Source organism: Morus notabilis, unplaced genomic scaffold (genome assembly GCF_000414095.1).
Source record: "Morus notabilis unplaced genomic scaffold, ASM41409v2 Scaffold645, whole genome shotgun sequence".
NCBI lineage: Eukaryota > Viridiplantae > Streptophyta > Magnoliopsida > Rosales > Moraceae > Morus > Morus notabilis.
The window spans coordinates 196,897-266,360 of NW_010363463.1; the positions used below are offsets into that span (position 1 = coordinate 196,897).

General features: G+C 33.5%; 7 protein-coding genes, 1 non-coding gene and 1 pseudogene across 9 annotated transcripts in view; 8 read left to right on the forward strand and 1 right to left on the reverse strand.

Annotated features, from left to right (window-relative positions):
• The window catches only part of LOC21398605 (GTP-binding protein BRASSINAZOLE INSENSITIVE PALE GREEN 2, chloroplastic), a 4,774-nt gene extending 974 nt beyond the window's left edge, over nt 1-3,800 (forward strand). The window contains exons 2-4 of the mRNA XM_010104412.2: nt 1-605; nt 2,507-2,674; nt 3,240-3,800. The exon at nt 1-605 is cut by the window's left edge and continues 747 nt beyond it. Coding sequence (XP_010102714.1) covers nt 1-605; nt 2,507-2,674; nt 3,240-3,575 — 1,109 coding nt within the window. The 3' untranslated portion in view covers nt 3,576-3,800. The remainder of the gene's footprint in view (nt 606-2,506; nt 2,675-3,239) is intronic.
• Nucleotides 3,801-12,745: 8,945 nt separating this feature from the next.
• On the reverse strand, nt 12,746-15,642 carry LOC21398606 (protein EARLY RESPONSIVE TO DEHYDRATION 15). Its single transcript, XM_010104413.2, has 4 exons — nt 15,549-15,642; nt 13,609-13,990; nt 13,307-13,513; nt 12,746-13,088 (listed from the first exon to the last, which is right to left on the reverse strand). The coding sequence occupies exons 2-3, from the start codon at nt 13,955-13,957 to the stop codon at nt 13,356-13,358; spliced, it is 507 nt and encodes a 168-aa protein (XP_010102715.1). The 5' UTR covers nt 13,958-13,990; nt 15,549-15,642; the 3' UTR covers nt 12,746-13,088; nt 13,307-13,355.
• A 9,524-nt stretch (nt 15,643-25,166) lies between these two features.
• On the forward strand, nt 25,167-30,461 carry LOC21398608. Of its 2 annotated transcripts, none has more exons than XM_024169671.1 (9): nt 25,167-25,524; nt 26,139-26,537; nt 26,660-26,800; nt 26,881-26,966; nt 27,076-27,297; nt 27,774-28,268; nt 28,900-29,315; nt 29,981-30,074; nt 30,151-30,461. In XM_024169671.1, the coding sequence occupies exons 1-9, from the start codon at nt 25,339-25,341 to the stop codon at nt 30,281-30,283; spliced, it is 2,172 nt and encodes a 723-aa protein (XP_024025439.1). In that variant the 5' UTR covers nt 25,167-25,338; the 3' UTR covers nt 30,284-30,461. The 2 variants fall into 2 exon arrangements, with proteins under 2 accessions (XP_024025439.1, XP_024025440.1); XM_024169672.1 differs by having other exon boundaries at nt 30,169-30,461.
• A 3,910-nt stretch (nt 30,462-34,371) lies between these two features.
• LOC21398609 (DEAD-box ATP-dependent RNA helicase 38) lies at nt 34,372-37,424 on the forward strand. The gene is made up of 8 exons (XM_010104416.2): nt 34,372-34,632; nt 34,728-35,021; nt 35,484-35,711; nt 35,805-35,870; nt 36,064-36,465; nt 36,607-36,715; nt 36,863-36,948; nt 37,029-37,424. Exons 1-8 carry the CDS (start codon nt 34,408-34,410, stop codon nt 37,083-37,085), a joined length of 1,467 nt encoding a protein of 488 aa, XP_010102718.1. The 5' UTR covers nt 34,372-34,407; the 3' UTR covers nt 37,086-37,424.
• Nucleotides 37,425-39,994: 2,570 nt separating this feature from the next.
• LOC21398611 (non-classical arabinogalactan protein 30) lies at nt 39,995-40,858 on the forward strand. The gene is made up of 2 exons (XM_010104418.1): nt 39,995-40,172; nt 40,491-40,858. Exons 1-2 carry the CDS (start codon nt 39,995-39,997, stop codon nt 40,856-40,858), a joined length of 546 nt encoding a protein of 181 aa, XP_010102720.1.
• Nucleotides 40,859-48,213: 7,355 nt separating this feature from the next.
• LOC21398613 (pentatricopeptide repeat-containing protein At4g32450, mitochondrial) lies at nt 48,214-52,775 on the forward strand. Its single transcript, XM_010104420.2, has 3 exons — nt 48,214-48,433; nt 49,622-51,867; nt 52,274-52,775. The coding sequence occupies exon 2, from the start codon at nt 49,690-49,692 to the stop codon at nt 51,847-51,849; it is 2,160 nt and encodes a 719-aa protein (XP_010102722.1). The 5' UTR covers nt 48,214-48,433; nt 49,622-49,689; the 3' UTR covers nt 51,850-51,867; nt 52,274-52,775.
• A 2,737-nt stretch (nt 52,776-55,512) lies between these two features.
• On the forward strand, nt 55,513-55,726 carry LOC112092759. The gene has a single exon (XR_002902737.1). It is a non-coding gene; the product is annotated as a small nucleolar RNA U3 (small nucleolar RNA).
• Nucleotides 55,727-57,939: 2,213 nt separating this feature from the next.
• Nucleotides 57,940-60,354, forward strand: LOC112092755 (protein GAST1-like). The gene is made up of 4 exons (XM_024169677.1): nt 57,940-58,110; nt 58,722-58,793; nt 59,004-59,037; nt 59,899-60,354. The coding sequence occupies exons 1-4, from the start codon at nt 58,036-58,038 to the stop codon at nt 60,078-60,080; spliced, it is 363 nt and encodes a 120-aa protein (XP_024025445.1). The 5' UTR covers nt 57,940-58,035; the 3' UTR covers nt 60,081-60,354.
• A 1,446-nt stretch (nt 60,355-61,800) lies between these two features.
• On the forward strand, nt 61,801-63,196 carry LOC21398614 (annotated as a pseudogene).
• Nucleotides 63,197-69,464: the final 6,268 nt, after the last annotated feature.

The window sequence follows — 69,464 nt, forward strand, 5'->3', positions numbered from 1 at the left end:
GTACTGTTGTAGTTATGGTGGTTGATTGTGTCGATTTTGATGGTTCATTCCCGAAGCGAGCGGCAAAGTCATTGTTCAAGGCGTTTGAAGGAAACAAAGATGATCCTAAGCTTAGCAAGAGGCTGCCAAAGCTTGTTCTTGTTGCTACAAAGGTTGATCTATTGCCATCACAGATTTCTCCCACTCGATTAGACAGATGGGTAAGGCACCGTGCTCGGGCTGCAGGGGCGCCTAAACTAAGTGGAGTATACTTGGTTAGTTCTCGGAAGGATTTGGGTGTGAAGAATTTGCTTTCCTTCATCAAGGAGTTGACTGGGCCTCGAGGGAATGTGTGGGTTATTGGGGCTCAAAATGCAGGCAAGTCTACACTAATAAATGCAATTGCAAAGAAAGAAGGTGCAAAAGTTACAAAGCTCACAGAAGCTCCTGTTCCTGGGACAACGCTAGGAATTTTGAGAGTAGGAGGGATTTTGTCTGCCAAGGCAAAGTTGTTTGATACTCCGGGACTTCTACATCCATATTTAGTGTCTATGAGGTTGAACAGGGAGGAGCAAAAAATGGTCGAAATACGGAAGGAGCTACGGCCTCGGACTTATAGGATGAAGGTAAGTATTTCATTGCCATCTTTAGTCTATATTTGTGGTAAAACTCTGGAAAATAATTTAGACTTTGGATAATGTTTTAGCTCAACCGTACTTTTTGAAGCTTGAAGTTTTGTAGTAGCCATGGAGTATTTCATTGCTGTGCAGAAAGTGATAACATCTGTGACATTGGATCTATTAAGTACAATAAAGGCTATGGATTAGTTGTAAAAGCACCCCCAAAATCCAAAGTTTTTGTATCCCAGATGCTGAAAAAGTAAACTTAACTTCATTTTTGTCTGATACCAATTGCAGATGTTGACCCCACTTTCCCCCGGTTAGATATTGATCATACATTGTGCTGATAAGTAAATGTGGTTGTTTTACAATAAGCTAAGCTGGACTGGACGGTTATGTTTTAATCTATGAGAGAAGAGGTTTCTTGATTTCTAGATCAAATTTCATACAGGAATTCAGTGCATTGTTATTAAAAACTTGATGCAAGGGTGTTCCCGGGTCCATGGAGGAACATAGCATATTGTCATTATTGTAACTATTAATGATTATAGGATATGTAGCTATATGTGCATGAATATGGCAAGAGAATTTGTAAAGAAAAATAACAATCATAGTAATGATGTTGACAATAATAGTAATAATAACAGTAATGATTAATAATAATGATGATGATGGTAAATGATAAAACTGATAGTATAATAAGTAGTCGCTAAATTTGATAGTGCAATAAATACTTGTGTTGAATGTGATTAATTAACATTCCTTACTTTACCTCACGTGCATATGATCTTGATTATGACTCGGTGATGAGGAGAAAAAAAGAAATCAGTCAAAATCCAATTCAGGAACGATGTCAGAGGATTGTATGGGGAGAATACAATTCCCACAGAGAGTGATTAAACCTATGACCGGATATGGATTGGCTAATGCGTATATAGACATATATGCTTTAATTTTATTAAACTTCCCAAAAGATCACATGCTTGCCATATCTTACGCTCATGTTTCAATGTAATCTTTCTTTGTATGAGATGCATGAGAGATTATAATTCCTCTATATTCTTAATCCTTTTTCTCAAGTATGAGAAGGGAAATAGATTCTATATGTGCCTAAATTGCTGTTGATGTTGTTGGTTTCGAATTCGATTTTCTTCTCTCCTTTTTTTATTATCTTTCGGTCGAGTAGCCACATCTTTGGAACCACTGTAACTAGTTGTTTTTATATTGCTTAATATAGTCGACATGGCCATGTTGCCTCTTTTTTTTTTTTTTTTTTTTTTCCCTCTTTTAAACTGCAGCATGCTGTTTCTAAGCATATGCCCAAAGGAGCCATGTCTCCAACATTTCCTTGTTCTCTTTTTTTTTTCTCCCCCCTTTGAGAAAAGTACATGATTTATCATGGTTTTGTGCATATGGCATTCTAAATAATCAGATGCCATTGTGGTCTTTTGTTTTCTCTTTATTAATTGAATGACAATTGTTTATTTTTAAGTAGAGTGGTATAAATATTATTTTTTACCATTTTAAGTGGTATTTTTGGTTTTTTCCCTTTGTATTTGTAGACATTCTACCTTGCACTGCCCATGTGGCTTAATGAGCTACCTGGAGCCCCCTTTTTCTTCTTTTATGCTTTCAGTCCTTTATTTTTATCACTCGTCCTCTTTAATGCATTGCGTTTCTATTAATTAGTGTATCAAATCATACGCAAATTTTACTATCGTGGGTCACTTGAGCAATGTTGTATTCAATCCTTCCAAGCGTTATCTCATGACATCGTTCCCTGCTGAATATATATATATATATATATTTTAATCCATCTCCTTTTATTCTTTCTTCAGAAACAAAAAGTTAACAAAGTTTACTTTAAAGTCTAAATCTAATGATCTCGTCTTGTTTGATATCTGCAGGCAGGACAGGCCATACATGTTGGTGGTTTGATGAGACTGGACCTCCTTGAAGCCTCTGTTGAAACAATTTATGTCACTGTTTGGGTATCGCCAAATATTTCTCTACACATGGGGAAGATTGAAAATGCTGAAGAAACTTGGACAAAACACGTCGGGATTAGGTTGCAGGTATTATTTAATTTCCCCATTGCTGTGTCTTTACTGTTGGTAATCTATTCATCAATTCGGTTCCCGCCCACACAATTATGTTCAAGTCACATGCCAATTCTAGTTTAGTAGCTATTATTGAGGTTTTCAGAAAGCTTAGGAAAAATGCAGTTGTTCTTTGAGTTCTTAGTTTTTTTGGCAGGTCTGATTAGTGAATTAGTCACAAATTTAGCGTTTTTCTTGTCTTTCTTTCCATAGGCATTTGGAATATATTTTTGACGTGGGACTATCGGGAAAGCTGAGTGGACATTTGGTTCATGTATTCAAAATCATGATTCAAAATCATTTTCGTTTTACGTGTGTTCTTTGTGAGAGAAAAATACTGTAGAGAACCATGAATCATGATTCAGAATTATAGACGAATACAGGAAACAAACATCCTGTTAATAGATGTATTGTGCTATTCGATTGTATATTGTCATAGTGTTTTGATGTGGTGTTTTTCTGATAGCTTTAGTACTGTTCTTCATCTGCTTACTAATTTTACACGAGTTTCTTAATTTATGTTACTTGTTATTAATTGCAGCCTCCCATCGGCGTTGAGCGTGCTTCTGAAATAGGCCAATGGGAAGGCAGAGAAGTCAAAGTGTCGGGAACAAGTTGGGAAATAAACAGCGTTGACATTGCAGCCGCTGGCTTAGGTTGGTTTTCTTTAGGTCTCAAAGGAGAATCAACCTTGAGATTGTGGACGTTCGACGGCATTGAAATAACTCAGCGAGAACCTTTGGTCCTTGACCGAGCTCGTTCCCTCGAGAGACCTGGTTTCTGGCTGCCCAAGGCTATTTCTGATGCCATTGGCAATCAATCCAAGCTCGAAGCTCAAATGAAAAGGCTTCAAGTGGAAGATGCAGAATCGCTCTAAGAAGTAAGAAGTATCCATTTGAATACAAGAGGCAATTTTGATACAAATAAATTAAATTCTGAGGGGCTCATAGTATACTCGTAAATTCTAGTTATAGTAAATTCCAAGGGCAGTAGATGGTTAAATATACAATGTGTATTTGTAACTTGGAAAATCATTTATCAAGTATATCCTATCAGTTCAATTTCTTAAAGGGGTGATTCTACTAAAATAGGGGCAATCCGACGACAGGGATCCATAAGGACATTAATCGCCTTAAGAGAATTCAAATTAGATTATGCATATTGTATTGGGTTAGATATGAGGTGCGCATTTTTAGGCGCATAGCTGCACTCGCGTTATAAGCGCCGTCTTATTTAAACTGTACAACCATAAGCGCCGTCTTATTTAAACTGTAGAACTATAAGCGCCGTCTTATTTAAATTGTACAATTATAAGCGCCGTCTTATTTAAACTGTAGAACTATAAGCGCCGTCTTATTTAAATTCTACAATTATAAGCGCCGTCTTATTTAAATCGTACAATTGAGATGAATAGCCCCCAACAACTTGATGCCCTGGCAGCAGTAGAATTCCCAAGAAATTTGGTATTCGAACTAAATAAACATATTTTTATGTTATGTATTCTCAAAAGCCAGCTAAAAAGAAAAAAAAAATTACATTAATATCCAAAGCTAAAAGAAAGAACACCAAAACAGAGTTTGGTTAAATTGATTAATTGGAAACTCTTAACATAATAAACATAAAACAATCGTAAAAATGCCCATAATAACTGCAAAAACTACTTCCCCTCTCGTTTGTTTAATTGCGTGTTTTCTTCTTCCTCTTCAATATAAGACATGTCTTTTTCTTATTATTTATTTATTTATAATTTACACAAGCAAACAAAAGAAAAGGAAAATGTGAGATTTGATTTTATAGAGAAATAAAAAGATGAAAAGTAGAACATAGGTCTTTAAGCGATTAATTAACAAAATACCAACAAGGGGAATAAATCCCTATTCTTTTTTTAAGGGTAAATAAATTCCTATTCTATTGCTTACTTATCTAAAAAATTGGGTTTATCTAGTCTCACCGGTTTGGACTATCCCACCATTATAATGTATTGAAGAGAAAATGTAACATGATATCTATTGAACATGACACTGATATTAAAAATGTGAGACATTAAAATAACATATTATCTCTAAATATTAATATACCTTTATAATATCCCTGTTATGTTAAATAATTAAATTAAAGTTAAATAATAGTCAGAGAAAATTAAATTTCTTAGTATTACGTTTTTCTAATATTCATATTACATTAAATAAATATCATGTTATATTAAATAATGTATGCGTTACGTTAAATAAATATTATGGTTATACTTTTACTTTTATGGTCCAGTAAACAAGGCTTATATATATCTTAAAAATTTTTGCCCGGTTCCAAGCAATGGAGTGGAGACTGGAGATCTATAGCCACTGAGGTTTCCCTTTTTAGTTAATCAGTTATAATTTATTTTACGACTCTTTGATACATCTTTTTAATCTGATCCATTCAATAACAATCTAGTGGCTGGAAATTGCTACCCTACCGGTAGGGTGAAAGAACATTACCCTATCATAGACATCCCCTTTAAATCTAAAGTGCAGGATGTACTTAAATTTGTTCTTATTTATTTTAATTTCATTCCCTAACTTGCTTCTCACTTCCTAATTCCCTTCCTTTCAACATTCACTTTCTTTCTCCTCATCTTTTTCATGGCTTTCAATTTTCTAGAGATGTCAATTGGGCCAAGTGGCCCATCAAGCATGATAGCACGGCACAAAATTTTTTAGACCGGGCACGACATGACACGAGATTATAATGGATTGAGTTAAGCACGACATGAGATGATAGACCGTGCAAGGCTCATAGTTTTTGGCACGTGAGTTAGCACGACACAACACGACAATAAGGACGAGCACGGTACGAACACGACACTAGATGATATATCGGCATGACAAATATAATTTTTTTTTTCTTTTTATTGTTAATTTTACATTATTGTTACAATTTACATATTTATAAATAATTTAAAAAATATATATCTACATAAACAAAATTAATTCATTTGACCTTAAAAAATTAGTTGATTTACATTAATTTTCATCATTTTGACAGTGACAATAATCAACAAAAAATATTGTAATATAATTGATTAATAATATCATACTTTAATAAAAAATATATTAATCAATTAATATAGCATTCCTCGATAAATTATTGCCGTTGGCTATGTTTATTACTTTTGACAATTACAAATTTACATTCTCAAATATATTAATGAAAAATTTTATTTATAAATTACTATTTATAATGGCATCAAGTTTTTTGCTTGTTTTTTTCTTAGTAATAGTATATAAAATTATATTTTTATTTAAAAACTGTTTAAAAAAACAAATTTAAATGACTTGATGGTTTAATAGGCCGGCCTAAAAATTCATTGTGCTAAGCACGATAAAGACACGAGCACGAGAACCGCGTATGTGCCTAGGCTCATGAGGCTGACCGAGCCTATGATTTTTGATCTTGGACTGACACGAATACGGCACGGAAATTCAATGGGTTAGGCTAAGTACGACACGAAACACGTATGGACCTAACCGATCATGAGCCGGACCGGCACGACACGACACTCTATTTTCTTCTATATCTTTCACTCTCTTGATTGACTTCTTTTATCCTTTCTTGATTTTACATTCCTCTCTTTTTAACTTTTTGACCAAATTATATTGGTCAAAATTTCAAATATATAATCAATTAGTAGAAGTAAATTTGACAAAGTACTTGCGAAGTTATTGATCATTCTTCACGCATATACATTATTCACATTCCGTTTGGTCTAAGGCCATAGTTTCTTATAATAAAGGGATAAAATCTACTTTGGTACCCTCTAGAATAGATTCTTTCCATGGTGTTAGAGATTCTTTTTCCGTTTGTTTTATAGTAGATATTTTTTTTAGTAATAAGAGCGATGTTGATTACACTATGTAAGTGTTTTATTTGATTGTTTTTGTACTTTCAATTTATAATAATAAAAGTGGTCTCTCTACTCTATTTTTATTTGTGAGTCTAATCCACTGAAATAATTTTTTAGTGGTCTTTTCACTTGTGAGTGATCTTTGTTATACGGGCATCTTGCTCTCCTTCAAAGAGTAAAAGAAATGTGGTATTGAAAAAAATTAAATAAATAACAAAATGTATACTTTTTCATTGACCTTGAAAAAAGAAAAAAGAAAAAAGATGCAAGGCGAACGAAATTATAAGCAACAAAGTTAAGGGGCAAAGTATTGTCACCAAAAAGAAAGTAGTACTCGAGCAGCCAGGGGCAGAACAATGGCGCGTTACCCAAAATTATCTACATTTATGATTCGTTTAGTTTGTTGATTTAAATTTTTAATTTGAATTTATATGTGACTTTATATGAGAGCTTTTTACTGTAATAAAAAGTTATATGTGACAGTTTCTTCGAGTTTTTTACTGTAACAAAACTCGAATCGGTGAAATAAACGAGACTTTAATAATGTAAGTATAAGAATAAGGATAGATGAGCTATATATATAGACTTGTTTTTAATAAGTACATGCAATTTTTTTTTTCCAGAGATTCGATTCATAATCAGGAATGCAATCTTCTTCATGCTCTAAGTCATGATCTTTTATGATCATAATTACAATCACGTCCTTAATTGCAAACGCTGTGTGTAGTTATTACAAAAAAAAAAAAAAAAAACTCAAACAACCACAAAAAATTCGAGTTCTTGAAACACAAAAGGAGAGACTGAAAAAGAAAGAGAAACCCTTTTTTTTCTCCTGATTCACACATAAATGCACATTTTGCCTTGGTTGTCTAGATATCTATAGTCATATAATTGACTCAAAGCAGACATATTTAGACATCACAATATATGAAAAAAATTTGCACTTTCGTTCCTTGCATTTTGCGTTTTACTTTAATTTTTAGTCCTTCCTTCTTTTATATTTACACGTTTTTGGTGTATCATTTATTCCTCTTCACTTTTCTATTTTTTTCCTTTAAAAATCTATTTATACTACATTATTTATGGTTTCTATGAAATGCTATTAAATTTTTCCACGAAATCTCACGCACACGCGCGTTCAAACTAGTTGGAGTCGGATCAACGAGCTAAGATCGTCACTAGGTCGGTCGATGAGCCGGCCCCAATGTCAGGTATCAATCCAACGGTTCAGGACTAGCACCACGTTTTCGTGTTCTTTTATATAGAATTTAAAAACAAAAACTTTACCGAACGAGCTTAATTACTTTGCATTATAATCACAATACATGCCATTATAGAATCGCTTCAAAAGTAATACAATGATATATGTGAGACCAAAAAAAAAAAAAAGAATCAATTCACACAATTAGTATAAAAATGGAAGCGCAACCGAAAAAAATAAAAGAAACGATGTTTAATTTATAGATTCAGAATTATTTTTTATTTACGTGTATTTTTTATAAGAAAAAACACTGTAACGAGTCACGAATTATGATCCGAACCATGACACGAATCTACCAATCAAACACACGCTAACTAATTAATACTAGGAAATTTCAACTGATTTATTCAATAGAATGTCGATCAAGATAACAATTAGATCAAGAAATCTGAAGTCAAATTAAAAATCTAATAAACTCCGAGCTCTTTTTCTCTCGTTCGTCCATTCTTCTATCCTCGTCACGAGTCCCATGAAGCATTCGATACTGGCGAAGAGAAACGCCGACATGGCTAAGCTCAGAATAAATGCAAATGCCACCTGTCCGTTTGTTTGTACGGCTCTACGTCTCAGAGCATGAATAATAACGCTTGCTATATGGCACGTGCAAATCCAACATGTTGCTGTGTACGTTAGGAAAACGCTTATAAAAGTTTCTAATCGATTTAATCGCTTTATATTCGTGCGATTTTCTTCCACCATGATATAAACCATAGCTTTTTATACCAACAAAAAAAAAAGCAAAAAAAAAAAAGAGAAAAAAAGTGAGATTGATGTATTGAAAAAAGAAGATTACAAATTAACAATTATTTCTTCTAATTATTCTCTAATAGGATGTTTGGTACGAGAATTCGTGTCATGATTCGTGACTCATTACAGTATTTTTTCTCACAAAAAATATATGTAAATTGAAAATAATTTTAAATCATGATTCTAAATTCGTGAACTAAACGTCCACTATAATTGAATAATGAAAAAAAAAGAGTGATTACCTGTTAAAGACTGGTCTATTCGCAAGATGTGTTCTTAATTATTCTTTAATTAGAATATTGGAAAAGATTGAATGATGAATCGAATGATGATTGATTTCTCTGAATTCTCCACTATTGAATGTTAATTCTATATTTCGGTATATATATAGGCGCGCAAGGTATCATAGAGCAACTAGGACTCGAATTGTTTATTTGTATTTAAAATGTGTGTTGTTCTTTAATATACTAAAACCCATGACAAGTGTGTACAAGTGTAATTTGTGTTGGTCTCGAATTATAATTATAAACCGAATGGATAATGGTACTTTTAACGTACTTATCTGGATGAACTTATTTTGAGGAGTTTTGAAAAACGTCCCAAAAAAGGGCAAGACCAAATTCTTTCACTTTGTTTCACAGAACATCATATCGTATAATAATATATAGTATAAATATTATATTGTATAAACTAATACAGATAGTAGATTAATACAGTTTGTGTTGTATTATAAAATACAGTTCTTTTCTGTATGATGTATTGTATTAGTTTATAACGGATTCAAGATCGATATTGGGATTGGGCGCGATTGGGAGTCGAAGTCTAAAAAATTAAAGGGCATAATGCAAAAAATTAAGGGGCACAGTATATTTTCTTAAAATCACATTTTGATCCCTTAACTTTTTTTTAAAAAAAAAATACATTTTTACCCCCAAAAAGTTTTTAAGAAATTAAATTTTGAGCCTGAAAGTTTTGGAAAATTAAATTTTGACCTCATAATTTTCAAAAATTACATTAACACCTAATTTTTAGAAATTTACATTTTGAGCCCCTATACAACATGAAATTTTAAAAATTTACATTTTGAAGCCTTTTACAACATCTCCTTACGCCAATCGTTGTATTATGTTATGATAAAATAATACAAAACAATACATTTATACAATATAGTATAATACGACTTCCCAAACATGATATATACTGTGGTGATTGTTTTACTGTTAAAAATTCTTAAGGTTTGTGTGAATAATCTCTCTCTCTCTCTCTCTGATTTTTTTTTATTTTTTTTATAGAGGAAAAATCGTTGCAGCTAAAAGGGACTATCTATCTATCTATCTATTACCTCCTATAAAACGACATGTGTGCCTAACGAAACGACGAAACGATTCGTTAGCTGCATTTCGTTAGGTGTTTTTTTTTTTAAATCCTTCCAGCTTTTTTTAAACAATTTTTTTCTTCTTCTTGTCCTTTCTTGTCCTTGTTTTTTTTTTTTTTTTTTCCTTTTTTTTCCTTTTTTTTTTTTTTTTCTTTTCCTTCTATTTACCTTTTTTCTTCTGCCATTTTTTTTTTTTTTTTTTTTACAGAATTGGGTTTTAGAGTTTTTTCCTTTTTTTTTTCGTTGCGTTCCAGTTTTTTCTTTTTTTTTTTTTTTTTTTGTATTTTTCCTTTGCTTTTTTTTTGCTTCATGCTTGTTTTCTTTCCTCTTATACATATTGCTTTTTTTTTTTTCATTGTGTGATCTTATTTTCATTTTGAACTGTATATAATCAAAATATATCTTATAGTTTCATTTTCAAATGTGTACTATCACCAAATAACATTTTTCAAATGTGTGACTGCGTAAATTCTTTTAGGTTATACATTTTTTCCAATGTGGTCCACGTAACTATTTTTCTTTGATTTCCCTGTTGAAATAATTTCTTCTAAAATATGACCCTACCCAAACAAATTTTTTTTAAAAAATTAATAAATGGAATATGATAGTGTGCTTTCAACTGGCATCCTATAATAGAAAATTGTATATTGACGGCCGCATATATGTAAATATCTGAGATATTTATAGAGATCAGAATGTCCAAAAACACCGAGAAAATATTCTTTTCCTTATTCCTTTATTTTTTTTTTTTTCAATATATGAGATAACATGATTCAAATCAAAAGTAATAAAAAAAATATTAAGACTACTCATTATACCTTTATGAAGACTACCCATTAAGTCGAATAAATCAACAATATCTAATTTATGAATTAACAGTAGAAATAGATTAAAAAAATTATAGATATATATCTATCTATATATATTTTTAAAAATTATACATATTTTATTTAGTCGTAACTTATTTAAAAAAAATGTTTTATTTCTGTTTGAATTTGATAATTCATTCTTTTTTTTTTTTTTTTGATGGTTGGAACTTGCGTTTATTGAAGGCAAGCTGAATCAGCTTGTACAAAACAGCTTACAAATCTGGTGCAAGAGTCTACCCATTCTACATCAGAAGAACTAGATAAAGCAAAAGAAGCCAACAAGAAGCATTAGAAATTCCCTAAAGAATATCACCCACAATACTAGAGTCTGCTGATCTTGAAGATGATTGTTGAACGGCTCGACAACATTCACCGCATCGGACTCAGATCACCTAACTTTGAAAGCCTTGAGTTGTTCTTTTAGAGTGTAACTTGAGTGTAATTTTTGAGTTGAATTTGAGTTATAACTTGAGTTGAAGTTATAACTTGAATAAAGTTGAATAAAGTTAAAACTTAAAAGAACATGAACTTGAATAAAGTTAGAACTCGAGTTGTCTTTTTTTGAGTTTTTTAGACAAAAGAACAACCCCAAATTATAGCTTGGGCGAAAGAAATTCCCTCCCGAACATCCAAACATTCGGCAATGTGAGGGGAGAAGCGCCCATGAACCTAGAGGGCTGTTCATAAACCTGCAAAATCCGCATGCCTAACCCATCTCATCCCAACTCAATTTAGAAAATGTAATTTTTAGTATTAAATTTTATTTTTCAGCCCATTCAATGGCTGGCCTAAAGTTTTAGGATGGGATGTAGATTGGACCTTTAATAGCCTGCACACTCCAATCCAACCTGGACTCTAATTTGCCTCCTCTAATATCTAATCTTAAGCATGCAACTCATTTTTACTGTCTAGTTTCTTCATGTTTGAATTAAGCCTCTATGTTAAGACTAATTTATGTTTGCTTTATGTTTGATGTTGGATGAACTACTTTACTTCATGTTTGATGTTGGATTGAACTTTGAATTTCTATCTATTTGAATGTTGAAATTATTATTTCTATTTGATGATGAACTTTGAATGTTGGATTGAACTTTGAGTTTTTAATTTTTTGAATGTTAAAACCAACCACTCAACCCACCCCGCACCGCACCAACCCAACCCAAACATCATTGGGTTGTGAAATTTTTCTAACATCGTTGGAGCTAAATATGTGTAACCCGCACCCTTTGGGGTGGGGGCAGAAAAAGTCATATTCCGCACCAACCCAACCCATGAACAGCCTTATAAACCTGCTTTGCCAACGCATTCTTCAGTTATTGATGTTTACAATTAAGAAATAATAAAATGTCTATTATATAAAATATTAATACCAATTACGGTTGAGACTTGAGAAGAGATTGTAAAATATTGGTTCAAATCAAATAAAAAAAACCAAATTAAACCAATTACAATCAGTTTAATTTAAATTGGATTAAATCCATTAACTGATTTAGTTTGGTTTAAAAATCTTTAAACAAATTTGTAATTAATTTGGTTTGCATTTCACCTACAATAGGTTGGTTGGTTTGCACACCCCTCCCCGATAACTAGCCAATTTGTCTGGGACGTAACTCGACTGTCGCCCAATCGCAGACCTTTTGCATCAATTGCGTGGCAAAGGAGATGAACATCGCTGAAGTAAGGGCGGAGATTTGTTGGGATGTACCCGTATAGCCCAGTTGGAGACAAGCAGTGAGGTATTTTATCCAAAGAACAGGATAAGGGTTGCGAGACCATACTTACAAAGAATTTTCAAAGCACTTTTTCTTGGTACCTTTAGACACCGTTTCTAGTCCAATGAAAAATATAATAGCAAGTACTGAAGCAATTGCAAAGCCAGAGTTAAATTTTAATCATCGCAAATCGACAAGGATGATAAAATCCGTACTTTATAGGTAGAGATAGACCAAGAGAATACAGCATAACCGGTTAAATGCCTCAGAAGATCAGTGCCAACGTCAGGAAGAAAACAATAAATCAAAACACAAATTCAGTATTCTGCAGCCAAGCTCTGCATAGGATAAGGACTAAGGAGTGTGTATCATCTTTGATTGATCAGCAATGGCAACAAAGCGAAAACATAGGATAAGCCATGTACTGAAACTAAATGAGTGCGAAATGCGCGGGCAAAACGGAGCCAGGCTCCGGCGAGTCGGTGACGCAAGGATCTTTTTGTTTAGACGTGTGAAGGAAACAAGCAGAGGTTCTGCTGGGCCCTGAACATTTCCAAGAAAGAGAATTCAATTTCCTGATGAAGGTAATGATTCTTTATACTATTTTTTCTTTTGTTACAATTTTACATTTTTTTTTTCTTCTTAGTTTCGTAAACCGAAGAAATGCTACCAGAATGAACAAGGATGGAAGCTCGAGTTCAACAACCTTGCTCTATACATGAAAATACAGAAATTACAGAAGGCGATAAGTTGAACATTACTCTAGTGTTGGATCTGCAAACTAATGTCATCGGCAACTTTATGCTTCATTCAACGGGGCTGCTGAATGCGGCGTTGGCTGTTCTTTGAGCTCGTGAATTTGGCTGCCTTCTCTGCATATTTTGCAGGTTCCACGTGAAACTTGGGGCTTCTTTCCTCCAAATACTTCATGTTCTGTATCAGTGCCTCAGCCCCCATTGCTAAGCCTCCTGTCCAAATTAATGAATGCATGCATTATTACTCCTGAATAGAAATTCTCAATTGCAGTTCTGAATTGTTTAATCCTGGGAGTCTTAGTTCATACCGTTTTCGTGCATTCCATTGGAAGGTAACAGATGTGACTTATCTCCTTCTGTTTCAGAGAACTCAATGAACTCTTCAAACTGAGCTTCTATATTAGAAAACTCGTCACCAGCATCGAGATCAAATGTCTCTGGCAACAAATCAGCTACATTGTCAATGTCATCGTCTGCATTACTGTAGAAAGCATCCTCATCTTGATGTTGGCTCAGCCAATAGTCATGGTACCACGGCGAGGTTGTGATCAGTTGCCACCATTCAGGGGAGAAATCTTCCACTTGGCGAAAAGCAGCAGGAATAAAGAGAGGAGCGTTAGGGTTTAGTGTTGACCTTCCTCCAGACACTAGTGCCATCCTTTTCAATCAACTCGATTTCTAGTTCCTTATCTGTATATTAATAATCAAATTGGAAAATTGGATGAGCTCAAATTTATTGGAGCCATTTCAAACCAAAGAATGAAAACTCTTTAAGTCAAAAATCAATCTTGGTTTGGAAATTAAAAACGTTAAATATCTTTCTGGCCTTATCTACAACACATGATTAACTAGGGCACACTGACATGGTAATAGATCTACGAGTATGATCAATGAAACTTTGAAACCAATCTAAGCAAAGTGTAGATAAAAGCCCCAGAGATCAAAATGATCTACCACTGAAAGCCAAAATGAAAGTGTGTGATAGCTACGAAAATCTATTACATCGTTAACAACCTGAAATCAATCACACAACTTAGCTCACTGCCAACCACAGATACAAGTTCTAAGAGTCAAATCATTCCGAGATTATGCAGACCGAAAAACCAAAGTCATTATAACCGCAGTACCACAGACCACAATGAACACAACAACAATACTTGCAGACAGAGAATGTATTCAAAAACTCAATCAAAATGCTTCCAAGTCTTGTGTTAGAAAGATACATCATCAGTAATACCCTAACCCATACTTGTGTACATACTCAGACACAACACAGACAACTTATGGGCCTGTTTGATTTATGATTGGTTTTCCGCGTTTTGGAAATACTAGTCCCAGAACTAAAAAATTGAAATCAGTGATTGAAACCTGAAACCATAAATTAAGGTAGGCATGCTGGTCTAGGGATCATAAAGCGAAAGCGTCTTTTCTTTGTCGTTTGCATTTCGGTGTCTCAAAAAGTAGCTGGTTCGACAAATCTATAATGGAAGTAGGCTAATTTCTCTACTCCAAATATCTGTATATTCCTCAAACTTAATCAACGACCTGATAAATGATACTACCAAATGAAATTAAGTCCATTACGCAAATTTTAAGTTTTGAAGAAAGAGATGTATAACGATTCGTCACTTCAAAAGCGCACACAACCAGGCTAAACTAAAAACAAAATGATCAAAAGTACAGATCAAAGCCACAAAGGGTCGCTTTTTGCAAAGAACAACTAGAAGAAGTAAAACACAAAGTAAGCGCCATAACCGGAAATATCAGTGCCAAATCGCTAAAAACAAACCACAAAAAAGTTCCTAGATCGAAACATTCGTCAAATCGAGCTATCAAAAAAAAAAAAACCTTCAAATTTCGGGTGTAAAAGGTTTCTCCAAATTCATCATCGAAAGTCACAGAGGAAGTCGTTTAGAACTGATCATCGTCGCAATTAAACAATAAAATACGTAAAATCCTTTTGCCTTTCCTTCATTTTTCCCCTAATTTACTGAGTCTCCACATAGAATCAGCATCTGCTTTACGGATCCATACTATATATGAAGTTCCGTAATTGAACATCCAAAATCCTAATTCAAAATACCTATTTTCCTCAGTTTTCCGAGCAAACGAACAGAGAGTGAAAATCAACCAACGTCATCGGTTCCGCACAACTAAAATTCCACAAATCGAAGGAAAATAACTTGCACCGTTCAATCTTTCCAAAATTAGAGAAGCGAAATTGTTTAAAAGAGTAGAATTGATTTACCTTGAGGGAAGAGAATTTTCCGTCGGAAATGTTCCAGGAAAAGAGGTTCAGACCAATCAACGAAATCAAAGGTGCGCGTGAAAAGAGCGATAGCGAGGGTGGGTTTATATAAGGCGAGCGATCCGAGCCTCGTTGCTTCGGAGTTCCGAGGCTGAGGTTCGGAAAAGCCACTGGTTAAGTTCGTAGTGTACGGCTTCAAAAACTATTAGCTGCCGGTACTCGGTTTTACGGGGTAAAGTCTGGCTACTGTTTGTTGACCTGACTTGTACTACTCATTTTCACACGGTTTATTTTTTTTATTGGACCCATTAAAAATTCATTAAAAAAAGTGATTTTTGTTTTTATTCAGTGATTTCAACGATAGAAACTTTCACCGTGGAAAAGCATTCTTCGCTACCCTCATTTGAATCATTGTTCATGATTCATTCTAATATTTTTTCTCATAAAAAATACACGTAAATCAAAAATAATTCTAATTTATAAACCAAATGTCCCCTAAATATACTAGAGAATTTTTTTTAATTTTTTTATTATTATTTATGATTAAAATTTAAGTATCATTTAATAAATAAAATCAAGTGATTTGAATCAATAATGGCTTGTTCTTTTGCCCTTTTTGAGTTAGGTGATTTGAGTGTAGATTTTGAGTTGAGTTTGAGTTATAATTTGAGTTGAAGTTGTAATTTGAGTTTGTGTTTGGTTGTGTACATTTGAGTTATGGTTTGAGATAAGAATCTTTTTGAGTTTGTGTTTGAGTGAGTCAAAACTTGAATTTGTATTTAGATAGTATTTTAATAAAAACTCAATGCTGATGAAAAATTTTAATAGGGTATATGGGTTTGGTTTTATTCGTCTTTTCGTTGTCAACGCATAGAAAAAAAATCATCTCAATCAGAATTAAAATGAAAAAGTTATAGCATTTTTAAGAATAGAAAAAATACTGTTCATTAATTTAAGTTCAAGTTTCTGAACACGAGTTGAAGGGAAAACTTGAACTTGAGTTTTAGTCATAAACTCGAGTTTGAACTCGAGTTTAAACTTAAAAAAACGTCAACTCAAATAAAGGTGTAACTTGAATTACATTTTTTTGAGTTTTTGACTTAAAAGAACAAGCCCTTAAGGACTCCGAGTATAAGTCCTCTCATTGTTTTCAATGTTTTGAACCAAAGTTCAAACCATATATTTCAAATTTTTCATTCCATTTCTAAATTATAAAAGCTCAAATTACCATGTTTTGAACGTATTTACTAAATGGATCTTTACACTTTTGTATTGCATGCGGTGTATTTTAGAAAGATTGTAATATGTATTTCAATTTAGATCAAACATTTTTTAGACTGTTAAAACACGTGTGGAAACAATTTAGAAAACAATACCCGTTGCAACACGTGTTTATTGCGCTGCCAAACCTGCTGCAGCGTCCATTTTGGGCGCTGCAGCGCCTATCCTACAACGGATTTTCTGCAAAAAAAAACTGTGATTTGTGATATGAAACGTTTTGAACCATTGTATTCATCAGTGATATGTTTTCACACATGACTGGACATCAATTTACAATAGATATAATTATTGTAATAGATGTATTAATCCATGAAGTTATACCTACATTGAAAATGTATCTTGATGTGAATGGTTGTGATGTTTGAAGAGGATATGTTCATTCATAAAATGACCCCTCTATTTTTATGAATTCTCCAGAAAATTTTCAGACTTTATTTTTGTTATGGTAAATAATAATATTACTAGATATTGTGTTTAAATGTTTATTGTATCTTAGGGTAATTTACCATTAAAACTCATTAACAAACTTTAAGAAGTGATGACAAATAAAATCTTAAAAAAAAGTATTTCTATACACTTTAAATCATATTATTTTCTTTATTTTTTTCCTCATCTACACTCAAATTCTCCAACAGTCAATTTTTAACGTAAATACCTACAAATTATACAGCTAAAAAATTAATCAAACTGTCAAAATAACCCTTCCTATCAGTAGTAAATAAGGTAACTTCTTACTATTGAAGTTTCTCTATTTATCTTTTAGAAGTCTTTTTTATGTTTATGTAAACAATTATAAAAAAAAAAAGATCACTTCTAATAGTACCTCTTTTTAGCTAGTGGAATTTTTTTTAACAGTATCATCTATACATTAGAGCAGTTTTTGTTTTTGTTCTGCAAATTTTTAACATATACATTTATAAAATAATCGCGTTTTATTCTAATTGATTTAGACGAACGTTATCAATTTGGCTATATTTGTCACTAAGTTAGAAGTTCTAATTGAGAAGATTATAAGTTCGGGAATTAACTTTACCACTAATTGGAAATTTTGAGAAGTATTATTTGTCGCTAAATATTAATCACCTTAATTTTGTATCGCTCTTTGAAAAAAAAATCAGTTATGGGTTAATGTGTTGCAGCCTTAGAACAACAAGAAAGAGAAAATGAATTGGGGTGCGTTTCGAACTCCTTTTAAAATAATTTTATTTTTTGTATAAAAATAAAAATAAAAACGTTTTCAATCTAATCGTTTTTGAAAATTTATTTGGTAGTTTTATCAAGAGATTGTTTTTAATGTAAAAAACCCATTAATGTCTTTCTTTCTCTTTCTCTGTTCGAGAGAGGAGAAAACGAAAATAAAAAAAAGAAAAACGACTAAAAATCGTTTTTTATTTCTCTCTCATTTTATACTAAACTAAAAAATCGTTTTCGTTTCTTTTTTTTATCTTTATTGCGCCAAAAGCTGTTTTGAAAACGTTTTTATTTTTTCTTTCTCAAAAAACGTGAAAAATAAAAACGAAATCAATTCTAAACACGGTAAATGTCTGTGTTAGGTTTTTTTTTTTTTTTTTTTTTCGCTGAGGGACGTAAGGAAGCTCCTTCTTTCTTTTTTCCAGGAAGCTGTAATAGTATGATATTATAAATTTTAGTACAAATTAAAAAGTTGGTTTGGGCCTTATCTTAGGACTATTTACTCATAATTGCTAGAATAGCAATGAAATAGCTAGTCAATTTAAATTTTTATACGTTGTACTCACCTCATTCTTTTATTAACTCAATAAAAAGATTTATTTTCAGTAGACCAGCGTACCAATAACATCATTTTCTAACACTTTTTAATACATATCTAATTACTGTGAAGTAGAAAACTACTTAATAATTCATTTTTTTGAATCCTACTAGTGAAAGTCCATGATAAAAAAATAAAAGAAAAAAATTATCTTTTGTTACATATGCAAACACATATAATTGATATTGGTTTTTTTTTTTTTTTTTTTTTTTTTTTTTTTTGGTGATTTAGGGGGATGTATGCTTATCTTGAATTTAAAAAAAAAAAATGGTATGATAGTGTTTTATTTTATTTTTATTTTTTTTAGGAATAGTGTTTTAGAATTTAGAGTGCTTCAAACGTTGCGAATTTTATGATGAGGAATCATTTAGGAGACGTTTGGTAAGGAGATTTATATCATGATTTGAATCATGGTTTATAGTTTGTTACAGTGTTTTCTCTTATAAAAAGTACACATAAATCAAAAATGGTTATAATCTCATTATTCTAATCCATGAACCAAACGTCTCCATCTGATAATGACTAATGACTCTAAAGGGATGTTTGTTTCATATATTCGTCGTTGATTCTGAATCATGATTCATAATTCTCTATAGTGTTTTTCTTTAAAAAAAATATACATAAAACGAAAATAATTTTAAATTATGATCCTGAATTAATAAACTAAACGTCTATTAAAAATTAAATTAAAACATATCAAATAAGTTTGTGACACTCTCACTCACCGCTAATGTATTAAAAAAACCAAAAAAAACAAAAAAGCGCTACAAATTTTACCATTTTTATTTTTATTTTTGTGCTTGGATTCCCCAAAATCTTGTTTGTCAGTTTGCTTTGTTTTTTTCCTCCCTGACTAGAAAGCTACCCACTTTAGTTACCCTGAAAAAAAAAAAAAAAAAAAAGGGGGTGGATGGGGCCAACCCATGTGAGCACTTTTGACTTTGGGAATGATTAGTAATACGTAATCCACGATTAAGATAAACGGTTCGTTTAGTTCATGAATTAAAATCATGTGATTAAAATTATTTTTAATTTATGTGTATTTTTTATAAGAGAAAATATTATAACGAATCATGATTCAAATTATAAAACGAATTCCTTCACCAAACATGATGAAAATGTTTTGTTATATCAACGGCCAATATAAATTTCGCTTTCGCATAAGGGAAGGCGAGTTGTTGTTTGGTGGGACCAGCTTAGGTTTCCTCCACCCGATTTTGCGCGTTGTACACATGGTTTGTTGGTCGGTAATGCGAGAAAAAAGGATAAGAAAGACAACACCATATATCTCTTGCCAACCAAAAGTTGTACACATTGGTCATACCTTACCAATTGCCATCATTATTACTATTTCTTTTATACATGTGTTAAGGAGTGTTAAGGACGATGGCACCAAATATATACATTATGGAGAGGTTTAGTTTTATTTTAGGTATACACCACCAATCTTGTGGGTCCCGTTGAATTATTATAGGCCCCCATGATTGTAAATAATGCATCCTTTGATAGTTTTATTAGAGTCCCGTTCATTTCACCGATTTAAGTTTAAAATTTAAGTTTTGTTACAGTAAAAAACTCTCAGAAATAGTCACATTTAGACTTCGTTCATTTCACCGATTCGAGTTTTCAGTTTTAGGTTTCTACAGTAAAAAGCTCTCAGAAAATGTCACATCTAACTTTTTCTGCTACAGTGAAAAACTCTCAGAAAATGTCACATTTCAACTCGAATTGAAAACTCGGATCCGCAAAGTGAACGAGGCCTTAACTTTTTTGTTACAGTAAAAAACTCTCACATAAAATCACATCTCAACTCAAATCAACGAATTAAACAAGCCATAGATATTTTTCCATGTTTATACATATTTGAAAGATTTAACAAATAGTAATCATTGTTTAGATATAGAGTGGTGTTCTATCGTTTATTCATCATTCGTAGAAGGGAATTTTGTGCTGCCGTGCAATTGATGAGTCCAATAGGTGGTAAATTTTGGAATAAAGTGAGATTAAATTAATTAATTAAAAAAGCCTTGCGCTATAAACACATCACATATTTGAGTTCAATTGTTGCTAAATAAAAAATATAAAATAAACATAAGGCCGTGTTTAGAATTGATTCCGTTTTTATTTTTTACATTTTTTGTAAAAGAAAAAATGAAAACGTTTCCAAAACGGCGTTTGACGCAATATAGATAAAAAATAGAAATAAAAACGATTTTTTAGTTTAGTGTAAAATGAGAGAGAAATGAAAAATGACTTTTAGTCGTTTTTTATTTTTTATTTTTGTTTTCTCCTCTTTTTAGCAGAGAGAGAGAGACATTAATAAGTTTTTGTATACTGAAAATAATCTCTTGATAAAACTATCAAACACATTTTTAAAAATGATTTCTATATGATATTGAAAATATTTTTATTTTCATTTTCATACAAAAAAATAAAATCATTTTAGAACGAATTCCAAACGCGCCTATAGGTTCCTTGACGCATGTATTAGCGTCCGTTCCTTTCGCGGGTTCATAACCCATAACTCTGGTGTGAACTCAGTATCTGATTTATTACTCACGTTTAGTTGTTAAAATTTTCAACTTAAAACGTGGATGAGAAGCCATGCGAATCCAAAATTATGAATTTTAGAGAACTTTATCCCCTTTTTAAATTCTCACAGATTTGAGCCTATTTACTAATATTTCTGGATTAAAACCATGATTCTATTTCTTATTTATTTGCAATTCTCACGCTAACTAAACATCAATTTAAATTTTTATTCTATGATATGATGTTTTATTATCTATTTAAACTTACACTTTGAAACACCAATTTGAACTAGGGCAAACTCATATAGAGCAAAAGACACTAGTGACTTGCAACCACTCAGTAACTAAAGGAAAAGGAAATTTCGTATTTCTGTAAATATACATGGTTGCATGCAAAAGAATACCACTTTTATGCATTAATAGAAACGTTTGATTTATGAAAAGAATTAACAAAAAAAAAAAAATAAACAATTGTATAATATACTTTCCACCCTTGAACTTAAAAGATATATTTAATTTAAAAAATATATTTTGGAAAATAGAAGGAAAAAGAAGATAAATACCCATTAGAGTGCATTCTTTATTTTTTTTATTAATATCTTCTTAGTTAAATAAGTATGTTAATTAAGAATAATTTTCACAAAGGAGAAACACCTCAGTCGAGGCCTGGCCCATCACCTTAATTCGCACTAGCCCAACCCGTCTACAATGCGAGATAGCTCGTGGTGGTTGCTCTTTGCTACCCATGAATTTGGCCCATTTGGGCCCATTTTTGTACCTTCAAGACCTGGCTTGAATATTTGGAGTTGCATATTTTGCTTCGTCATTGTAGACTGAACTGTAAACCTGATAAACTCGCGTTTATTGATAGATGATAAAATGCCAAATCATGTTTATGATAAGTAAATACGCCCGGATGTTTTTGTATCAAAGGAATTCAATTATTTGATGAATCACAACAGAAGATTTGTACATATTCCTAGAGCTGAATTTGTATCGCAAAATTCTAGTAGTTTCATTCTCCTCTCTCACTCTTGCATTCGTGCAAATCGATTTGAAGTAGGTTTGTGGGATTGAAGGTGGATCACAAGGCCCGAAGTGCATTAGTTGAACTGAAAACAAGCAATAAGGCTTTGAAAAGGGTTGTTCTTCCAAAGGCGAGTAGAGGCAAGCAACTTTCAAGATGAGATTTTTTGGATTCGTATTGGCGGAGTTCATAATTTCATGTGTTTGTTTTTTTTTTTAAATCATAGTTTAAAATAGAGGTCAAAGTTTAAGCCAGTCCAAGGCCTGACACTGTTTGTCCCATCTCAGTCCCAGCCCACTTAAGTGTTCAGGTTGGACTTTTCATCCTTAGACTTCAAAGTCAACTTGTTTTTGCTCATGTCACGTGTCAAGCACTCTTGGTTTTTCACTTCTTAATTTTGGTTAAGCTAAATAATCTAGGGATAATACACTAAATAACATTTTTTACCTATCATTTTGAAGTAAATAGCATATCTTCTAAATATTGATAAATTATAGCATATCTCTCTTATTCATTTTGAAATAAATTATTCATTTCTAATTTCACCCACAATGTTTTCTTCTTTCTTTTTTCTAGTTATCTCTCAGCTTACTTTTCTAAAAGCTATCTCTCTCTACTGTCTCTATCTCTACAACCTCTCTCTTTCTCTCTCTCTGTAAATCAGATGCAGCTGCGACCAGCGACGATGGCGACTTCTGATTATCGACGATAGCCGCCGCGCTAGGGAATCTCTGGTGACGTTTCTTTCTCTTCGCAATTCCTGTCTTGATTCTCTTTGGGATTTCTGGTAACGATTCTCTCGCAATTTCTCTTCACGATTTGTGTTCAAAATTTTTGTTCGCAATTTCTCTTCGCTATTTTTTGTTAGGGTTTCAGCTGGAGGGATTGAAGAGAAAACTGATGTGCTCGTCGGAGTTCTTGATCTCGGCTCTGACGTTGCTGATCTCTGATCTCGTGAGTGAAGACAAAGAAGACGATGAGGAGAAGAAGTTGTAGAGATCGGGACTCACCATCGTGAAGCTTCTCCGGGAGTCGCCGATCTCTTCTCTCTTGTCGTGGTTTGTTGATTTTTGTTGCAGGTGTGGCCAGCAGGTGTTAGGAAGGGGTGGGTTCTTACAAGTGTTAGGAAGGGGTGGGTTTGGCATAGGATAGGGCTAGGATTTAGGAATCAAATTTGGGACTGATTTGGGGTTGATTTGGGGATTAGGCTTGGAATTTTTTTTCTTGTACAAATTTGGGGATTTTTTTAGATCAATTTGTAATATTAATTAATTTGTAGAAATTTTTAAATTTGGTAAATACAAATATGATAAATACAGTATTTACCAATCGACAGAGCCGATCATCATATTTTCAGATAAATATAGTAATATGATATTTATCAATAAATAAGATATTTACCAGTAAATACGGTATTTACCAGTCACTGGAGTAGGTCGTTGGCTTTTCAGATAAATATGGTAAATACGGTATTTACCAATACATTTAAATACTTTGTAACTACAATTTTGAACATGGTAAATACTGTATTTACATATAAATATTTTAGTAGTTACAATTTAGAATCTGCTATATTTATTGGTAAATATGGTATTTACCGGTAAATACAGTGTTTAATGACCGCCAGAGTCGATGGCAGGATCTTCGAATAAATATGATATTTATTAGTAAATACGGTATTTATTGATAAATATAATGTTAAACTTTTGCGAGAGTTAATGGTCGAATTTTCAGATAAATATGATATTTACTCATAAATACGATATTTATTGATAAATACAATATTTATTAATAAATATAGAGTTAAACGGTCGGAGTCGATGCCTAAATTTTCCTTCCTTATCCCAATAATCTATGTGTTTTCCATTTATGGTTGTTTATGTTTATTTTTATTACACTGTTTTATTTATTTGATCAATTTGATGAACTAACTAACCAGTGCGTGTGACTTTCAGCAATTAGGTATATGTTTGTCGTGTTTTACAAGTCGTACCGTAGTGATTCACACAGATTACCGCGTGATCTCGAGAGAAAGACCATATGGGCTTTGTAAAGGGGGATCAACACATAAACCAACTATTCTTGTTGGAACAAATTATGGCCTCGTTCGCTTTGCATATTCGAGTTTTCAATTTGAGTTGATATGTGACATTTTTTGAGAGTTTTTAACTGTAGCAGAAAAAGTTAGATGTGACATTTTCTAAGAGTTTTTAACTATAAAAATCTAAAACTGAAAACTCGAATCGATAAAATGAATGAAGCCTATATCTGTTTAAAGGCTAGAGTAATAACCCTTTTAATTCCACAACTAAGCATATGTGCAAGATCATAGAAGTTATATAGACTGTTCAAACTATTGTGAAAGATGGAATTATGATTCTCAAACCCTTAAAAAAATGAATTTCACATGAGTTTTAATGAGTTACTTAGAATCTAGGGTTTAATTTTTATTTATAATGTTGTTAATGTGTTAGAGAAATATTATTTTTAAAAGGTTAATATTCGAATATATCACTCATTTGAAAATATTTGAGAAACATAACATAATTTTAAAAGAACAAAGAAACAAAAATTTCCTTTTTATTTTACTTCTCTCCGATGGTAGATATGAAAATCAAACTCTATTATTTTGAAGTGAAAATGTCAATTCATTGCTTATTCAATTTTTTATTTTTAAAGACGTATTTAACAAATCATATTGTATCACATTATATTATTAAACGAATTCAAAATAAAAAAAAAAACATATAATAATCAATTAACATTTTAAATTCTTAAATAATGAGTAGTTCGCTATACACCATTTTTTTCCTAAAGAAGTTAGATTTAATATAATATTCTAATTTTTTTTTAAAATAATCATATTTAATTTTTTTATTATAATAAAATTTTTTTACAAAAAATCACGTATGAACTTAAATTAAAAACTCCACGCCTCTCTAGACGCTGCCTCGCAATAGCGTCGTCACAAAATATCAGCAACTCCGAATCACAGATGATCTTTTCTCGAACGCATCGCCGTATCTCTGTCCTCTCTCTCTATCTCTCCCGCCAATACCTTTACGCCATTGCCGTCGTGAACCAAGCCCTAGCTGCTCCGTCCATCAAGATCAATGGCGGCGATCGACGCGTGAGTGTGAATTGACTCGAGACATTTCGAAAATGAGAATGAAATGTAGAGTTTGGTGGCCGAAGGAGCTCTCTCTAACTGAACCATCGCACTCCAAATCCTTCTTGTTCGGCTGGTTCGTCCCTTCTTCTTCTTCTTCTTCTGCGAATTCCCTCGACGTCCTAGTTGCTTTTGCCTGCAGCGAATCCTCGCTTTCTGATTCGCTGCCCGGTCTTCAGGTACCAAATCCACGGAAGAGTGGGAATCTTGTTCTTTGTTCGCAAATCCTGTTTTAGTAACTGTAACTGCAAATCATACGGTCTAATTCAATTTGTTTGTGAAAACTTCAGATATTAACTTCTTTCAGTATATGAATTTGCTAGATTAATTTAAAGAATAAGCATAAATTATTAAGTGATTTATTTTGACATTCTTTGTGCTTTGTTTTTAATTATTTAATTTAGCGTATGATTGGCAATCTCTTTTCTTTATCCTGATTTGCCTCTTCTTATTAAAATTCAATAAACGGATAAATGAACTATATGAGCGCTTAAGCGGAAACTAATGTACGTTTCTGAGCTCATATGCCTGTATATGTCTAGTTCCGGTAAAGCACAGTTGAGATTTTTATCAAGTTTCGTTAAATTGTTGTGCTTTCTTTATTTTGCATTTTAAAATTGTGTTGGAATTCGGTAGATTTCTAAATAGGTTATGTAACGAAACAAAGTTTTGAGCTTCATGGATGTATCGTGTAATCTAGATTCTATTGGAGAAAGTGATATTTTGTTAGTATGACAAATGGGGTTTCAATTTGGTGTACAATTTTATGGAATTTGCGGCCATTTTCTCTCAGGGAGTCCTCTGTGAAACAAACGAGAAAATGCCAGTGTCTTTACAGGAGAAATCAACGCTTTCTTTGTTGGGTTACTATACTGCTGATACTGATCATCGATGCAATGGCGAATTGTCACAAGTAAGAATGGAAGAAGGTGACGAGCCCACGTCCTCAAGTTGTGGAAATGCAAATGCGCTTTATGGTCAGGATATATGTGGAAAGAGTTCTGGCCAATGGACGTGTGGGTGCCATATACTTGATCGGTTTTCAGAGAAAGATAAGCGAATTCCTATCCGAAATAGTTGGATCCAGCTTGTTTGTTGTTCCCATGAAAAGTTTGGAAGAGACACATTTTGCATTCCCAAATTGCATCACATACACTGGAATGGTCAGATAGTGTCGCGATGTGATGTTCACGTATGTAAGTCATGAATACATCTGAAGAAAATTTGCTTGATGGATCTCACTTATTTTCTCATTTTTGACAGTGATTAGATCTGGCTGTTAATACAGTTTCTTTTTATTTTGGACAAACCTAGTTTGTACTCTATGAGACCCCTACCTATGGTGCTCATCATTTCTCATTACCTTTTCAAAATTCATCTGAACAAGTGAAAGCTCCTTTCAAAATACCCAAGTGGGTTGAAGAACTTCAACAAAAGCAGCCACTTTGTGATATGGTAAACTAACTTCTAAGATTCCTTTTAGTGCTTCATGAACTAGACTTTTATTTTAATTTTATTTTAACAACTATAAACAGGACACAGTCATTCTGGCAATTAATAGTGCCACTGCTGCTAGGATCTTATTCTGGAGACATCTGGAACCCAAGAGATCTTCTTCCTGGTATTACACTGTTTTGTTTCTTCTCTTCATGAATATCTCCATCCCTATTTTTCAATATCTATCCTTGTTTCATCTGCAAGTGATGTTAGCCTTTCTTGTTGCATTTCAGGTTTTTTGCATTTATGTGGCATCTATTTGCCGTTTCTGTGGCTTTGTTGTCCACTATACTTTATGTCATTCTTCAGTCCCTTCACAAGGTCTTGAGTTATGCATCAAGCTCGTGGATATACATTACATTAACGAACGTGTTCAACACTGCTGGGTTAAATATTCAAATCCGCTGCTCCCAAATCTTGTATTGGCCATTCTTCCTTCAGGACAGGGGCATTAGGTAATATAATTTTCTCATTTGAATTTCTTGGCTAGTTTAGAATATTGGATTTTGATGCCATTTTAAATGGTCTTTTTAACCTTTGATGAGCAGTTTTGTATTTTTTTAATTATTATAATTGTTTTGATTTGTTAATCTCTCTATGAAGCCTAGTCATATAACATAAGTGATAGGTTTTCCAGGACTGAAATTTAGATAACACATACATTATGTGTTTATCATCGTCGGCTTTGCTTTTTTGTTTCCCCATTTTACATGCGGTAGACCTTTGTAGGTATTTGCTATATGAAGCCCTGAAATAGTAAATAATTAGATGGTACAGCAATTTTATTGTTTCCATCACAAAAGACTCGGAGACTCGTTGATGAAATTGTTATCTTATGTTTCTAGTTTCTACAGTTAAGACTGTCTTTAATGTTTCATTATAATTATTTCATGCTTTAGATCTAATTATCACTTCTTCTTCAATAACCAAGGTCTCTGTCATGTGTGGAATATGCGGAGAAAGCTGCTTTGCAGAGGCATTTCATGTGGTCAAGTTTAGCAGCCGATGTTCTTCTTGGAAATTTGTTTGGTTTGGCTCTGTTGTATCATGCTGAATCTGCCAGCTCATGGGTTCTTAACTTTGCCGATGATGTTACCAACAAGTTATTGCGTTCTGGTTGTGTGTGGTTGATGGGAGTCCCCGCAGGTTTCAAGTTAAACACAGAACTGGCAGGAGTACTTGGCATGATTTCTCTTAATGCAATCCAGATTTGGTCAACCCTTTGGATTTTTGTTAGGTTTCATTTTACTTTCTTCATTAGATCCCTTGCTATTCTGGGCATAATTTTTGGTGCGACTTTACCTGCTTCATTGGCCAAAGATTTTATTGCTCTAGCTACATTACATGTGTCAACTATCCATTGCTTGATCTCACTTTTATATTCAACACAGATACAAGCGATAGCATCTTTGTGGCGCCTTTTCAGGTATTGCTTCATCACTCTTTCTTTCTTAATGTGGTGTTTAAATCTTCAAAGACTTTTCACTTCATTTATAATACAAAATATTGTTTCTGATATTATTATTATTATTATTAATTTTTTTTTTAACTTTCTTCCCAAAATTAGTTAAAAGCCATTGTCAAATACTTATAATGGAGCTTATTTCTGTAACTTGAAAGACAGCTGCATTTTATGAGAACAGCGACTGTTTAGCATCTATCTCTGGTCCTATTGGCATCTTGGAACAGAATTCATGGCTAAATTCTGTTTGATTCTAACTACAACAGTCAACGATTTTATGCAAGCATTTTGTGGCCTAAACCATCTTTTCTATCTAATGATACCTGTACAAGTACAACATAAAATTTTGAACATTATTTGAAAAGTTTGGGGGAAAAAAAAATATACGGCTACTAACATATTTTTTGGGTGAATTGGAGGATCATGTTGAGTCTTGCATGCACTGATGTACTCTATCCCGGTGAAATGCCATTGTAATTGTAAAACGAATTTGGTTTGTTTTCGTATGATTTTGTGTACTTCTTTGTATAATACCTAAAACTGAAAAGCCTTACCTAGATCAATTATCGTGATTCTTTCTTTTAACATTTTCCAGGGGCCTTAAGTGGAATCCTCTTCGTCAGAGATTTGATAGCTATGAGTACACTGTGAAACAGCACATTGTTGGATCCCTTCTGTTCACACCACTCCTACTTCTATTACCGACCACTTCTGTTTTCTATATCTTCTTTAGCATCTTGGCCACCACCATCAACCTTATCTGTATTCTGATTGGACTCACCATTTCTGTTATTCATGCTACGCCATACATCAAAATTTTCCTTTGGTTTGTTAGGCCAGGAAGGTTTCCCTCTGGCATTTGGTTTGATGTTGTGTCTTGTCAGGGTGATGCCAGTGATTCTTCTGATAATTTTGACTCCCCATTTGAGAATTTTCGGGTTAAAAAGGTCATAAGCAGAGAAAAATCTTCTTTGATGGTTTCAGTTCTCCACAGCAACTTCATGACTCTAGGTGAGACTTCTTTTTCCTATTCTCTTTTGCTGGAATGAACTTGATGTTTTTATCGTAGAATGGATGAGGCCTTATCATTAGCACTGTATCTTAAATTCACAGCCAAATTGTTTGAATATTTAATCTTTGCTTAATAGACACACTCTTAGACCAGTTTTGGGGTTAACAAGGACCACACCATTTATGTGCTTTCAGTGTACGCACAAATTTCCATTGAAGAAATCCTGGGTTTTTTGTATTCTTATGTTGGAGATGACCATTATTTATACTCTACATATATGTCATTTCCTGATTTTCGTTGTTAAACTTTCTTATGGTCGGTTCCAAGCTCAGAGAAATGCATTACATTGCACCATGGAACAAAGTTAAAGCCTGCTTAACATTTAGCAGAGATAGGCACGCGTTTTTTCAACTTTCTCATGCGTTGACCTAAATCGTGGACGAAATATATGTGATGATTTCTACCTTTAAACGGATGTCTTTTTCGATACAAATTATTTGAATGACTCTCCCTACCTGTTTACAGCTTCCATCTTGATGTACTGTACTGTACTGTAGTCAAAGTGCTTTCCAACTTTTGAATAATTCATACTGCACTGATTCACAATACATTTATAGTATCTCTCATGCTGACTAATTAAAAGCGAACTATATATATCTTTCAGGAGAAGTAGTATTGCCTCACTATAAAAATGTTTTTTCTGGCATTTCGCGATCATCTGTTGCTGCTTCCGCTTACGGGGTTCTCACTGGCAAAAGGTGACTCACTCCGCTTATTTATACTATACTGGCCTCTAGTTTATTTCTCTCCCTTGCATATGTCTCTCTCTCATAGTAATTTTTTGTCCCCCAGAATAGGATCTACTCTGGTGGCCAACTCTCCTTCACCAATGCCATGGATATGCATTCCCTGCAAAGAGTATTGGTCGCTTGGCCGGGATTCTATTCTGGCTTGCCGAAGAACATGATCGTCGTACCAAGTCATCCGATTCCATTTTAATTTTTACCTAACGGAAGACGGTTTTTTTTCAGTTGACCATTCTTCCCACTCGTCTGCGGCATTCTTTCCATACAGTTCGAAAGTTTTGTAATAGAATTTTTGTACATAATACATTATGTTTACAGACACTGAAATCAATGAAAGCACATGTTGAGCGTTTGAGTTGTGCGTTGCTGGTTGTGGATTTAGTTGAAGATGTTCCTCAATGTTATCTCGAGATCGTTGTGCACTTGGAAACTAAACGAAGACAATGAAATCATTGCATTTGCACCCTTCCCTCGTGCTTATAGAAAAAGAAACAAAATATGTTATTTAAATCTAATTCCTATTCAAAACCTACTATCTTTAAGGTTACATTTATTTGTTGGTCTCAAGTTTTTTTTTATTTTTTTAAGAAGAAAAATTAAAACAATGTTTTAGCCTATATTGATAATTGATAATTGAATAGAGCGAATATTTGGTACATACATGTGATAAAAGCTTAGTATCTGTCAATAAAATATTATTTTGGTATTCTATTCAAGATTTTTCCCAACATAATAGAGAAGATTAAGAAAAAATTATATTTAAAAAATAATTACATTTATGATATTTTCATAAAACTAAAAATGCAAAAAAAAAAAAAAAAATCCCTCTTATAATAAGAATGCCTTTCATCTATAGATATACATAGTTTTTTAATTCTTAACAAACTCAGGACTCATATTCAAGCCTTTCATGCATGCATTTAATATTTCAAAACTATATTAGCTTCCACAAAGATGACTTCATCTTCATCAACACTTACTGCTCGTTTTGTAGTGGTGCTCATGCGGTAGTTGATCATGCAATATGCAGCTAAAACAGCATATTGTGCAACCACCAGGTTCAATGCAATTGTGGCAAAAGATAATATGTACAGGTGATTTCACCACAGTGAGTGCGGCGTTCAAAGCAGCCCCAAGAAACAGCAAGACTCGGTATGTGATTAGAATCAAACCGGGGACTTACAAAGAGCGCAAGTTGAAGTTGAATCTAATTTGATATTCATCACTTTAATAGGAGACATCCAGGGAAATGTCTAATTTCTTAATCCTTGGATTCCTTAGAATTGGCGGTTTTAGTGCGTGTCAAGTCTTCATTTTCAGGGTCAAGTGCTCCGAGCACCGTTCCCACTCCCAGAACAACACGCGTTACTTTTGGAGTTTCTTTCACCAAAGCCTTATCCACCCCACCAAATTTATTTTCACACTCTTCTAAGCTTTATCCACCATACGAGTCACTCTTTCCTAGTTCATGGAGCAACCCGCGTATGTCTTCAGAGCATTACTCTGTCAAGGCATCTTTAGCCTCCTAATCTCCATCAACTATTTGGTCGCGCCTCCCACCATTCTTCATCTCCAGAGTTCTTTTATTTATTTTGTGGGATTCTCTAACATTTTTGCAGGGTATTTTCGTCATTTCGGCAACAGATGGTCTTAGGACACATGTCTTTCGGCCTAATTGGGCCTAACCGACCCCACTTTTTCGTTGGAGGTCCTGTCATCATCATATACTTTGAAGTTCGGCCACGTTGGATCCGCTTCTGGCAAACCGTGTGCTTACGCGTGTCAACCCCCGAAACACGGACCCTCCGGATCTACCGGACCTCGACAGTATATTTTGTAGGATGTCGGAAGGCTAAGAGAATACATGTTGGATGCTTGATGGAATTTGAGATCCGTAATGCAAAGGCTGCACGTAGAGAGGCGAGATATGGCTCTTGACTTATCAGTTCACTTTTAATTTTTTCAGCCTCGACCGACGGATCTGTTTGAGCACTCTTTACTAACTTGTGTACTAAGCGTGGATTGTTGACATTTTTCAGGATTTCTTTTAATGTTAGTTACGTGTTTGTCTTCACACTTTGATATTTTGAACTTTTAGTAGGAGTATGTTTAACTATCATCAAATTATAATTTTTTGAGACTAAACTTAGAAATAATAATCTCATTATTTAATTACATCTCTAGATGATTTTTCACATAATTTTTTATTTATTTTTTTAGATGATTGTTTATGTCTTTGTTGACTGAACACCCTTGTGTGGTTGCGCATAGTGGTCGGACTGTCCTACCCGACTTGGACTTGACTGGTCAGTTGCTTGTCTCCCTGAAGTGCTGACTAGTTATCCTGCATGGGAGGTAAGTAAGGCTCAGGGTCAGCTGGGGACACCGGTGTGGTGTCAGCCAAAGACCCTCCGACGATCAAGTTAGAATCTTGCTCGGGAGCAATAAATGAGGAGGCAATGGGTAAGTGAGGAGAAATGTCTGTACTTTATAAATGAGCATTGGGGGGTATTTATAGTTACTTGCCGGACCCGAGTTTTAGCCACCGTCCATTGGAGGTCGACCGATACGATCATGTAGGCTTGTCAGACATAGATACATGTGTCGCGAATCAACGACGACCTTATTTGGCCAATCTAACGACTAGGATCACCCTTGTACGGATGATAAGGAGTACAATATGAACCCCCGAATATTGAAAGTACTCGGCGGAGAGATTGGTCACAAGATGGCATATGGCACAATATATCCAGGTGCAAAAGGTGTCGAGCATTAGAGACGATAGAGATATCATGTTCAATGACACCGTTAGGGGTGGAGTATCGACAGTGTCTTCTTGGCGGCATGCTCCCGAACAGTACTTGGCAGGCGTAGCCGAAGAGATGCCCAACAATGATAGTTGTTAATAAGTATTTTACACACTTTTGTCCCTCAAATTTGTATGGCTTTAGCAACTTGCCTACTACATTTTTAATTTTAAAAACTTATTCTCTTAACTTGTAAAATTGTGCAATATGCCTCATTTTGACGATGATTATGTTAAATTATTGTTGAAAAAGCACATGCAACAAAAAATTCTAACATTCCAATTCAAATGTAACAAAAAAATTTCAATTGCTCAACTTTTAATCCTTTAAATCTAACAAAAAAATTTAATAAAATAAGACACATTACAATAAAGTTATATATTTAAGGATTGATTATCAAGATTAAAAATTAGAGGACAATTTGTTAAACTATGATAAGTTTGAAGGGTAGTTATGCTAAAACCCCTCGTTTATAGGTGCTGTATTTGTTATAAAAAAAAAAGGTCATGGGTTTTATTGAATGTGTTATTTTCTTTAATTAATTTATTTATTTTTGGCTCTAGATTTGTATGGGTTAATTTCTGGGTTCAAAAAAAGGTCATGGGTTAGCAAATGGGTTAAGTTTTGATCTGTGAGATTTGTCTCTAAAAAATTATTGTTGCATGTACATGGATAGGGTGTGACTTTTGTGATAGTGCATATCATGTATTAGTTGAGTAGCTTTGATTCTGGAGTTTTCTTCTTTTAATTTAACATGATTACAAGAGCAACTAATAACGAATGCATTTTGAAAGTTCTGGAACTATTGAACAGAAGCGCATGTTCGGTTCACTAATTTGAGTTTTTAATTCGAGTTAAGATGTGATATTGTGTGAGAGTTTTTTACTATAATAAAAAAGTTAGATGTGACTGTTTCTGAGAGTTTTTTTACTGTAACAAAACTTGAATTCTAAACTCAAATCAGCAAAAAAAACGGGGCCTAATTTATTTTAAAGGTAATTTTGTCTAAATAAAATTAATTCTTGTCCATTCCACAATATTTGTAAAATACAAGTCTACAACTAAATAAAGTTCCGTTTATTTCACTGATTTAAATTTAAAATTAGAGTTTTATTATAGTAAAAAATTCTCAAAAACAGTCACATCTTATTTTTTTTAATACAGTGAAAAACTCTTATATAAAATCATATATAAACTCAAATTAAAAACTCAAATCAACAGGGGACGTTTAGTTCATGGATTCAGAACTATGATTCATAACTATTCTCATTTTACGTGTATTTTTTATGAGAAAATATTATAACGAACCACGAACTATAATTCAAATTATGACACGAATCCCCCTTAATTAAACATGCCTTCAATTAATTATCCTTTTTTTTTTCTATTCTATTCTATTCTATTATATTACTATTATTACTATTCTTATTCCCATTAGCAATTCCTCCACCGCAATCAAATGTACCGGATCCCTCCCCATGGCCGATTCCGAAACTGCCGCCTCCGCCGCGCCGCCACCGACGGAGACCAAGCCTCCGGCGACGGAGTCCAAACGCTGGGGAGACATCGTGGACGACGATGCCGAGGATCCGACGACGGAGTCCGGTTCGCCTTCGGAGGTTAACCTCGAGGGCTTGAAAATCGACGAGAGCAAGAAGATAAACAGGTTCCTTGATGAGCCAGAGGACAGCAACATCAAAGCCGTAAGTCTTCCTTACTCGATTTGAGAAGTCAGGATTTAGGATTTAGGGTTTTTGGGCGATTTTTGACGTTTTTGGCTTCCGATTTGGGGGATTAGGTCACGTCCGGGGATACGCCGTACACGTCGGCGAGTAATTTCGAGGATTTGAATCTCTCGCCGGAATTGCTCAAGGGCTTGTACGTGGAGATGAAGTTTCAGAAGCCGAGTAAGATTCAGGCCATAAGTTTGCCGATGATCTTGACCCCTCCGTACAAGGATTTGATTGCCCAAGCTCATAACGGGTCCGGTAAAACCACTTGTTTCGTTCTCGGAATGTTGAGTCGTGTTGATCCCAATCTCAAGGCCCCTCAGGCGCTTTGCATTTGCCCTACTAGAGAGCTGGCCATTCAGGTGGTCTTTCTTTAGATTTTTTTTGGTTATTCGTTTGTTTACTTGAATCTGATAGCATCTTCTGTACACAAAAGATGAGATTTTGTTTACTTGAATCTGTAAGCAATCAGCAGCTTCTGTGGGCAAAAGATGAGATTTTGTTAGACCATTTTCCAACAAGATTTAGTTTTGTCTGTCGATTTTAGCAATACCTTGACCAAAGATGTGAACTTGTTACAGATTTAATTGCTCTCTTCACTTATTATACTGTGTTTTTGTTGATGCTAAAGTGAAAATTATACGCTTATTGTTGCTTTTATGACGATACCGAAAAGAATGGGCGTAGAATCTGTTAGTATTTGCCCAAAATGCAAACTTTATGAAATCTTTTCCTGTAAAGATCATTCTATTTACTGTTATTTTGAAGCAGAAATTATGTGTTATGTATTCTGTTGTTGTGACAATACAAACTGAATGTGGCAGAATATGGAAGTTCTACGAAAAATGGGAAAATACGCGGGGATAACTTCTGAGTGTGCTGTTCCAATGGACAGCAGGGACTACATGCCGATTTCCAAACGTGCCCCAATCTCTGCTCAAATAGTAATTGGCACTCCTGGCACAATAAAGAAGTGGATGTCGGCGAAGAAGTTGGGTACTAGCCATTTGAAGATTCTTGTTTTTGACGAGGCTGATCACATGCTTGCTGAGGTAATGTAATCTTCCCTGTCAAGTTGAGGTTTGATCAAAGTCCAAAAGGCTTTATATGCCCCTTATTTCTGATGCACATTAACGTTGCTGCAGGATGGTTTTAAGGATGATTCTTTGAGGATAAAGAAGGATATTGAGAGAAGCAGTTCTCATTGCCAGGTTTGTTGAAATAACATCTAGTTAAACATTTCAGTCATGAATTATGAGCTAGATTTGCTTTGTATTTTTTTTTTCATCTCTTATGTTCATGTTCTTTCATTATGTCTTTCAAAGTACTACTTTTGCAGTTGACTTTTGTAGATTGAAATGGTGTGATTGACCATATTTTTTTCCTGTTACCTTTGTCTTTCAGGTGCTTCTGTTCTCTGCAACTTTTAATGAAACAGTAAAAAATTTTGTTTCGAAGATTGTGAAATCATACAATCAGCTCTTTGTAAAGAAAGAGGAGTTATCACTGGAGGCAGTAAAGCAGTATAAAGTCTATTGCCATGATGAGCTGATGAAAATCCAAATTATTAAGGAGCGGATTTTTGATCTGGGTGAGAATCTGGGGCAAAGGATTATCTTTGTTCGAACAAGAAACAGTGCAAGCATGCTGCACAAGCAACTTACTGAGGATGGTTATACCGTTTCGAGCATCCAGGGTGCCATCACACCAGAAGACAGAGACAAGCTCATAAACGAGTTCAGAAGTGGTCTTTCTCAAGTGTTGATTTCAACTGATCTCCTTGCCCGAGGTTTCGATCAACAACAGGTACCATCTTTACCTCCTCTCCCTTGTTCTTTATCTATTCATATATTAGTTGTTCTTTTAGCTATTGCTTTGATATGTGAACATAGAACACAAAACCTGAAGTGCTCAAGACAGGCAAGCTGACATAGATTGGATTTGCAGGTTAATTTGGTCATTAATTATGATCTGCCGATCAAGTATGAAACACATGAGCCGGATTATGAGGTCTATTTGCACCGGATAGGTAGGGCAGGGCGTTTTGGCCGCAAGGGTAAGTTGCTGATCATGTGTTCTGGGTGGTTTACGTTAATTCGTTGTTTCTTATTCAAAAAGAAGTTGAAAGTTCTTTAAGTCATAGTCATTTTATTTGTGGTGACAAATACAATCAACAATAATGTGTGTTTTGTGCTACCTGCAGGAGCTGTGTTTAATCTTATATGTGGTGATAGAGACGCTGAAACAATGAGAAAGATAGAGCTCTACTTTCAGACCGAATCTATTGTGGTATATATGAGGCGTGGTTGTTTTTCAAATAAAAGGATAGTTTGTCTGAATTTTATTCTTTGAACTTTTTTTTTTCGCAGGTTAAAAATAATGATGAAGAGTTCGAGAATGCATTGAGGCAGGCAGGCTTGCTCTGAGCTTGCGCTTGCAGCCGGATTTTCTTTTGCTGCTTGCTTTTTTCTTTCTTCCCTCTTCATTTTTTGCTGGAAGTTTTATGTTTTTTGTACTCAATTCTGAAATGCAATGTGAATTAGTGAGGAGCATTGTAATGTGATATGCGAATATGGGGCCGTGCTGCAGCCACGGTACCTCATAACTTTTTGAGTTGTAAAAAAAATCGATTGCTATATTTACTTTCCTCATCCAAAATTTTTTTCTTTTTTTTTTTATATGCATTTGATATTTCAATTTCTAAATTGTAAGAACAAAGAAATTTTGGGTCTTGTAGTTTCATTCGGGAAATTTTAAGCATGTGTGACGTGTTTCGACAAAAGATAAAATTATGCAGTCTCCTAATAAGCTATAACGTCCTCGTTATCATAGATGATTTTTTTTTTTATTTAAAAAGGACAGATTTTTTTTTCCTGATATATATGTTTTTTTTTCCAGAAGTTATGTCGTTTTCAACATTTATTATTATGATTTTAGGAATGTTTTAAAACGACATCCATTGTTGTATATATATATATTTAAAAAGAATAAAAAGCAGTCCTTAACTGCCACCGTCTATGGTTTATATGCATGTTGTCAATTTCGTAAGAGATTATCGTTGTTTTTTGATTTAGTGCAATTTATAAAGCTACTTTTGCTTCGGAAGATGATTGCCAAGCAGTGTCTAAGATGTTGTCATCTTTCTTGCAATCTAGTCGTCAACTCGTCATATTGATAAATGTCTTAGCAGTATCGTCGTTTTTGAAATCCTGTCGTTTAGTTTGAGCGATGTCGTTTAAGTGTGATGTTGTCGTCAACTCGTCATATTGATAAATGCCTTAGCTGTATTGTCGTTTTTGAAACCCTGTCGTTTAGTACGGAGAGATGTCGTTTACGTGTGACGTTAATTATTTCGCTGTCGTTTGGGAATGATGCCATTTTTCAAGGTTTTTTTTTTATTTTTTTTTGTATAAATCTAAGAATACGAGCAATTCATAAGTTAAGATTTGAGATGAATTAAAATTAATAGGTTAATAATTTACATAAGTTAATAAATAGGTTAAATTACTATTTTCGTTTATAACTTATCTCATTATGAACTATAACTTGACAAGTTATTATTCATAACTTGTCTAATTATGAATCATAACTTGACAAATTTATCTATAACTTATCTGATTATAAATCATAACTTGACAAGTTATGACCTATTAATTTTTTTAATTAAAAATTAACTTATATATTTTTTTAAGTTTTTCATATATATTTTCTACTGTTTTCCTTCTCGGTAATTACCACTGTAGATTCTTTTTTCGTCGTTGGATATAAATCGTTAACTTCTTGCAGAACTAATTTCCCTAAAAAAACATTTGCAAGAGCCAATTCAAGAACAAGAAAGAAAAATTTTGTTTTATATATAAGAATGGAACAATAAATTCCTACGCAAATAATAATTCATAGAGCTACGACAAATTTCATATCCATCACGCAAATAACAATTATAAAATGAAAAAATTCCTATCTCCAAGAGATCTACGAACCCCACTCCCAAGTTAAAAAATAATAATAATAATTAAAAACAAAAGTCCAGCTATATAACCAGATCATCAAGATCCGGCACAGGAAATCTCAAAATCGCCGCCGTACCAGTGAGCTTCGCCAGCTCCTCGCCGGAACCTTGCTCTGACGAGAACACAAACGCATTTCCTCCACCTTGCATCCGAAAACTCCTTGAAAGCCCTAATTTCCATGGCGGCCTTCGTGTCCTTGATCAAGCTCATCACCGCTCGTCGTGGAGGGCCTCGTTCAAGCTCTGGTTCCTCCCTCTCGTATTCGCGACGACGATTCGCGACTTGTTGTTTTCTAGGGTTTTCAGCTTTGATTTCTATATAAAGCGAATTCGAGATAGAATAATTATAATATCATCTTGAAAATAGTTCATTGGGAAATACAATTACTTTAGAATTAAGTTTAAATTTAAAAAATGATATTGCCGACCATCGTTACCATGAAATGCTATAAGGTTAACTACGTCATTGAACATTTGCATTTTGCCTTTCTTAACATGTACATTTTTTGCTACGAGTCTCGTCTACTTAGGAGATGTTTATTTCATATATTAAAATCATGAAATTAAAATTATTTTTGATTTATGTGTATTTTTTAAGAGAGAAAATACTATAACGAATCATGAACCATAATTCGAATCGGGGTATGAATCCCCTAACCAAACAACCACTCAGTCTTATGTTTCTATTCTCTCTCTCTCTTTTTTTAACCTTTCTCTTTCCAATTTACTTAAAAAAAAAATAAAATTTGCTCTCATTGTGTGTGTGTGTGTGTTTGTTTGTTTTTTTTTAATGTATTGGTTGTTTGATATGTGACTAAACTAGGTTTAATAATTGGCTTAGTTCCCGTTGACTAATACACACAGAGCAGGTGTACAATATATTTAAATGTTAAATGGTTGCAAAATTGGCATTTCTTTTCTGTATTCATTTTTGATTTTGAATAATGATTCATAATTTTTTATAGTATTTTTTTCTTATAAAAAACATACGTAAAACGAAAATAGTTCTGATCTATGAACTAAACGTCCACGTTTCATAAACTTCAACGAATATCTTACATGCCCGCTAAAAACTATCAGTGAATATATTAAATTATACATTATTCTCCTAACTAGACTGATAATTAATGGCTTGCACGTTGCTAAGTTGTGCCCTTCCACTTCCACTTTCCCAACTCCTCAACCAACGACCATCATATCCATACATACATACATACATACATACATATATATATATATATGTATATAATCTGTTTCCACTTATCCATTGTTCGTCTTCTATCCTTTAGAGAGAGAGAAAACAGAGATAGAGAGAGAAAGCGAGACATGGGAGCTGGGGTGGCATTCATCCTTGCCATATCACTGTTGATGAGCTACACCATTATGGCTTTAGGATACTGGGAAGAATCAAAGCCATCAGAGATACGTGTAGCTGGAAAAGTTATGTGCCAGGATTGCACCCAAGGGTGGAACAAATGGGTTCAAGGTGCCAAGCCCATTAAAGGTAAAAATAAATCTTTGAAGAAAAAAAAGACTTTAAGTTAAGATATCTTTATCGATAATACATGTTTCTAAATTTGAGATTTGATCAAATCACATTAAAATAAAAAAAAAAATGCAAAACTGACAGAAAAATACAAATCTAATGCTTTTTAACTTTTAAAAAATTATATTTGAGTCTCATAAAAGATATTTTCAATCCCAAATCCACTCATCTGTCTCATGAGGCAAATTTTTTAGTGTAATAAGGCCAAAAGAATATCAACTTGAATTATGCAATTATGAAACATTAGATTTATTAAAGGTCTTGTTATGCACACAGGTAGTGTGGTATCTCTAACATGCATGGACAATGTGAGAAGCAAAGTCGTGCACTATGCAAGGGACACGACTGATGAGTTGGGCCAATTCGACTTTAGTGTAAACTTGGATGTTTGTCGGAAAAAAATCGACCCTAAGAGGTGCCGTGCAAGGCTAGTGTCGTCGCCTGACCCAAGTTGCAACATTCTTACTGATTTTGCCGGCGGCCTGACCGGCGTTAAACTGAGCAGCCCTAGCTCAGTATACCGCAACACCATTAAATACGACCTTGGCTCGTTCTACTTCACCAGTCCAATGTGTAAGAAACCTGATTATACTAGCAATAATTCCCAAGATGGTAATGGCTATGGAAACAAAGGCCACTACTGATTATGATTCCTAGTTTTTTTTTTTATTTTATTTTATTTTATTTTTTTATGTTCACATTTCCACTTTGTCCTTGTAATCTCATTAGTTGAATTCATCCATAATTTTGTAAAATGGCGTGCAAAATTACGTCCGTATTTCATACTTGTTCTTCCATCACATAATAATATTTCTCTGTTCTATAATTGTTGGGAAAAAAAATCAAACATACCTAAGATGATAAAAATATTATTCATGTCACTCCATTAAAAAATAAATAATTATTATCTAATTAATAAAGAGAAAACAAAAAGGCATAACGACATTTAATTATTTAAAATGACACAAATAATAGGTATGCATACTTTTCTCTAAATATTCTGTGGATGTAAAGAATATTCACTTAATTATTCCAAGCATTATTACATTAAAAAAGGCATGCTCTACTATTTTTGTGATAGTATCCAGGTTTCTACTTTAAACTGTTAAATATATATTTTTTAATTTGTATAATCTTTTCATATCAATATTGTTTAAATTTAACATCTAGGAACATGAATTCTAACACGAAACCTTTCTTCAATGATTTTACATAAGAGTTGAAGAATAAGTTTCGAGTAGAAAAATGCTTAGAGTCTAATGGTTTTAAAAACAGTTCTCGAGTCTGTTTTCACTAGAACAAATTATATATTAGACAACGCTTATTTAACAATATTTTAGGAAAAAATGTCGTCTAATGTGCTTAAAAAACACGGAACGAAAATTTTGTGTTTCGAAAATACATTTAACGATAGTTTCTTAAAAACCGTCGATAAATGTAATACATTAGACGATGGTTTCTTAAAAACTGTTGTCTAATGCATGACATTTAATGACGGTTTTTAAGAAAATGTTGTTAAATGTTAAAACTTTTTAGAAAAAAAGGTAGACTTTTTCTTGTTCATCATTTTCTTTTTCAGTTTCGAAACTTTCTCTTTTCCTTTTATAATTTCGAGCACTCTCTTCCATTTTTCATTCACTCTCACTTCTAAACTCTAATTTTTTTTTTGTCTCAAATTCCCCTCTCGTCCCCATTCTCTCTCTCATTCCTCCTACTCTTAAACCTTAATATTTTTCTTCCAAACCCCTCTCTTTGTCACTCATTCCCCACTCTAACAATCCTCACCATTGCCGTCTCCGTGACTTGATGACCATGCTTAGTACCACCACCGTTACCCTCTCTCTCCAAGTTCATCGTCGTCACCATATGACCACCGGAATGCGAGAGTATTTTTAGAGTTTGTTAGGTTTGTTTTATTTTCTTTTGTATTTAAATTTTTCGTTTGGATTAATATATGTAATTCGGTTATATTTAAGCATTTTTTGTTAGTTAGATTTTTGTCATTTGTCTATTAGAGACAAAATATAAGAATTAGTTTGTAGTATTTTTTGTACATAGTTATTTTTGTTTTTTGATGAAATGTGTAATTAACATTTAAAGAGATTGCTATTTAAGAAAAGAAATAAACTTTTAAAGAACTTTTAATGACGGTTTTTGTTGAAACAATCGTTGAATGCGTACATTTAATGACGGTTTTTGTAAAAAAAATATGTATATTTAATGACGGGTTTTATAAAAATTGTCGTTAAAAGTAGCACATTTAACAACGGTTACATACAAACCGTCGTCTAAAGTTCTTTCATTAGACTTTCACATGCATGTTAGAGAACGGTTAAAAATTGTCGTCTAAAGTGCTTGATATTTAACGACTGTAGATAAGACAACGATTTTTAAACCGTCGTCATAGGTTATAACGACGGTTATTAATCGTTATCTAATATACTTTTTTTTACTAGTGTTTGATGGACACCTTTAAAATGTTTTTAATATCTTTGATGCTTGTTAAAAAAAAAGAGATGTTATAAAAAGTTTATAGTTTATCACTTTATTTGTGAATGATAAATTAAAAATTCTACCATATTCTTGTATTACATTATTTTTTACACCAATAAAAGCTTTTGACTTGCTTAAACCAACAAGTTTAAAAGATCTTTTCCTCATGTACCATCGAGAATATTATTTACTAAAATGTCATGATTTATATTTTTGTTAAAAGTAAAAAAAGTTTGTCTGATAGGATTATAAAAAATGAACTATCGTTAGCTCATTATTTTTAGTCGTCAAATTTGTATTAAAAATTGTCTGTTCTGCATTCTATAAAATTTGATGTGTTTTTAACCAGATTCAACGGTCAGAAAACTAGCTCTATGGTAGGAAAACCCTACTAGAGAAATCCCAAAAGGAAAAGTAAACGTCAACCTTCTTGCAGAAGTAACAGATAAAATCCTCATCATGTTTCTTAATTTGCACTTTATGCTGTGTTATCCCATCTGCATCTTTGTTTCCATTATGGCTCCATTTTCTTTTCTTTTCCTTAGGGGTGGTTGCTAAGTGAACACTTCCAACCTTTTCTCGCTTAAGCCTTTCTTCTTCTTGCACACAATGAGATATGAGTTCATTAAAGTCTATTTGTCCTTTTGAGTGTTATAACTCACTTTAAACTAACCGTATCGTGCTGGAAGAGAAATCAAAACCAAATGCCCGAGTAAGTCTTAGATAGCTCTGACTTTAGTACTTTTAGTTTGGAAGTTCCTTTTTCTTTTCTTGTCCTAAGGGGTGGTTGCTAAGTGAAAGCCTTTCTTCTTCTTGCACACAGTGAGATATGAGTTCATTAAAGTCCATTTGTCTTTTTGGGTGTTATAACTCATTTTGAACCAACCGTATTCTGCAAGAAGAGAAATCAAAACCAAATGTCTGAGTAAGTCCTTAGACAGCTTCAATTTTAAAACCTTTAATTTGAAAGCTATATGAGACATCTCCATAATGTACTCCCATGTTGAAACAAGATTAGTCAGCAGGGTACTTATTTCAGTCTTTTCATTTTTTGTAAAATGCTTTTTAATCTCTACAAGGAACTTCTTAGAACTTTCTTCCTCACACATTGAACCTTTAAATATTTTCAGAATTGAGCGTTTCATGATCATAAGACTCATGCGGTTAGAATGACCATACTTCTCTAAGTCCCTTTTAGCATCAGAGGAACTTTCAGCTGAGAGAGGAGGGGGGTGTTCTATCCGAAGCGCAAGGTCAAGATCCATACAATCGAGAATAATCATAATGTTTTTCTTTCCAATTATTGAAGTTTGTGCCATTAAGCATAATAATGGAATTGATATATCGGTAGATATTGTAGAAGCATAAGCATAAATTGAACAAAAAACATAACCAAATAAGAAGCTCAGAATCAATATTCATTCCATAAAAGCATAATAATCTAATATATGTATGCATGACACAAAAGTAAATCAAAACAATGGCAGGCCCCATCATAAGATACCATGTACAACAATGATATTTAGTGTTTAAACAAAAACATCAACTGTAAGTGGTACTATCTGTAAGTGGTACTATCTGTGTAGTAATCAAATATTATCAATTAATCCTATCAAACAATAAGCCTTTTTTTGGATTGACTCATTCCTTACATGGAAGACTTAATAATCAACACTTATTTATTACAACACGCATACTTGTTATTTAAGACAAATAATAACCTTAGTTTGCGCTGGACATTATTCTCATAAACAACAGACATACATCCAAATATTCCAAAATAAATAAATCTACACAATGGATAACATATTATTTCAATCGATTTACTCTTAAATATTAGACAATAATAAAAAAAAATTCTCGAGAGTATACGGATCGAGTATAGTACGGAGTTCTATGGAATCAAGTACGATATGCGGTTAGAGTTTTCAGGGCCTGTTAAGGGCCTGGGCCGTGCCTGAGGAGAAATCCTTAGGCCTAGCACTAGCAATAGCTTGTGAAATGCTGCCATGCAGGAGCAGTTCGCGGTCTTTTTTCCCTGCTACGTTCTCCAACTTCCTCATTGTGCACTGAAGCATTATTAACCAGAGTAGTTTCCGGTTCAGTGGGGGTGGGGTTGTGAGCCAACATTTCATCCTTAAAAACTGGCTCATCACCAAGCTCAGGGAGAGCAGTGAAATCAGAGAAATTCTATGCGGTCATTTTCTAGAAATTGATTGAACTTTGTAAATGAAAGAGCAAGACAATGAGTAATCGCGAGAGAAAAGCTTAGAATCAAAATAAAAAAGACAATATGAGAGATAGAATGAGAGTGAGATGAGAAGTTGATAGTGAATTATTGTGTGAGATTTATGGTGGGATTAAGGGAGATTTTTGAGCATATTTTCGGCTTGTGACCGTTGGAACTGTGAAGGGCCCAATGGTCACAAGCTTCGCGGGCTTAGGCGGGCTTATGGCAGGCTTTCTCGAGGGCCAAATCATTCGTGGGCCGGGCTGAACAAAGGCCTAATCTAGGCTTAGGCCAAACTGGGCTTGGGTCAGGCCGCGAACTTCAAGGGCTAGGGCCGCGGGCTGCCCTGGTCCAGTACCAAATTTTATAAGGTATTTTTAAAAAAGTCTTTAAAATATGATATTTGAACCAGACTGGTCATTCCTAAAAGAGAGAGGATCAATCAACCCGACTCTAAACCCAAAAAATTTAGTACCGATCCGGGCCGAGCCCATCCCAAACTTGCAAATCTTGGTCGAACATATTTTTTTCTGAAAATATTTTTAGATCATTTTTGGTATTCTTAAAGATTTGAATTTTTTAGGTTTTTTTATTTTTTTTCTCTCATAATAAGAGGAAAAAGTAATATTTTGAGTAATCAAGGGGACACTTTTGGAAATTTGACTTTACATTTTAACAGCATGGGGCTAGTCTACTCAAGTCGATTAGGTTTAACGTTTTCAGAAGAAATCATTGGTCTGGGTTTAGGCTACATCTTCTTTCCTCCATTGTCGTCTCTTCCGAGCTCTCTCTCCTCTCTCTCTTCAACCTATCACTTCCCTTTTTTCTGCATCAGACTTCTAATTTTATTCAACCTTCTTCTCATCAGACTTCCCTTTCTTCTTTGAAGTGTTCGAACTCCGAACCAAAACGACCTGACCCGACCCGATCTGCCAAATGTACACGAAGAGAGCTGAAATCCTCTCATAGCTCTACACGAGGTATGTTCTCAGCCGCGCAACGCTTCTGCTTCCTTCAAATTCCTCGCTTTCTTGAGAAAAAAATCTCGGCACTGCTGCTGGATTGGCAGATTTCCAAAACCCTAGCAATGGGTACCAATTAAAAGTTGCTTTCGAGTATGGTGGAAACCTTAGGGGTGCAAATCCCACGGGATTTCAGAACAAGCCGTGGAGATAAAGCCATGGAAATGAGTTTGTGAAGAGTGGGGGAGATTATCTGCAAAGTAATGGCAGGGATTTGAAGGAAACCTCAAATGGGTTTTACCAGAATTATGATCGGAAGCGAAATCGTAGTGGGTTTCGAAGTCAAAGCCATGGAAATGATTTTGCCCAGAATGGAAACTGTAGTGGAGGTTATGCGCAAGGGTTTTATCAGAATTATGATCGAAACAGAAACCTTAGGGCTTGTTTTTTGAGTGAAAAACTCAAAAAAATGCAATTCGAGTTATAATTTTATTTGAGTTCATGTTCTTTTAAGTTTAAACTCGAGTTTAAATTCGAGTTTAAACTTAAAAGAACATGAATTCGAATAAAGTTGTAACTCGAGTTTAGAACTAAAACTTGAGTTTAAGGCCCCGTTTATTTTCTTGATTCGAGTTTTTAATTTGAGTTGAGATGTGATTTTATGTGAGAGCTTTTTACTGTAGTAAAAAAGTTAGATGTGATTGTTTGTGGGAACTTCTTACTGTAGCAAAACTCGAATTCTAAACTCGAATCAGCGAAATGAACGAGTCCTAAGTTTCCCCTTCAACTCGAGTTCAGAAATTCGAACTCAAATTAATGAACAATATTTTTTCTATTCTTAAAAAGGTATAACTTTTTCGTTTTAATTCTGATTGAGATGATTTTTTTTCTATGCGTTGACAACGAAAAGACGAATAAAACCCGACCCATATACCATATTAAAATTTTTCATCAGCATTGAGTTTTTATTAAAATACTATCTAAATACAAATTCAAGTTTTGACTCACTCAAACACAAACTCAAAAAGATTCTTATCTCAAATCATAACTCAAATGTATACAACCAAACACAAATTCAAGTTACAAGTTCAACTCAAGTTATAACTTAAATTCAACTCAAGAATTATACTCAAGTTAAACTCCAAAAGAACAAGCCCTTAGTAGTGTAATTTTGATTCGCATCAAAATTTAAATAACTTTCCAAAGAAAATCATTTTTACTGTTTTTTATTTTCATTTTGAAAATATTAATTAAATAAATATCACTTCCTTTTAAATTTCATTTTTTTCTTTTCGGAACACATGAAAAACATTTTTTTTCAATGTGTTTAGAATCAATTTTGTTTTTATTTTTTACGTTTTTTAAGACAAAAAAATAAGATTAAGAGGAAAAACGTGTTTGGAGGAAAAAATATAAGAAACCCGAAAACAATTTTATTTTTTAATTTAGTGTGAAATCACTTAGGGTTGTTTGGTTGGGGGATTCGTACTCTGATTCGAATCATGGTTCATGGTTCGCTACAGTATTTTCTCTCATAAAAAATACACATAAATCAAAAATAATTCTAATATTATGATTCTAATTTATAAACCAAACATTAAAAAATGAAAACAATTTGAAGTTATTTTTTATTTTTTGTTTCTATTCTTTAAGGAGATGCATTTTTCTTGGGCACGTAGGTTAAAATATATAATTAAATAGAGTTTTAATTTTTCTTAAATTAAAAATAATCTCTTAATAAAATTATTAAATATATTTTTAAAAATAATTTTTATCTAAAATTAAAAACATTTTTATTTCTAATTTCATACAAAACATAAAATCATTTTAAAACTAATGAGTCGTTTAGTTCATGAATTAGAATCATAAGATTAAAATTATTTTTGATTTATGTGTATTTTTTATGAGAAAAAATACTGTAATAAATTATAAATCATGATTCAAATCGTTCCTTGATTTGAATCATGATTCATGGTTCGCTACAATATTTTCTCTCATAAAAAATTCACGTAAATCGAAAATGGTTCAAATCACATGGTTTGAATCTTCCAACCAAACGTCCTCTAAACAACCCTTAATTTGAAACGCACATTTAGGGCCCGTTTAGTTCGCTGATTCGGGTTTTTAATTTGAGTTGAGATGTAATTTTATGTGAGAACTTTTTATTGTAGTAAAAAAGTTAGATGTAATTGTTTATGAGAACTTTTTACTGTAACAAAACTCGAATTCTAAACTCGAATCAACGAAATGAACGGGGCCTTATTTTCCCTTTCTACTTCTTTTCTTCTCCCATTTTCACCCGCCGCTATCTCCTTCTCCTGTTCTACAGACAGCTCCACCGCCGCTTCTTCTTCTTCTTCTTTCATCTCCGTCCTATTATCTCCGTCATCTCTCTGAACTCTCTGGACTATCTCCGCCCTATTCTTTGCTTCTTCTCGGTGTTGGGGAAGTCTTCTTCTCGGCGGATCGGCCTACGGGAAGTCTTCTTCTTCTTCTTCTTCTTCTTCTTCTTTGCTTCGGCAGCTCCGTTTCAGGTATTTCCCATTTCTCTCCATTTCTCGTTTTTTTTTTCTCCTTTTTCTCAATAAGAAGCCCTACTTACTGAGTCAAAGTTTGTCTGAAATGATCTGTTCATGAAAATACTGTGTTGAGCTCAACAAGATTAAGTGGTCAAGCAAGCACTTTGTGAATTTTACTAGGAGCTTCTGAAAATCCTAAAGGGGAAAAAAAAAGACACCAATATCTCACCCCACAACGGATTTCTGAGTCGTCCGAGGGGCTATATATATTGCAGAGGTTGGAAACCTGCTTTGGAAACCATTAGAGAAACATGTTAAGGATTTAAATTACGGAGGATTTTTTTTTTTCTAAAGAAAAATTTTGTTTTTCCCCCTTTTTATTAGTGGGAATTTTGGTCAGAGAAAAATGGCCTCAAAACAAGGCAGGTTTGATCAGTGTTTATGTTGTATTGAGCTTGTAAGTGTTAATAATTCATAGATGGTGAAGTTGAGTTGGAATACTTTTACTAGTACTGTTAATATATAAATTCTTATGGTGTCATAAGCTTAGATCTTTTGTTATTTTGGCGATGAAGGAGATCGACTCCGATCTGGATTTCGATTACCACCCAACTGAGTTCTAGTGTCGCAACACCTCCCACGAGGTTTTGGTTTTACAGCGTGATGCTTTGCATTGTTGATCTAATTTTGATTTTGGTCCAAAAATTTTGACTTAGATTCTGTGGTAAAAAAAATTATTTTGCACTGGTGTGATTTTGGGTTTTCAACCAGATATCGGAAGATTAAAATTAGAACAATAAAGGAACTTAGAAAAAAAAAAATAATAAAGATCTCTTTGCTCGTTACCCTGAATGATAGAAATCGTTAAGATTGTAATTACAATACTAGGGGAAAAAATGAAGAAAGTAGCCCTCCACCTATTACAACGTTGCCATCAACATGGCACGGATTTTGGCTCTTAAATCATCCACCATGGCTTCAAGGGTCTGTGATGGAGCAGTTTCTTGTTGATGCAATTTTAACAAATCTACAGGGGTTTCCCTACTAGCTCCTTTACTTTTCTTTCTTTCGATTGAAACATCTTTGTCGGTTTCAAATTTTCAATTTTAACAAATCTCTAATTTTGAAATTTTTGATTGAAAACTTTTCACCTCCCATTTTTTGTATCAGACTTCTAATTTTCTTCGACCTTCTTCTCACCAGACTTCTCTTTCTTCTACGAAGTGTTCGAACGCCGAACCAGCACGACTTGGCCCGACCCGATCTGCCAAATGTACACGAAGAGAGCCAAAATCATCTCGCCCAATTCTCTCGTAGCTCTACACAAGGTATGTTCTCAGCCGCGCAATGCTTTTGATTCCTTCAAATTCCTCGCTTTCTTGAGAAAAAATCTCGGCACCGCCGCTGGATTGGCGGATTTTCAAAACCCTAACAATGGGTACCAATCAGAAGTTGCTTTTGAGTATGGTGGAAACCCTAGGGGTGAAAATCCCACGGGATTTCAGAACAATCTGTGGGGACAAAGCCATGGAAATGAGTTTGTGAAGAGTGGTGGAGATTATCTGCAAAGTAATGGTGGGGATTTGAAGGAAACCTCAAATGGGTTTTACCAGAATTATGATCGGAAGCGAAACCCTAGTGGGGTTAGAAGTCAAAGCCATGAAAGTGACTTTTCCCAGAATGGAAATTATGGTGGAGTTTATGGGCAAAGTAATAATAATCTACAGCAGAATTCAAATGGGGTTTACCAGAATGATAGTGGCGGTCATTTTGAGAACTCCAGCAATACAAGTGTTAACAATTCAAATGGGAAAAATGGAAACTTTAGTGGGTATTATGGTCAGAGTAATGGAGTATTGCAGCAGAATTCAAACCCGAATAGGGAATATGGAGGAAATTGGAATATGCAGAATATATATGACTCGTACCAAGGGAGAGCCGTAGAAATGAAGCAACAGAACCCAAGTGGGTTTAGTTCACAAGGGATTTCAGGGGTTGAGGGAAATCCAAATCGGAACTATATGCAAATGCATTCATCGCAATTTCAGCAAAGTCTGAATAATCAGTACGCTGGAAATGTCGGAATGAATCAGCAGAGCCCTAGTTACGGCCAATATCAACAAAACTATCAGCCAAACCAAAATGGTTTTCATAATTCAATGGTGGCTCCTCAAGTACCGAGTTCTCAGATACCCGAAGGAGCGCCGGCTGAAGCTTCTGGTAGTAGTCCTTGTGGTGGTACCCTTGAAGAGCTAGATAATTTTTGCAAGGAGGGAAAAGTCAAGGAAGCTGTAGGGGTTTTGGGGTCATTAGAAAAATGGCATATTCCTGTGGATTTGCCACGGTATTTACAGTTAATGCAGGCTTGTGGAGAGGCTAAAGCGCTGGAAGAAGCAAAAGTCGTTCATGAATACATTCTTAAGTCAGAGTCCACTCCACACGTGAGCACTTATAACAGAATCCTAGAGATGTATTCGAGATGTGGTTCTATGGAAGATGCATTTTCGGTGTTTGACAAAATGCCAGAGCAGAATTTGACATCATGGGACATTATGATAACTTGGCTTGCTAAGAATGGTTTTGGGGAGGATGCCATCGAGATGTTTACCAAGTTTAAACAAGCAGGACGGAGACCTGATGGTCAAATGTTTATTGGGGTTTTCCACGCTTGCAGTGTTGTTGGAGATATTGAAGAAGGAATGTTGCAGTTCAAGTCGATGAGCAAAGATTTTGGCATTATCCCAACCATGGATCATTATGGGAGTGTAGTAGATATGCTAGGAAGTACAGGCTATCTGGATGAAGCTTTGGAGTTCATTGAAAAGATGCCATTGCAGCCCACTGTAGATGTTTGGGAAACCTTGATGAATTTTTGCAGGGTTCATGGGCACATGGATCTCGGGGATCGTTGTGCTGAGCTTGTTGAGCAGCTAGAACCCTCCCGCTTAACTAAAGAGCTGAAAGCTGGACTTGTTCCAGTGAAAGCTTCAGATCTCGGAAAAGGAAAGGAAAAGAAGAATCTAGTAGCTCAAAATATTTTAGAGGCAAGGAGCCGAGTCCATGAATATCGAGCAGGAGACACTTCCCATCCCGAAAATGATAAGATATATGCTAACCTTAGGGGCTTGAGGGAACATATGAAGGAGGCTGGCTATATACCCGAGACTAGATTTGTCTTACATGACATCGATCAGGAAAGTAAGGAAGATGCACTTCTTGCTCATAGTGAGAGACTGGCTCTTGCCCAGGGCCTCCTCAGCACCTCAGCTCGTTCGCCTATTAGGGTTATTAAGAATCTCCGTGTTTGTGGTGATTGTCATAATGCACTGAAGATTGTTTCAAAGATAGTTGGCAGAGAGCTCATCATGCGAGATGCAAAGAGGTTCCATCATTTCAAGGATGGGTTGTGCTCCTGCCGAGATTATTGGTGAACAGAAATGATACTTGAGGTGCGTTTAATCTCTCTTTCAATATATATATATATATATATATATCCTAGTACCTAGAAAAAGGCCTTCTAGGCTTTACAATCACAATAATATTTCCTTTTATGAAATTTGAGATTGTTGGGCTAGATAATATACTTTTTACTTTATAGCTCTATAATGTCCATGAACCAAAAGCCATTTGTTCAAAGTATTCTATTATGAAACTTTTGCTTAAAAACTGAGCGGTGGTCGTAAGGAATTTTGCAACTATACGCTGTCTGTCAACCGAATCCCTTGTATGAATCTTCATAGTTCTACATCATTGTAAAAGTGCATGCTAACTGCTGAATTATTTGAGGCGTGTTGTATGCTTTTCTCTGCCGTTGTACTACTTGTGCTAAACTTCTGTAATGGAACTGCCTTCCAGGACAAACATATTGCCTCGACTGTAAAAATGTTCTTTGCTGCTTCAGCTTGTGGAGTCCTCACTCGGAGAACGTGAGTGGAATCTGTGTTATAATTTATAATCCTCCTCAACCTAGGACTTTATATAAATACTGGATTTACCAATTTTTTGAACTTTTTCCAAATTGTGGTCGTATGAGGTGACCGATCTTCCTTCACAATGCAATGTTCGGTCACTGCGAAGAGTATTAGCGCCGCCCTTATCGGGATTTAAGTATGACATGCTGCAGGACGTGATTCTTGTATTCTTTAGTTCAACTCTATTTACGTGAAATAACTGAAAATTTTCTCTACCATTTTTGTAGTCCATAGATTCGTTCCTATGGTGTTATATATACACCCTATTCTCATGATCAATAACACAGGTCAATTTGAAGTTTGGTCCGGGCATGAGACTGAGGAGATATGTTACTTTTCTTCAAGAAACTGAAAGAATGAAAACTATGGTTTATGCTTTTAACTTGGCTCCCTGATTGTTTTTTTGATGATGAATGTTGGATAAATCTATATTCAGAAGTTGTTGACTTATTTATTTGTTTATTTTTTCCTGTTTGTTGATAAATTGGTCAAAGCTACTACTACAGTTGTTTTGGGCACCCCCCCCCCCCCCCCCCCCCTTTTTTTTTTTGTTAAAACCAACTGTGTTTTTGAAACATGGGTTAAATCCCGGAAACAAAAGGCTTGTTCTTTTCAAGTAAAATTTAAAAAAAATTTGAATTTAAGTTACAATTTTTTTTAAATTCATGTTTGTTTGTAAAATTTGAGTTTGAACTTGAGTTTGAGGATAAAATCTGAATTCAAGTTTCCTCTTCAACTCAAGTTCTTAAACTTAAACTCAAGTTAATGAATAATATTTTTTCTATTTTTAAAAACGTCATAATTTTTTTATTTTAATTCCGATTGAGATGTTTTTTTATATGCATTCACAATGAGGAGATGAATAAAATTTCATCTATATACCCTATTAAAATTTTTCATCACCATTGAGTTTTTATTAAAATATTATCTAAATACAAATTCAAGTTTTGATCAATTCAAACACAAACTCAAATAGATTCTCAATTTAAATTATAACTTAAATATGCACATTCAAATACAAATTTAAGTTACAATTTCAAAATAAATTATAACTTAAATTCAACTTAAAATCTACACTCAAATCACTATAATATAAAATTACAACCGAACAAACCCAAACAATAAATTCAAAATAAGTGCAATGTAGACGCAAAACAAATAAATAAGGATTCAAAATAACTGTTTTAAAGTGTCGCATAATTTTTCAAAACAATTTAAATATCTTAATTTTTTAAAACGGTTTAAACCTTCTAATGTATAAAAAACAGTTTAAAATCACGCCTCCATCCACTTCCGTCTACAAAACTTACTAATGGAAAACCTGATGTGGCACTAATTTTATAATTTTAAACCGAAATAAATTGAAAAAAATTAATTTATTAAAAAATTAACTTAAATAATAAAAATCTAAAATTATAGAAAGACTTCTGAAATTATTTTGCAAAAACCAACAAAAAAAAAAAAATTTAAAAACAATAACAATAATAAATCAAAACAAATTCCCTCCCAAACCCAGAAAACCTTATCTTCCCACCACCCCCATCAATACCCAGAAAACAAATCCCCTCCCTCGACGACAAACCAAGCTCGGACTTCGGAGGCTCACTAAAGTGCAATCAAAGGCGTCTACGCCACTATAAGCAAGGAAACATCTAAATCTTAAAATTCCTGAATTCAAAAACGTCAAAGAAATTAGATCTAGATTACCCTCGATCTCTCTCCATCTCTCCCCTTCTTGATCTATTGCTCTCATTCCAAGCGCAGATCAGCTCTGAGCACGAGGTTGGCAGGGAGCGGCAGCCGTGCAGGGTCCACTTTGCGTGGGTTGCAGGGCGGGGATGCGACGGCATTCGAGGTGTTGGGTTGCGAAGGCGAGAAGAGGTGGACAGCGGGAGATAAATGGTGGTTTCAACATTTTTGTATTTGCTTTGTTTGAACGGAGAAGAAGGTTAGAGATGAGGAAGAATGTGTTTTTCAGATTTGTTGGTTATTTTTTGTTTGTTTTTATGTTATTTAATCAGTTTGATCTACTTTTTATTTTTGTTTTTCTAATTTTTATTTTGTTTGTTTTCCAATTAGTCTTTAAATTAAGGTTTATATTTTAGAATAACTTTAATAAACTTCTAATGACATGCCATCTCACCATGTCGTTTAAAATTAGTCAGAAGTGGGAAGAGAGAGTATTTTGAATCATTTTCTATATATCAACGATGTTTTGAGTTGTTTTAAAAAATTAGAAGGTATTTTGAAATATGATATATAATTTAGGGTATTTAAGAAAATAATTTAATAAATAATAAGTAATGCAAAATATGACCAAATTTGAGACTTCACAGATGGCGGCTCTCCCGAGGGTTATACACTTCTACTTAGGATTTTATTCAGTAAATTTTATCAGTTCGAGTTTAAAATTCAAGTTTTGTTACAGTAAAAATTTTTTAAAAACAGTCGTATATAATTTTTTTATTATAATAAAAAACTCATATTAAATCACATCTCAACTCGAATTAAAAATTTAAATTAACGAACTAAACAGACCCGAAGAATATTATAGTATGATCCTTCATATATCCACAAGTCCGATGGAATTATCAAACGTTCTTCTACCTTTATTCTGGACTTCAAGAACACACGAAAATCTAGTCAGTGTCAAAATTTCCCATTGAGATCAACCTTACAATATTGTTGTTCTTTAAAATTGGCCTCTTTTTTTTTTGCATGATGAAGAGAATGCATTTTTGGAGAATGGTCTAGCTTCAAAGTTGGTCTCTGTGTTTTTAATTAGTGGATTCGTGTCATAATTCGAATCATAATTTATAATTCGTTATAGTATTTTTTATAAAAAAAAATACACGTAAATTAAAAATAATTTTAAATTTATCAACCAAACTCATTTCTCATTTAATTTGAAACAAAAAAAAATAAAAAATAAAAAGCAATGATCTCACCGGACCCCATTATGTGGACCCCACAAAACAACAAGAACTGTACGAGCCGCACGGAGACGTTTTCCACTCAATACTAAGTAGAGAGTTTAATGATATGACCTTGAAAAATGTCCCACATCGACAGCGCATTGAGATGTAAAGGACTTTTTATATGATGAGACTCAGATTACTGGACACGACCTTACTTGAACAGGATCTGTTCTATAGGCTCGTACTTCTGAATCCTTGAGTTCTAAGGAGACAGGAACCTCAACCTGGTGGATGAATCACGACCGTGTGATCAGAGCGTGATTAACGGCTTGATGGTCTGTAAAGACCATCGAAGCTGTAGAGGATCGTTCTCAGTCAGTTCGCTGGCCGGGGGTGGTCACACGGTTGTCTGACAGGCACTTTTTTGTATTATTTTTCTTTTTGTTTTCTAATTTTTCTTCCTGCATTTTTATATTCTTAATTAATTACACAGCTAATTAAGTGAAGATGATTTTATAAACCGATGTCAAATTAGTAAACTTCTGATAATTGATTAATTTAAGAGCACTTTTCTTCATCACCACAAAAGGCGCGTTGTAATTCATTTTAAAATAATTTTATTTTTTGTATAAAAATAAAAATATTTTTAATTTTAAACAGAAATTATTTTTAAAATACATTTGATAGTTTTGTAAACCGATTATTTTCAGTATAAAAAAATTTATTAACGTCTCTTTCTTTGCTCGAGAGAGGACAAAACGAAAACAAAAAATAAAAAATGACTAAAAGTCATTTTTCATTTCTCCCATTTTACACTAAACTAAAAAATCGTTTTTATTTCTTGTTTTATCTTTATTGCGCCAAATACCGTTTTGAAAGTTTTCATTTTTTCTTTCTCAAAAAACGTAAAAAATAAAAACGAGATTAATTCTAAATACGGCCAAAACATGTCACTTTTTTTTTTTTTTGGGAACTTTTTCATGTGGACAAGTGCTAACGCCTAGGGCCTACACATCTTTATGTTAACCTGGTTATCCATTTTCCGTAAGATGTAATTTTCTTGCACATAGAGAGAGAGGTTAAGGTGATTTATAAAGTATAACATGTGCATTGATTCTTACAAGACCAAACTCTCAGTAACTGACATAGAAACCGACGATGAAACCTTCCAAACCAAGACATATTGCACATCAATGCACTAAATCTTCTAGTGTCCTTTCTTTGCTTTTTCTTCTTTTTTTATTTTATTTTATTTTATTTTATTTTATCTATCACTACTCATATTGATATTGAAGCACTATAAATTTGTGGGGTTTCCTTTGATTGTTTTTTGTTTCTATTTTATTGCTTTCAGTAGTAACGGATTAAGGTGTCTAATTCAAAATGGTATGGTCATGATAAAACCAAAATGTTTCTTTCATTTTCTTTTTCTTGAGAATAATGTTTCTTTCATTTTCTAGTTCTTATGATAAGTAACGACATGCTTACTATATTAGCCGCACAAAGATGAAAAGTTATAAAACTGTAGACTGATATGCAGAGTCACTTTCTCAATCAAGGCCTTAGTCATACTTTTCTTTAGAATGCAGACTACTGGTATAGTTCACGAGAAGAAACTAACATAACCAACAGAATACCTAACTCAAATGGCTTATATGGGCGGCTGAGAGAGAACCTTTCTCCCAACCACATTTCCAAGACTATATATATACATATACATATATATATATATAAAGATCACGAGAGTGCACTAAACTACTAGAAAGGGCTCTTACACTGCAGGCTATACTTGTCTGTTTTTGAAGAGGACAAAGAAGAATAGTGTTTGAGATGACAAGTGTGTGGTTGATATATAATATATATCTATATATATATATATATATATGCCGAGTTGTTCTATCAGTTTTAGACTCTGTTGTGTTAGTTTTGTCTATTGGGCATTTGAACACAACAATAGAACATGTCAGTGCACATGTGAGAAGGCCTTGTATCACTATCAGTGATAAGAGTTTTCACATGGTTTCAGAATCAGAAGAAGCCAATTAGGGAATGCATATCTTATACCCTTGTTTTAGATTCATGACGCTTGGCCTTCCTTGTATGTAAACAACAAGAAGAAATGCTTTCTGGGATAGAATAGAATGCCCTTTTCAAGTTATCAAAATTTATAATCCGATTGAAAATCGAAAAACAACACTTCCAACATTGTTACTATTTGCCATATTGGCTAGAATTTGAATAGAGTTGGAATAGTTGTCAGCAATGGAAAATAACGCTCTTCATGAATAAGATTGTGTAAATAGAGAGATCTCATACAACAAATGAAAATTCTAATAAGAAGGAACAAAGCTGCTATGATGTCCCATCAGTTAAAAATAAATTTTATGCAACCACTAATAGTTCACACATAAGGACAAAGGTTGTGATATTGTCGTTTTGGAAATCACAAGTTCTGAAAGGAACTGATATCTGTAAATGTCGCATATATCATTCCATGCATAAAACATACAGTTGATTCTCTAAATCTTGGAGTGACAGATAGGATTGCTATATGTATGTATATATATATATATATGTGTGTGTGTGTGTGTATATATATGTGTGTGTGTGTGTGTATATATATGTGTGTGTGTGTATATATAGTCCTTACTACCTCGATAGCCATTCACAATTTGTATAGTTTCTTTTGAGTCAGTCTTTTTGTAGCAGTTTTCTTATTTCTGAAAATATGAAAATGGCAAAAGGGCTAAGCTTTTTGATGTTCTCGTCCGTTGTGTTCTTTCTTCTGATTGCAGAGAACCATGTAAGCAACAACAAACTTAAACTCTTTCGTTTCTCAGTGATCAAAATTCGAAAATATGTCGCCGGTTAAATTTGTAGGCAGTAAAGCAGAGAGATTATCATGGCCAGTGGCCAGTTTCCACCTATAATTTTTCTTTTTTTAAAGTTGAAAAAATAGTATGGTTTAGGTGGTGAATTAACAAGGAGAACATTTTTCTTTTTTTCAGTTCCTTTTCTTTACAATGTAGAATGCATATTTAACCCATGCAATGATACCATTAAGGTTTGCCAGTATACTTTCTTAAGACCTCTTCTTTTCTTTTTTGTTTTGTTTTGTTTTTGTTTTTTTAAAGAATTACTTCTTAGACATTGACCTCTGTAAAATGAGTGAAAGAATACTAAAATCTCGTTTAGTTTATGGATTCGAGTTTTCAATTTGAATTGAGATATTACTTTACGTGAGAGCTTTTAATTATAATAGAAAAGTTAGATGTAATTTTTTATGAGAATTTTTAACTGTAAAAAATTGAAATTAAAAACTTGAATCGGTAAAATAAACGAGGCCTAAAATTTTTATTTAATTATGATTTGTTTGATTCTGATAAACGTGAGTAATTCGTATATTGTTTGCAGGCTAATAATAGCATCTCTGAGGCACCATCACCACAGCCTCAATATAATAGTACAAGCGGTAGCCATTACATGGTGAGTATTATGTTTAAGAATTTGCATCTCAAAATTATTCTCGATTTATGTGTATTTTTTATGAAAAAAATACTGTAACGAGTTACGAATCATAATTCGAACCATGACATGAATCTTCATATCAAACACATTGTTTTTGTTGATTAATTTTACTTCTAGTTTGATTGACATTTTTGTTTTTTTATTTTTTATTTTTTATTTTAAATTCAGCGGGGCATCACTCAAGGCAGCCTTAAACCTGAGGGTACGTATATAGTTATATTTATTTGAATAAGGGTGATTATATTAATACACCTCCTAGCTTTAATATTTTCATAATTTATCTCTCTGTTTTTAGAAACTAAAAATGTATCCTTTAAAATAGTTTCATCTCCGTGCACTTTTGGACGAAAAAAAAAAGAAGAAAAAAAGAAAATATTCTTGAGTAGACCAAATTTAATTATTTTAAATAATATTTTCTTTTGAGAAAAATTTCTAAAAAAATGAAAATTGAACATTTTAAAAACATAAAATTTGAGATTTGAGATTTTGTTTCAGTTTTATATGCTTTTTATATGATTGAAATATTTTAACTCGTTTTTCGTCTACAAAATGAAAGATGGATGAATTATTTGAAACAATTTTTTTTTTTTATTTAAAATAAGTAATACCTTTGTGGTTTCTAAAATCAAACGGAAAAATTAAGAGAAAAAAAAAATTAAACTAATTGTATAACACAGTGCGCCACGCCATAAACTTTAAGCATCGTTCGCTTTGCGGATTCAAAATTTTAATTAAAGCTGAGATGTTACATTTTTTGAGAGCTTTTAACTGTAGCAGAAAAAATATGTGACATTTTCTGAGAGTTTTTAATTGTAAAAATTTAGAACTGAAAACTTAAATTAGTGAAATGAACGAAGTCTTAGTATCTTATTGGTCTCACATGTTTAAATTACGCTATAATGCTAGCACATAGCCAGATTAAGTGTGATAAACAACATCACTCTTATCAATTGCAAAACTCAAATTACAAAAAAAAAAAAAAAAAAAGAAAACAAAAAGTTGTTGGTGAATAATTTCAACCTAAAATGCGCAACAAAGAGGAATAAGTATATAAATTTTGCAGAGTGTGGCCCTCGTTGTACAACAAGGTGTTCGAACACGCAATACAGGAAGCCATGCATGTTCTTCTGCCAAAAGTGTTGTGCAAAATGTTTGTGTGTGCCTCCCGGGACGTATGGGAACAAGCAAGTCTGCCCTTGCTACAATAACTGGAAGACCAAGAGAGGAGGCCCCAAGTGCCCTTGAAGAATTAATTTAACCTCCTCTTTATATCATTATTATACATTCATGACTTTGTATTAATAATATTTTTAGTCGATGGACGAGGGTGGATGGCCGTCTTATCTGAACTTTTTTTTTTATTTTTCTTTTAGAGGACGTTTGGTTCATAGATTCAAAATCATTCTCAATTTATGTGTATTTTTTGTGAAAAAAAATACTGTAACGAACCACGAATTATGGCACGGATCATTACTCCAAACGCACCATTAATGTTGTATATGCTTATATAAAATTTGTATTTTACCCTTTTTAATTTTATATCATTTTATTTGTCCCAACTCATTAGTTCAGTCACGCGCGCCCTCATCTCCTTTACTAATTTTTCTGATTCCGCCTGTGTTTAGTGCTACTTTACACATGAATAAAACTACATTTGTTTTTTTTTTTTTGTTTTTTTTTTTTTTTAACGTAATTCTCTTAATCGGACAAACATTAGTTTTTTATACATAACAAATTATTGTAATGGCCTTTCGTGCAACAATTTGAAGACCTAGGGAGAAGCAAAACCTGTTATATGCCTGAAAGCTGGTGTGCGAAATCGGCTCAAGAAAATAAGAACCAATTTTGATCAAGACACTTTCGAGGACATGAGTGAAATTGTGCCCGTTTAGTTCGCTGATTCGAGTTGAGATGTGACTTTATGTCAAAACTTTTTATTATAGTAAAAAAGTTAGATGTAACTGTTTTTTAGAGTTTTTTACTGTAACAAAACTCGAATTTTAAACTTAAATCGGTGAAATGAACGGTTACGTTAGTTGGAAATTTCTCGACCTAACTATATAAAAGAGTATATGTATATATGTCCTGTTCGTTTTTTGATCGTCCAAAATGGTGTTTTGGCAGTTGCGCTATATATATATATATAGTCTTTATATTTTTTTTTCTTTCCTATCGTTTCTTCATGTGTATGTGTATATATATATTGATTTTTTAATCCCTTTTGAAGCTTTTAAGAGTTCGTCTGTAAACGAAATATGGAGTATTACAAGACTTGCTTAGTGTAATTCCCATTTGTTTTGTGTAACATTATCTTTAGTAGTTTTTAATCGTTTTTTAAACAGTCTTTGATTGAGATTCTAAAAGGGGGAAAAAAAATTAGAGTAACACCCTGTTCATGTAAAGCATTACATCAAAATGTTTAATAACTTTATTTTATTTATGAAATCCATGAAGTAAATACTTTAAACTTAGTTTAAATTGTTAGATAAGATAAATTTTTCACAAGCTAGCAGATATTGGCTCCGTTTGGTAATGCTTTTAGGAAGCCAAAAGCACTTTTTTTTTCAGCTGAAGCTCAAAAATATGTTTGGTACACACATAAAAATAGATTCTTAAAGAATCTAGAAGCTATTTTCCATCTGAAATCAGAAGCAGGTCACTTGCTGCTTCTGATTTCAGATTGTGCGGGAATCTGAAGGAATACATTAATGAAATTTTGGTTATTCCCAAAATAACCCATCTCTCCCTCGTCCTCGTGCACACATCTCCTCAGCCCCTCCCTGAAACTCTCAGCCTCTCAACTTTCACTCGTGCTCTCTCGCCTCAGCCTCTCAGCCTCCTCTCGTGCTCTCTCGCCTCACCCTCCCTCAGCATCTGGGCATAGGCTCCGTTAGTATGAATGCCATTGAAGAAACAGGGAGAACGGAAAAGAAATGGTCAAGATTATTTCTTTTAGTCTTGCAATATGCGTAAGTAGAAGGCTGTTATTTGCTCTTGTTATTTTGTTTAACAGTTTTCTCGCTAAACCCAAATCTGGGTTTTGTGTGCTCCGTTTGCTGGTTTGGCAATTGGTTTTTTTTTTCTTTAGGCCTTTTGTAAATCTTGCTTGTTTCTTTTGTTACTGTGAAAAGGGTTTATGATATTGGAAGAAATTTATGCCGGACGACTTGTATGAGGATTGTCAACTATGTGCCTGTGTTGCTATCGTTACTTTTTAATTCATTTTTTTTTAGTTGAATCATTGATGTTTGGTTTATTTCTTTCTTTTATCTTAAATTTAGGAATAGTTAAGAATTAGACTGAGAAGTGGCTGCCCAAAGTGTCAAAGAATGGTCAGGGATTAATTCATTTGCACTTGCCACTCAGACCAAGTTGCTCGAATTGCTGGGAAAACTCAAGCAGGAGGTTGAACTTTTATTTATTTATTTTTTCTCTTTAGTCATAATTTTATAATCTTGAATTCTTTTTTTCTTTGGACAAAAAATAGTTTTTTTTTTAATATGATTTTTGCTCACTAACATTAGTCCTTTTTAGGTTGTTGTCCTTTTCTCTTTGCTTGGTTGATTACTGTTTTAGTTTCGTTTGAAGGTTTTGAGTATTGCTTTCTATCATTTTTTTCACAAAGCCAGTGTGTTGCATTTTGCAGAGTTGATAACTTGGACAAGGAGGTTGTGAGAGCCATTACCAACAGTTTTGGCTAACGAATCTGGAATCGAGCTTTAGTTATCCTTACATATTGAAGTTACTGTTCTTTTCTTCTTCTTCTTCTTTTTTTTAATAGTTCAACAATTATAACATAATATTGTGTTTTTGAGCTTTCAATCCAAGGGGTTTTGGTCAACGCATTTTGTGAAGCTTTTGTTTATCCTTTTCAAGTTATTGACAAGATTGGCTATTCTTTGGAAATAAGTTCTTCCGAGTGGAATTGCTTGGATTTCTTATTTAGTTGAAAAAATCACGGAAGTGGCGTTGAATGGAAGCAAGTCTATTTTTGTTGATACGAAGTTAATTGAATGGCAAAACCCCAATGAGAGGGGGAAGACCTTCATTCATTTGATTTTATTAATCCAAGTAAGCCCGTGGAAATTTTCTTTTCGCTTTTTCTTGGGGAAGAAAGATCTTAAATTTTGTTTCTCTTTCCTTATTCAATGAATTGCTTTCAATTTGCCTTGTTTTTTGTAGTTCTTCTTTGCCATTAAACCAATTGAGCGGGCAATCAAGACGGATATTGCAAGGGAAAGCAGACCTGCATGGGAGATGCGGGATGCAAGCTTGGCCAGCCGCAAGTTCTGATTTGGCTTAGTATTTAGTTGTATTATGGATGTATGCCTTGATGCAGTTTTTCCTCTGTTCATGTTTTATCTACCAGTTGCAAGTAGTTGTTCCAATATTTTGCAGTAGCGACAATCTGCGGCAGTGGATTGTTTTAGCGTTTGGAGAGAACTGGATTTGTTGTTTGGCTTATGTTCTTCTGTTGGATCATCGATTTTGCTAATAATATAGTAGGTATTTCTTCTGTTCAAGATTTATTTGTTTGATTTTGCTTTGAGAGTATGACAAGTCAACATGTGTCAAGGGTGAGAGCTGATAGTGAAGCTTATTTTTTCTCGAAGGAGTTCTTGCTCAAATTTCAAATGCTATTTTGGAAAATAGCGTCCTCATATTTGTTAAGAGTAAACGACATCTTTTAGAACAGAGTAATTTTGCTGTTGAGATGAGGAGAGAATATTTTATCGCCAAATTGGATAAAATTGCTCGTCTGTTGGCTGTTGATAGTAAGTTACTTGAAAAGTAAATACATTCTTACAGATTAGGCTTAAGACTCAAATCTTTTTTGTGTAGTATTCCTACAAATTATAATTACTTCTGTGGCTACTTTTTTGTAGCATTATACAAATGTAGATTTTGAAGTAGTAAAAGATATAGGTCGGGTGATTGCAACCATATGGTATTTGGTTGTGTTAATAAGATTGACAATTTATCATTATGCTATTTTTAGCTGTAATTATATTGTGAATGAAGGAATGAAAAAAAGAAAATTAATTATCATAAATTTATTATTAAAAAATTTAAAATCATAACATTATGGTTTTTTTTTTAAATACCAAAAATAATTATATATATTTAAATTTCATAACATATCTATTTTGGTCATTTTACATACTCACAGCAATTCCACATCAAAATTTACCAAACGCTATTTACTGATTTTGGAATCAGCACAGCTACTATAATTACAATTTACCAAACACTTAGCTACTTTTTGAAACAGCTACTTTTTTTTTCAGCACAGCCAAAAATATTTTTTTTAAAATCCACAGCATTACCAAACTAAGCCATTGCTTAACTTTACCTTATTGCTTTCTTCAAGTTAGATATAAAATATGCGAAAAAGGTGCCAAATAAGAGTTATAAAATTATTTTGCATTTTGTTGTTAATAAGATTTCTTCTAATTAACTAATGATAAATTTGTTGCTATTTTGTAGCTAATTATTTTTAATGTATTTTGTGTTGATGAGGTGTATTTTTTTTATCTTATAATGTTAGAATGTTTGATGATATGATTCTACCGTAAAATGTGAATTTTTTACGCAACTATTATTATTGGAACAAGAATCGAGACAATAATGAAAAAACTCGGTTGGTTTCTGCTAGTTTTGAGGTATAATAACGAAGCAATTTACAGGCAATAATCTATGTTTTCTTGTAGTAACGTAGCAGTTTATAGGATTTTTATTTTTTATTTTATTTAATTAATATAAAGTATAGAGAGAGAGAGAGTTTGCGGCAGGGCCGGTGCATTGCCGGTCCTCTGCCTTTCTTTGTTCGGGGGTTGGTCGTCGACCGATTTGCACGCTGTTGGGGTTCGTGCCGCCAGAGGAGGAAGTTTAGGCTTGGGTCGAAGTTCAAGTTAGTCTTGGGGAGAGGGTTGGCCATCGCCGATCTAGGTCTGGTTTCGCAGGAGGGAAGAGCAACTGTCATCCACAAAGAAGGAGGGAGGCTCAGTTCGCTGCTGGAATCGGGCTGGGTCAGTGGGGTGGTCGATGTTGGCTTGGTAGAGGGTTGCTGCCACGGGTTTGGCAGCGGTGGGTGAGATGGGGCAGATCTGGGACGCCCGAGGGCTTTTTCGTGGAGGGGTTTTCGGAGCTCTGTGGTGGTCAGGTGGTTGGAGCTGGGTGGCTGGGGCCTGTGGGAGGTTGGCGTGGAGGGACCTCGGCTTCACGGATTGTTGTGGCGGTGCCGCTTGGACTTTGTGTTATCTGTTATTTTTGTACTCTGTGTTTGGTGTAATAAGGGTGGCGGTCTCCCCACTAACCTTATATGTTGTGTTTAGTGTTTTGTATTGTGTTTGTGTGATGGGTTTGACCTGGAGGATGGTTTCCCCATGCTTCTAGTGTTGTTCGGTGGTGTCTTGTGTCGGGAATGGGTCAAGGTGGGGTGTTCTGTGGTTGTTAGGATCATTGACAGTAAGAGTTTAGCTTCGTTCAGGGTTAGAGTTTTATTTAGCTCTGTCGATCAGTGCACGAATTTTGGTCCTTGGACCTTTGATTGTACTTTGGCCGTTTTGGCTCATTCTAATAAAGTTCTTTACCTTTGTTTGGAGGTCTTACAAAAAAAAAAAAAAAAAAAAAAAAAAAAAAAAAAAAAAAATTTTTCCTTTTTTTTTTTTTTTTTATTTTTTTTTTTTTCCTTAACAACATGTTTACCTTATATTTTTTGGTTTAGTTGAATTTGGCTTCTAAAAAAATGGGAATATGTCTTACTTTTATCTTTACAACTAGTAATAACACAAAACTTTCTTCGAGCTTATTATAAGCTAGGATTTTGATATTTAGGTTATTAAAGCGTTAGTTTTTTCAACGGTTTTAAAAACATTTTTTTAGTAACTTACAGATCAACTTAAAATTGTAAAAAAAAAAAAAAAAAAAAGAACGCTCGTTATATTCCAGTAAAAATAAATAAAACAAATAGTAAGGTGGCCTATACTAATTTCTTTTTTAGTTCGTAATTGAAAACGGTTAAAAGAAATTGATAATTTAAGGATAAGCGTACGACCGAATAGTTTGACTGATAATTTAAATAGCGACACGATAATACGATTAAAAATTCACATAATATTAGTGGGTTTAGATTTATCATAAATATATTTAGGTCAAAATCAAATTAAATCTGTAAAATATGATTAAATAACATTATTTTTTTTAAGTTAATCTGTTAACTCAATTTATCTACCATAACCCATTTAATATTTATTAAAGATGTCTTTAAAGTAACAAGAATATACAATATAATTACAACCCGTTATTACCTGTTCACAACTATAATTGTTTTTAAGAGAAAAAGAAATAAAAGCTAGATTTTCAGTTTTCACTCCTTTTCTCATTTGCTCACCCGCCGCTATCTCTTCTCCAGAGAGCTCCACCGCCGCTGGCCCGCTAGGTCTCAAGACAGCTCCACCGCCGCTTCTTCTTCGCTTCTTCTTCGCTTTTCCTCCTCCTCCTCCTTCTTCTTTCATCTCCGCCCTATTCTCTCTGGACTCCCGTCATCTCTCCGTCAGATTCGGCGTTGGGAAAGTCTTGTTCTTCTCATTTCTTCGTCAGATCGGCCTTCGTGAAGTCTTCTTCGTCTTCGTCAAAATCGGCCTTCGGGAAGTGAGATTCTCAGCTCCGTTTCAGGCATTTCCCATTTCTTCAGCAAATAAGTTTTTTTTCCCCTCATGTTCAGAAAATCCACTTCATTGTGGATTTTTGATTTATGTGTTTATGTGTTTTTGTTTTGATGATTTATGTGTTTATAGTTTGAATTATGAACTTTACATGATTTCTGCATCTAGCTGATGCTATTAAAGGGTATTGTGGTCGGATACATGTTATGCTAATTCTTTGGAAACTTGACGTTCGAGTGTTGACTGTTATCTTATTGGATTTTACTTTCTAACTCGCTTTGAGTAGGGATGATTTCCTGTCCAAGGGATTTAAACTGGTGTTGTAAATAGAGGACAAAGAGGACAACTGAGGTATCGTTAATATGAAGTCTGAACCGAACCCTTCTGATTTACGGTGTATTGTGAATCTTTGATGTTCACTTAATATATGGTTCTCTAATTTTTCTTTTTGGATGGGTTGTTGAAGCAAAAAAAAAAATCCAAACTGTTTTGAAAGGAAAATTGAAGAGTAATATTACCTTTAAAAAAGGTACTATTGGTGAATGATTATTCTTCTTCATGATCATCCATATTCAATGAATATGATTTGTTTGCTTGCTCCTTTGTTTGAATTACGCAATTAATGTCTATGGCTTCTTATTATGTTGTACTCAATGGAGGTAGCTTAATTCATTTTGCATACTGCACCATTTGATGATTTATGTGTTTTTTGTTTTGATCTGTGTTCATTTATGTGTTTTCGGTTCATTTCATTTTCCTTTTTCCTGTAAAGAAGGGTAAAACAGGGGAAAAAAAATGGGATATAACCCAACCAAAATTAAAGGGGAAAATCGGAAAATAAATCCTTTCACGTGTAATTTCATCTGATTGTTATGGTATTTTCTGCTCTTTTTTACATCTATGTAGGTCATGGAGTTTCTCAAGTCACTTGTGATATGGAAGATATCGAGTTCCTTATAAATACTATATAGAACATATAAAGAAGAATACTCTTGACTTATATGTATACGATAAAGATAGCCTACTTGTTTTTCTCTACCTAGAGCTTTGCGAGCAGAGTTGCATAGAAGACCATTTTTTTCCTTCAACAAGGAGATGTTGGTGCCTAGTTGTATTGCTCTAAGTTTTTGGTCTTAATCGTAAATTTTCAGCTTTAATTATCTTCTACTTTATTTTATGTGAGAGAGTTTTATGTGTTTGTTTAAATTTTTAACTTAGATTATTTAATGTCTCTTCAGCATGTTAAAGAGGTTGAGAAACAAATCTTTAAGTACAAACAAGTTGAGAAACAGGTTAACACGACCCATTTATTAGCCATTTTATAAATGAGTTGAAAAACAGGTTGAGAAATAGGTTGACATGACCCATTTATCATCCATTTTATAAATAGGTTGACAGGTAATTAACAGGTTGACACGACACGATTATGACTTGTTTAATAAATGGGTTAGTCGTGTCGTGTCGCGTCAATCCGCTAATAAATGGGTTGTTTTTGGGTTTCGTATTTCGACACGAATAATAAACATGTCGTGTTCGTATCAGGTCTTATCGTGTCAATTGAAAAGATCAACACGATATGGTAACACGAATTGTCATTCCTACTTAAAATTGTAAAAAAAGAACGTTCGTTACCAAGTAATCCAACAAAAAAAAAGAAAAAAAAAAGAAAAATAGTAAGGTGGCCTATACTAATTTCTTTTTTAGTTGGTAATTGAAAACGGTTAAAAGAAATTGATAATTTAAGGACAGATGTACGACCGAACTCTTATTGGGGTAAACAAGGAGATGTCGGTGCCTAGTTGTACTGCTCCAAGTTTTTGGTCTTAATTGTAAATTCTCAGCTTTAATTATCTTTTATTTTGTTTTATGTGTTTGTTTTAATTTGTGAGAGTTTTATGTGTTTATTTTAATTTTTAATTTAGATTATTTAATGTCTCTTCAACATGTTAAAGAGGTTGAGAAACAAGTCTTTAAGTACAAATAAGTTGAGAAACAGGTTAACACGACACATTTATCATCCATTTTGTAAACGGGTTGAAAAACAGGTTGAGAAATAGGTTGATATGACCAATTTATCACCTATTTTATAAATAGGTTGACAGGTAATCAATAGGTTAACACGACACGATTATGACATGTTTAATAAATAGGTTAGTCATGTCGTGTTGTGTCAACCCTAATAAATAGGTCATTTTTGAGTTTCGTATTTCGACACAAATTATAAACGAGTCGTGTTTATATTAGGTCTTATCGTGTCAATTAAGAGGATTAACACGATATGAACACGACATGACAACATAAATTGCCACTCCTACTTAAAATTGTAAAAAAAGAACGTTCGTTACCAAGTAATCCACCCCAAAAAAAAAAGAAAAAAAGTAAGATGGCCTATTTTATTTATTTTTTAGTTGGTAATTGAAAACGGTTAAAAGAAATTGACAATTAAAATACAAACGTACGACCGAACTCTTATTGGGGTCAAATTTTAAATTGAATCAAATATTATATATATATATATATATATATATATTGGCAAAGTCTCTGGTCAGGCACTTGAAAAGTGCCTGACCAGACCCGCAAGTGCCTGACCAGACCGGCACTTGTATAAATATACATGAAGTGTGTATATTTATGGTAATTAAGTGAACATATAGCATAAAAATATGTATATTAATGTTAATGAACGTAAGCGACAATGTATATTTTTAATGGAAACATGTATTTTTTATAGCAATTAAGTGAACATATAACGTATTAATATGTATATTGGCTGATTTGTTGTATTTCATGTTAATGAACGTAAGCGACAATGTATATTAATTATGAAAACATGTATTTTTTATAGCAATTAAGTGAATACATAACGTATTAATATATATATTGCATGATTTGTTGTATTTCATGTTATTGAACGTCGTTTGGAAGTTTTTTTTTTTTTTTTTTTTTTTTTTTTTTTTTTTTA

What these genes read in the sequence shown, in the direction of transcription:
- LOC21398606 (XM_010104413.2), bottom strand. Translation starts at nt 13,957, where the DNA reads ATGGCACTAGTGTCTGGAGGAAGGTCAACACTAAACCCTAACGCTCCT. An exon ending in CAATGGAATGCACGAAAACG is followed by an intron (nt 13,514 to 13,608) that starts GTATGAACTAAG and finishes TAATTTGGACAG; the next exon opens with GAGGCTTAGCAATGGGGGCT.
- LOC21398608 (XM_024169671.1), top strand. Translation starts at nt 25,339, where the DNA reads ATGAGAATGAAATGTAGAGTTTGGTGGCCGAAGGAGCTCTCTCTAACT. An exon ending in TGTCGCGATGTGATGTTCAC is followed by an intron (nt 26,538 to 26,659) that starts GTATGTAAGTCA and finishes GGACAAACCTAG; the next exon opens with TTTGTACTCTATGAGACCCC. An exon ending in CTTCAGGACAGGGGCATTAG is followed by an intron (nt 27,298 to 27,773) that starts GTAATATAATTT and finishes TCAATAACCAAG; the next exon opens with GTCTCTGTCATGTGTGGAAT.
- LOC21398609 (XM_010104416.2), top strand. Translation starts at nt 34,408, where the DNA reads ATGGCCGATTCCGAAACTGCCGCCTCCGCCGCGCCGCCACCGACGGAG. An exon ending in GAAGCAGTTCTCATTGCCAG is followed by an intron (nt 35,871 to 36,063) that starts GTTTGTTGAAAT and finishes TTTGTCTTTCAG; the next exon opens with GTGCTTCTGTTCTCTGCAAC. An exon ending in TTCAGACCGAATCTATTGTG is followed by an intron (nt 36,949 to 37,028) that starts GTATATATGAGG and finishes TTTTTTTCGCAG; the next exon opens with GTTAAAAATAATGATGAAGA.
- LOC21398611 (XM_010104418.1), top strand. Translation starts at nt 39,995, where the DNA reads ATGGGAGCTGGGGTGGCATTCATCCTTGCCATATCACTGTTGATGAGC. An exon ending in AGGTGCCAAGCCCATTAAAG is followed by an intron (nt 40,173 to 40,490) that starts GTAAAAATAAAT and finishes TTATGCACACAG; the next exon opens with GTAGTGTGGTATCTCTAACA.
- LOC21398613 (XM_010104420.2), top strand. Translation starts at nt 49,690, where the DNA reads ATGTACACGAAGAGAGCCAAAATCATCTCGCCCAATTCTCTCGTAGCT.
- LOC112092755 (XM_024169677.1), top strand. Translation starts at nt 58,036, where the DNA reads ATGAAAATGGCAAAAGGGCTAAGCTTTTTGATGTTCTCGTCCGTTGTG. An exon ending in CAAGCGGTAGCCATTACATG is followed by an intron (nt 58,794 to 59,003) that starts GTGAGTATTATG and finishes TTTTAAATTCAG; the next exon opens with CGGGGCATCACTCAAGGCAG. An exon ending in AGGCAGCCTTAAACCTGAGG is followed by an intron (nt 59,038 to 59,898) that starts GTACGTATATAG and finishes TAAATTTTGCAG; the next exon opens with AGTGTGGCCCTCGTTGTACA.